General features: G+C 39.2%; 1 protein-coding gene across 2 annotated transcripts; it reads left to right on the top strand.

Moving 5' to 3' along the window:
• The first annotated feature begins 38163 nt into the window (after positions 1-38163).
• Positions 38164-68207, top strand: LOC135635823 (REF/SRPP-like protein OsI_017815). Of its 2 annotated transcripts, none has more exons than XM_065147184.1 (3): positions 38164-38490; positions 38584-38808; positions 67734-68207. In XM_065147184.1, the coding sequence occupies exons 1-3, from the start codon at positions 38215-38217 to the stop codon at positions 68148-68150; spliced, it is 918 nt and encodes a 305-aa protein (XP_065003256.1). In that variant the 5' UTR covers positions 38164-38214; the 3' UTR covers positions 68151-68207. The 2 variants fall into 2 exon arrangements, with proteins under 2 accessions (XP_065003256.1, XP_065003255.1); XM_065147183.1 differs by having other exon boundaries at positions 38169-38490; positions 38578-38808.
• The last annotated feature ends 3882 nt before the right edge of the window (positions 68208-72089 follow it).

Raw genomic sequence — 72089 nt, 5'->3', positions numbered from 1 at the left:
TATCATGCTTTAACTTCTCCTCGGATCTTCGGCTTCAAGCCCTCAATAAAGGTCCCCAATAGTTGTTTTTCAGACAAATCATGAGTTTGATTAGATAACCTTTCAAACTTGGTTTGGTACTCCGGAATGGTGGAGGTTTGTAGGATCTTTACTAGTTGTCCATCAATGTTCTCGTAATCGATTGGTCCGAAGCGGATCAACAGTCCTTCTTTAAATTGTCATCAAGAGAGGATTCCATGAGTATGTTCAAACTAGTCAAACCACTATATGGCATCCCCTTCAAGATATATAGCCGTAATTTCTACCATAGATGTGTCTGCAGTTTTGTGGTACCAATAATATCGCTCTGCGCGTGAGATCCAACCAATTAGGTCTCCTTCTTCCCATCTAGGGAAGTCCACCGACATGCATAGATAGTTGGGATCAGTCATAGAGCCTCCCCTCTCTTGGAAGTCATCTCTTTGGGCTTGGTGCAATTAGTTAGAGCTCTCTCCTTGATATGATTTCTTCGGGCTTGGTAGTCGGCCCAAATTAAGTTCGGTAAAGAAAGTCTGAAACTTATCCTTTATTCGCACCTCGAAGGCTTCGAATTTAGCATTGATTGCCTTCTCAGATGCTATAGTATATGCCTCCAAATCTGTGATGTTAAGATCTCTTTTTTTTTTGTCGAGTTAAAGGCATGTATAGGTTGAGAGAAGTGATGGTCGAAAGGGTTGGTGGATATAGGCTACGGTTTAGGTTTGTTTTGTGGCTGTTTTTGGTGCAGTTTGAGGGTGTGGTTTGGTGGAGTTTTAGAGCTATGGATGAAAGTTTCAGATCTATGGTAGATGGCAGCATGGGTTTGATAGAAATCAATGGAAGTTGCTGCAGGTATGTGTTGTCTTGTAAGAGTAGAATTGTCATCGAAGAAACAGTGGTTTCTCGATGAAATTTTCACCAAAAACTTGAGAGATTTACGGAGAGAATTGACAGTAAAATCTCAGATTACATGACAGCAAGGATGTCCAATTTAATCAAGAAATTTTTGGCAGTATAACAACAAGAAAATTGGTGCAAGTTGCGATAGCAGAATTCTCGTCAAAAAATTTCAATGGTTTACGATGAAAATTTATAGCAACATAAAATCATTTTTAGAGATGAATTCCTTAATAGATCAATCTTAGATGGAAGCCAAGATGATCTATGAAGTGTATAAGATTTTTTGTCCAAAAAAGATTGCAAATAGATCGGTTAAGGCAACAATATGCGGTTGAAATTTTCTACAACATAGATTTTCAAGTATAGCAGATTGGACGTAAAATATCAGTGGTTTATATTGAAAATTTTTCAATGAAACCAAAGGGAAATCTTCTGTTAGGAAGTGTCAAAGCTTTCATAAGAATTTGGTAGAGATTTAGATAGAAAAAATACAGTAGCAAGATCAAATAGTATGTGCTATGCGACAGGAATTCTGTAATGTATCTTTCGTCGTAGAGATGAAAACTTTACGATGAAAAGTTTATGCAGCAATATTGGAACAATTTTTTTTTCAGATTTTTGAATAAGGATAATTAAATTGCAGTAGTAGTAAGGTAGGAAACCAATTGTGGGAATTCAAATGATGATTAAATTGCAATTCAATGGGAGATCAAATGATGATCTGCGGTGGTGGAGATGACGGCGGAATTTGGCGACAATCTTTAAAGCAATTGTGGGAATTGCTTAGGGCGGCTGTGGAGGGCTGATGGATGGCTGTGGAAGGGCAGTAAGATGCCAAGAATGCTGCTCTGATACCCAGTGTTAGAACCCTTGCAGATTCTAAGCTTGGGGTTGATCTCTTTAGGGGATTGGCCTCCTTAGAACTCTATAGGGGTTCCTTCCTCCAAGTTGCTGCTTAAAGGCTGCAAAAAAGATTCATCTATTGCCTATCAAAAGAAGATGAATGCATGGCTAACTCCTAATAGGACTCCTACTCAAGACTCCTACTCAAGACTCCTACTTCTAATCAACTCCTAATAGGACTCTTACTCAAGACTTCTATTCCTTTACAACTCCTAATTCTTCTATAAGAAATAACCTTCAAATCCTAGCCGGCCTCTTCTCCTCTTTAAGAGGGGTCAGCTTAGGTAGGTTTTACATGAATATCCCTCTTAATTACTACTCTCCTAGCTAGAGTCCTAACATCCCCCTTTGTCATCAACAAAAAAGATAAGTGCAACTATACAAGCTTTTGATATAAAATTTCAAATCATTGCAAAATTTTAAGTTTTATCATCATGCAAGCTAGCAAGTTTTTTGTAAAATTTTTACACCTTTTGATATATGCAAGATAGCAAGTTTTTGCATCTACTTGAAATGTTCAAGCTAGCATTTTTGCATTTCTAGCAATTCTTTCTATATGCAATTTGCAAGCTAGTAAATTTAGTAAGTTTTACATAATTTTGGAACATGCAAGCTAGCAAATTTTACACATATGAAAGTTGATAAAATTTTTGCATCTTTTAAGATGAGCAAGCTTTTTGCTTCTCTTTATGATGTGGAAATTACTAACTTTTTCCATCTTCTTGAGGTATGCAAGCTAGCTAGCAAGCCAGCAAACTTCCATTAAATGTGCAAGATAGCATGTTTTTCTCTTTTGAGAAGTGCATTTTTTTTGCTTCCTTTGCAAAGCATAATTTAGCAAAATTTTACATCATTTTATAACATGCAAGCAAGCAATTTGGCAAGTGTTACTTCTCTTTGAAGTACGAAGGCTAGCAAGAATACAAGATATTAAGCTAGCAAGCTTTGCTCCCCCTATGTCATTGTCAAATAGAAGGGAAGAATACAATTTTATAATTCTTTTTCCCTTTACAATAATTTTTAAATTATGACGAAGGTAAAGTATCAAACTTATTTCAATATATTTGTGCATCATTATAGTTTCAATTTAAAACATGCACAATTTCAAAACCTTACATTTCATCCTTACTTCATGCATGATACAAATAAGTCAATCATTACTATGGGCATATCATACATGATACTAAAGCATTCATGGTACCAAACATTAAATCAACATTTTTTAAGCATTTATCACTTCATGATTGTTGGTACCAAACACTCATAATTTATTTTCTCTCCCTTTGTCATCAATAAAAAGGAGAATCATTCAACAATGCAAGTATTTGAAAGCATGTCAAGTAGGTTTTACACCAATTTATCCAAACTAGCAGAACTATCACCCTTAATGTGCAAAAAATTTTCCATTACATCATTTTTCAAATTATCACAGGAAATATATCAAGAAAAATTAACTGGGTGATGAGATATACACATCATAAATACAAGAAAATTGTATATAATAAACTTCAACTTATAAACATCAAGAAGTCTAGTGATATATCCTAGTTAATTTGAATATATCCCCCCTTTTTAGTGAATACCAAGAAGAATCGTAGGAGGACAATTTATGAAAAATCTTGATTCATAATAAAACTTTCAAGTTCTAATCAATTCATGAATACCAAAAGACATGTTTCACTTTGACAAATCTCATTTTTAGTAAATAATGAAAAGAATTCTTAGGTGATCAAAGATCTTTGATTTAAAAAAAATTCAAGTCACAATTCCAAGAATTCAAGATCGATGATATAGATATAGATTTTCCTATAGCAAATAGAGTCATTGGAGAACACGTAAAGGATCTCGATTCATGTATAATAATTCTCGAGATTTATATAGTAAATCTCTTCTTTAAATAAAATACCAAGAAAAATCGTAGGAGTATAAAGAAGATATCTTGATTAAAAAAAAATCTCAAGTAATTCTAAGAAATCATGATTATGATTTGGATAAAACTCATTTAAATTCAAATCATCAAATTATCAACATTACTTTAAAGAGATTCAAAATGACATAAATAATTTTATTAATCTCATAGTGAAAAATCGATAAGATAGAGAAAATGAAATTTTCAAGAAACATGCATTCCTCATTTTAGTTGTTTCAATTTAAGTGATTTGATTTCTTATGAGCAAGCCCAAGTTTTTATGCCAAATAAAAATATGCATCAAAGTTTAAAACCGAAAAAGAAATTTCATTATGGCAAAGATCGATAATCCATAAATCACAAGAATCATCATGAATAATTTTGAAATATAAACTCATTAAGCATGATCATTATGCATTATTAGATCATCAAGCAGTTTTCATTGAACATAAGGCATCTTTAATCAAAATTGAAAAGCTATACAAAAATAGTCAAAATACACATTATTTCTTCTTAAGAACATACATAATATTAATCTTATTTGGTGCACAAGTATTAGATCTATAATTTTGTTTCATTTTCATAAGACATGCAATTGTCATTATCATTTTCAAAATTACTAGCATGATCCCAAATTTTTTATTTTTATTAAGAATTTACATATAATTTTTCTAAACTAATTAAAAAAAACTAATGAAATGCATTATGTAATTTCAAAAAAAAGCAAAAGGGTTTTGGTTACCTCATCATCGAAAGTCGTTAAGGCATAGTTTGTCACCTCACCTTTGTTGGTTTGCTTCTCATCTTCGGATGTGCTCGATTCATCCCATGTCGCCTTGAGCACTCTCTTATTCTTTAGTAACTTCTTTTTAAGTTTATTATTATTCTTTGATTCTTGTTTTAAGAATTTTTTAAGTTTTATTGTGAGGAGTTCAAGGTCATCATCATCATCACTTGAGTCATTACTCAAGTGGTATTCTATTGTTCGAAGTGTCAAATCCTTCTTGTACTTTGGAATGTTGTTCTCATGTTCATTTTGTGCCATACAACTCATTTTATAGGTCATTAAAGACCCGAGAGGTTCTTCAAGTTGAAAATAGTTCAAATCCTTGGCCTCTTAAATGACCATTACTTTAGGGTCTCAACTCATTTAAAGAGATCTCAATATTTTGTTAACTAGTTCAATGTTCGAAATTTTTTTACCGAGAGCTTTTAGACTATTGATAACATCCGTAAAACGGGTGTACATGTCTCCAATAGTCTCACTTAGTTCCATCCGAAATAATTCAAAATCAAACATTAAAATATTTATTTTAGAGTTTTTAACTCAACTAGTGCCTTCCTGTGTGATTTTGAGTATGTACCAAATGTCAAAAGTCATTTCGTAAGTAGAAACCTGATTGAACTCAAATTTGCTCAAAGCATAAAATAAAGTGTTCATAGCTCTAACATTTAAGGAAAAAGTTTTCTTCTCCAAATCATTCTATTTATTCATTAGAGTAGAAGGCTTTTGAAATCCATTTTTAATGATATTCCATAAGTTTAAATCCATAGAAAGCAAGAAAACTCTCATTCGAGTTTTTCAATAAGTGTAGTTCATCCTATTGAACATAGGAGGACGAACGATTGAAAAACTCTCTTGAAATCTAAAAAGAGTCATGTCTCATGGGTGTTAAATCAAATGAGAAATAACGTGGCTTTGATACAACTATTAGGAACAAGTCGAACCTAAGAGGGGGGGGGGGGATGGATGAATTAGTGCAGCGAAAAAATTACTTTGGTTTAAAAATCTTCGTACGATAAATACCCGATTTTGACAAAAACCGTTTCGTAAAGATATTAACTTGAAAGAGTATGAGAGTATAGTGAAAGCAGTTAGAAGGTAAAGAAGATTGTAGTAAAGGTAAATTGCTCTAAACGAAATGTAAATTGAGTTTTATAGTGGTTCAATCGTCGTGACCTACATCCACTCTGCCGATTCCTCTTCCGTCAAGGCCACCGACATCCACTAATGATCTTGCTTCAATGGGTAAAGAGCAACTACCCTTATAAATCGATTCTCCTTTTGACAGGTTCAGGAGAGAACCTTTACAACTCCCACAACCTCCTCTCTTAAGCTTCTCTAACACTTAGAGTTTGAGAGGAGTTCACACAAGATTACAATCATATTTTCTTTCTTTTTCACAATCAATTCTTATGTTTCATAACTAGGGATAAGATGGGTATTTATAGGACTCAAGTTGATTCAAACTTAGAGCCTAAAAAGGTCACACCCTGGGTTTCCTGGGTCCTAGCGGTACCACCGCTTGTGCTAGGCGGTACCACCGTCTCCAGCATTGACACAGGGCATTACCATCGCCTAGTCTAGCAATACCACAACCTGGGAGTCTGTGTTTGGGATGTACCATCGCCTGACATTCTTGGAGACTAAGTATGGGCGGTACCACCGCCTAACATAATCTCGGAGACTGTGCTACGACTGTTCTACTTGTTGGGTCACTGTTTAGGCCTTTCACTTGACCCAACATAGTCTATCCTTGGGCCCAATTGATTCCTAATTGAGTTGGCCCAATTCCAACCAAATTATGTGCTAATTATGAAATTTAAGCTAAATAAGTCTGGTTTCTTCTGGTGAGCTTCTGGCGATCTTCCGGTGATCTTCCGATGAACTTCCGACTATCTCTCGACAATGTTCCAGCGGACTCCCAGCAAGCTCCTAGACTTCACGATAATCTTCTTGGCGAGTTCCGATGAGCTTCTCTGGTAAGCTCTTGAACTTCTCGATTAATTCTGACAAAACTTCCGATGAACATCTGTACTTCCGACGAACTCTCGAATTCCCAACGAAATATCATTTTTGACTCCGGGACTTCATTTTGCTTTATGCTTTGATCGCTATCTAGATAATTATCAAAAGTCTTGAATCAAATGTTGTCTGGCAAGTCATTGGTTCATCGACGCTTCATTCGATTCTTCAGCGCATTGTCCTCTCTTGCGGCCTATTGCCCAATCGGCCAGTTGACCTCCGTAACTCCGATTTCCTTAGTACAACTTCTACTCTTCTTGGCCCGATGCCCGAACCCATGGCCCGAAGCCTTCTGCCAATACGACGGCCAATCTTTCGGCTCAATATCCAATCTTCTGACATGTTTTATTCCGACCCAACATGATTCAACCTGCCTTCATTGTCTCTTCCTAATTAAAGCTTCCTGCGTCACTCAAAACGTCGAGCAAATCATAAACAATATCAATTAGTTTCATTATTAAAATTCGAGACTCAATAATATCCCCTTTTTTGATAATGTCAACCAATTGATGATGGAGTTTAAACAAACTCCCCCTATCAATATGCCATATTGATAGAACCTTGAATTCAAGTCGAAACAATATTTCATCATGAATATAAAATCATGCATAATCAAAATTTTAATATATCATTCCATGCATGATCCTCATTATAACTTCTCCCCCTTAGTCATCAACAAAAAGGAAAAGTGCAACTATACAAGCTTTTGATATAAAATTTCAAATCATTGCATAATTACAAGTTTTATCATCATGCAAGCTAGCAAGTTTTTTGCAAAATTTTTACACCTTTTGATATATGCAAGATAGCAAGTTTTTGCATCTACTTGAAAACATGCAAGCTAGCATTTTTGCATTTATAGCAATTCTTTCTCCATGCAATTTGCAAGCTAGTAAATTTAGTAAGTTTTACATAATTTTGGAACATGCAAGCTAGCAAATTTTACACATATGAAAGTTGGCAAAATTTTTACATTTTTTAAGATGAGCAAACTTTTTGCTTCTCTTTATGATGTGGAAACTAGCAACTATTTCCTTCTTCTTGAGGTATGCCAGCTAGCTAGCAAGCTAACAAACTTCCATTAAACGTGCAAGATAGCATGTTTTTCTTTTTTGAGAAGTGTAATTTTTTGCTTCCTTTGCAAAGCGCAATCTAGACAAATTTTACATCATTTTACATCATGCAAGCTAGCAATTTGGCAAGTGTTAATTCTTTTTGAAGTACGAAGACTAGCAAGAATACAAGATAGCAAGCTAACAAGATTTGCTCCCCTTATGTCATTGTCAAATAGAAGGAAAGAATATAATTTTATAATTTTTTTCCTTTACAATAATTTTTAAATTATGACGAAGGTAAAGTATCAATCTTATTTCAATATGTTTGTGCATCATTATAGTTTCAAATTAAAACATACACAATTTCAGAACCTTACATTTCATCCTTACTTCATGCATGATACAAATAAGTCAATTATTACTATGGGCATATCATACAAGATACTAAAGCATTCATGATATCAAACATTAAATCAATATTTTTTAAGAATTTATCACTTCATAATTGTCGGTACTAAATACTTATCATTTATTTTATCTCCCTTTGTCATCAATAAAAAGGAGAATCATTCAACAATGCAAGTGTTTGAAAGCATGTCAAGTAAGTTTTACAACAATTTATCGAAGCTAGCATAACTATCTCCGTTAATATGCAAAACTTTTCCCATTACATCATTTTTCAAATCATCACATGAAATATATCAAAAAAATTAATTGGGTGATGTGATATACATATCATAAATACAAGAAAATTATTCATAATAAACTTCAAATTATAAACACCAGGAAGTCTAGTGATATATCATAGTTAATTTGAATGCATCCCCCCTTTTTAGTGAATACCAAGAAGAATCATAGGAGGACAATTTATGAAAAATCTTGGTTCATAATAAAACTTTCAAGTTCTAATCAATTCATGAATACCAAAAGACATGATTCAATTTTACAAATCTCCTTTTTAGTAAATAACAAAAAGAATTCTTAGGAGATCAAAGATCTTGATTTAAAAAAAATTCATGTATCAATTCCGAGAATTCAAGATCAATGATATAGATAAAGATTTTCCTATAGCAAATAGAGTTATGGGAGAACACATAAAGGATCTCGATTCATGTATAATAATTCTTATGATTCATATAGTAAATCTCTTCTTTAAATAAAATAATAAGAAAAATCATAGGAGTACAAAGAAGAGATCTTGATTCAAAAAACACTCTCAAGTAATTCCACCAAATCATGATTATGATTTGGATAAAACTCATTCAAATTCAAATCATCAAATTATCAACATTACTTTCAAGAGATTCAAAATGGCATAAACAATTTTATTAATCTCTTAGTGAAAAATCAATAAGATAGAGAAAAAGATATTTTCAAGAAACATGCTTTCCTCTTTTTAGTTGTTTTAATTTAAGTGATTTGATTTCTTACAAGCAAACTCAAGTTTTTATGCCAAATAAAAACATGCATCAATGTTTAAAATCGAAAACACACTTTCATTACGGCGATGATCAATAATCTATAAATCACAAGAATCATCATGCATAATTTTGAAATATAAACTCATTAAGCATGATCATTATGCATTATTAGATCCTCAAGCATGGTTTCATTGAACATAAGGCATCTTTAATCAAAATCAAAAAGCTATAAGGAAATAATCAAAATACACATTATTGCTTCTAAAGAACATACATAAGATTAATCTTATTTGGTGCACAAGCATTAGATCTATCATTTTATTCCATTTTCATAAAACATGAAATTATCATTATCATTTTCAAAATTATTAGCATGATCCTAAATTTTTTATTTTTATTAACAATTTACATATAATTTTTCTAAACTAAATAAAAAAATAACTCATGAAATGTATTATGTAATTTTGAAATAAAGCATAGGGGTTTTGGTTACCTCATCGTCGAAAGTCATTAAGGCATAGTTTGCCATCTCGCCTTTATGGTACCGCCTAAGCTCGGTCTTCGAGCAATGCTAGGTGGTAGTACCACCCAATTATGGCGGTAGTACCGCTAGGACCCCGAAAATCCGAGAGATAACATTTTTAAGCTTCAAATTCGAACCAGTTGGGGCCTATATAAACCCCACCCTTTCCTGCATGAAAAGGCACCGAAATCTTGATCTTATTTTGAGAATTTGAGAGCTCAAAAGTGTTGTAAAAGGCCAAAAGTTCTTCTCCCTCTTTTCATCTAAGTTTTGATCATTCAAGAGAGGAGTGAAAATCTGTAAGGGTTATCTCCTAAACTTGTCAAAGGGAGTAAAGCTGTAAAAGGGTGGTTGGCCTTTGCATATTGAAGAAAGGCCTCTAATGGACGTCGGTGACCTCATTGGAGGAGGAAGCCAAAAGTGGATGTAGGTCAAGATTGACCGAACCACTCTAAATCTTGGTTTGGATTTACATTCTGCTCTCTATCTTAACTGCAAACTACCTCCATTGCTTTTCTTCAACTATACTTCGCTTAATCTTAAGTTGAAGAACTTTCCAAAATGGTTTTTCATCGAAAGTGTTTTTATCATATGAATGTTATTTTAAATCGTTGAAAGTTTTCCGCTGCACTAATTCACACTCCCCCCCCCCTCTTAGTGCTCTTAATCCTAACAAATTCAACATCAAATATGATGTTTGAGCTTCTATTTCATATTTGTTCTTTGATATGCTCTGAAATGGTTCATATGCTGTTAATATGCTTTGAAATCTTTTATATACCATTGATATGTTCAAAATGTTTCATTTGTCATTGGTACGCTCCGAAACATTTCATACGCCATTGATAAGCTCCAAAACATTTCATTTGTTATTGATATACTCTGAAATATTTCATTTGCCATTGATATGCTCTGAAATATTCTATACGCTATTGATATGCTCCGGAATATTTCATATGCTATTGGTATGCTCCAATTACTCCCTATTCCATTTGTTATGAACCAATTATGTATTGAATGAAATAACATTTATGAATTTGTATCTAATGAGATGTTATCCTTGAATCTCTTGTATTCTGCCTGGCATTGTTATACCTTGTTTGTTTGAAAATTGTCCCTTTTATTCCGGATATGTTTTATCACTTGCTGAGTTGTTTTTAGCTCACTCCGTTGTTATATCAATCTTTCAGGTTAGCTTGTCACTCTTTGATATATTTGAATTGGACTAAGGTAGTAGAGAGCTATTTAGAATTGTGGGCAAGTCTTGTTGCTTGTTATGTTATTATTGTATAAGCATATTTTGTATGTAATAAAATATTATCGATGAACCTGAATAGATAGATTATGTAAAAGTATTAGAAGATCTCTCTCATTTTGAATTTCGGAATGTTAAGTTTACACAATGATATGAACTAGTGGTAAAAGATTGGAATTCTGATTGTACAAATTATTTAGCTTATGGATTTATAAGTGTTGCTAATATTTTGTTAAGTTGGCTTGGGTTTTCATAAATATGAATTATTGAGTGATGTGATATATAATTATAAACTACACAGGTTGTATAGATGTGAATTTGACTAAATGCTTCTTAGTGTTCTTAAATGTATGTTTAGATCCTGGATTAGTTTGTGATGAAAATTTTTTAAATATTATCGATATTTGAGGGGACGTGACAAGTCTGGGCGGTATGACTGCCTGACGGAGCTCGAAGACCGAGTTCTGGCGGTACCATCGCTTGGCAACATTAACTGTCGGTGGTACCACCGTCCAGACCACCTGGGAGGGAGGGTCTCAAGCGATGCCACGACTGGCCTTGACTCCAAGGGGCTGAACGGGCCTTCAACCGACCCAATTCAGCCCTATTAAGAGCCTAATTAGCCTCTAATTGAGTTAATGGAATTACCTCCCAATCCTAACTCAACTTAAGGTCTAACTATGATAATTTAACCCATTAACTAAGCAATATTGGTTTGGTATGTCAATTGTTCTTCCGGCGAACTTCACGGTGAACTTCTGGCGAACTCTCGATGGACTCATGATGAACTCTCAACGAACTCTCGATGTACTCTCGGCGAGCTCCTAACGAACTCTCTGCGAGTTTCCGGCTAACCACCGGCACATAGTCCGAATCTTTGACGTATCGTCCGATATTTGACTCCTACCCAACATCTTGCTTTATACCTTCATTGCTATCATAGTTAATCCTGCAACACTTATCTCAACAAATTGATTAGATCAATAATTTACTAATTGATTTCATCATCAAAATTCGAGATTCAACAATCTCCTCTTTTTTTATGAGGATAACCAATTGATGACGGAGTTAACTTTAACTCCCCCTATCTATATGCTATACTTGAGAAAAGACAAACTTGAATTCACAATCTTGAATTTAAGCTTTAATCGATTTTAATTAGAAATTTCATGCATTGTACATACATCATCATAGTTTCAAGTCATCAAGGTATTAAATATACAATTTCATCACTTCATGCCTGATAAAATGCTTTGAGCATAGCCTTACATCACTACTTGCATGATACATCATCTTGATATAACCTTTATAATACTTACATTATTGCATGGTAACATTCAAAAGTTCACAATATTAAAGAGAATCCGACATTGCATCATTGGATGGTGACATTCAAAAGCTCACAACATTAAAGTGAATCCGACATTACATCATTATATGGTAATATTTAAAAGTTCACAACATTAAAGATTATCCGACAGGGCATCGGTAACATTCAAAAGTTCACAACATTAAAGAGTTCACAACATCAAAAGTTCACAACATTAAAGGGGATATGTCAACTTCTCCCCCATTGTCATCAACAAAAAGACATCATTAGTTATTCAGGTGGTGGTAAATCAAAATGTCTAAATAGAGTATTAAGTTATCGATGAATTTGTTGTAACTCAGTTAAGATTTGATCTTGACATAGTTCAAATCGATCCAGTTGAGTCCGTATGGCGTCGGCGGATGAGGAGGGTGCTTGCTCTATTGGAGGTGTTGCCATAAAGGAACCGATAGGAGGAGATTGATTTTTCCTAAATATTAGTATTTCAGATTCTGGATCAGGTGGGGGAGGATCCGTCCTTCTAGGTAATCTAGTCCAAGTCCCATTTTTGACTATACATCTTAATCTTCTTAGCAGGTTTCTATTTATGATATTAAACCTATCTAATTTAAAGATTTCTTCGTCAGGTGGAATGACTATGTCATGTGCATGGATTATGTTGAATCTTAGATTTTGATGATGAAACCAATTGATAGTGTTTATCTTATCTGTGTTTTGAGTGACATAGGAAGCTCAATCAGGGAGAGACAATTAAAAGCAGGAAGAATCATGTTAGGCTGGCGTGGAACATATTAGAAGATTGGACATCGAGTTGAAGGATTAGTCGACGTATGGCAGAAGGCTTCGGGCTATGAGTTCGAGCATCGGGCCAAGAAGAGCAGAAATTACGCTAAGGAAATCAAAGTTGAGGAGGTCAATTAGCCGATTGGGCAATATGTCACAAGAGAGGACGATGCGCTGAAGAATCGGATGAAGCATCGATGAACCAATGACATGTCGGACAACATAATTCAAGCTTTGTAATAATTGTCTAGATTGAAGTAGGTTTTATTTGTGCAAGATTAACTATGATCGTGATCAAGACATAAAGCAAAATGAAGTCCCAGAGTCAAGAACGAGACTTCATTGGGAGTTCGAGAGTTCTTTGAAAGTCCGGATGTTCGTCAGAAGTTCTGTTGGAATTGATCAAGAAGTCCAGGATCTTGTCGAAAAAGCTTGTCGAAACTCGCCAAGAAGATTGTCGTGAAGTCCAGGAACTTGCCGGGAGTCCGCTGGAACATTGTTGAGAGATCATCGGAAGTTCGTCGGAAGATCGCCGGAAGCTCGCTAAATGAAACCTAGACTAACCGGACCAGATTTGCTTAGTGTATGCCTTAAATTTATGGTTAGGACATAATTGAGATTGAAATTCGGTCAACCCAATTAGGAGCCAGTTGGGCCCATATATGGACTGTGTTGGGCCAAGTGAAAGGCTCAAACAGTGAACCAATAAATGGCACCATCGGTGGCATAATCTTCGAGACTATGTCAAGCGGTGGTACCACCCACGCCCAATGTTAGTGTTAGGCGGTGGTACTGCTAGTCTAGGCAGTGGTACTACCCAGACACAATCTTCCATGAGGTAGTACTGTCATACTAGGCAGTGTTAGGATTAAGAGCACTAAGAGGGGGGGGGTGTGAATTAGTGTAGCGGAAAAACTTTCGTCGATTTAAAAACTAGGTTCGTACGATGAAATCGTTTCCGATGTAAAAACGTTTTCGGAAACTTAACTTGAAAGCGAGTTCATAAAGGAGTGCAGCAAAAGTAATGAGGAAGTAAAGAACATATGGAGGCTTGCAGTAAGGTAAACAGCAAGAATAAATGCAAACCAGAAAGCACTGTAATTTTAGAGCGGTTCGGTCAATCTTGACCTGCATCCACTTTTGGCTTCCTCCTCTGACAAGGTCATCGACGTCCAGTAGAGGCCTTCTTTTAATAGGCAAAGGCCAATCACCCTTTTACAGTTTCACTCCTTTTGATGGGCTTAGGAGACAACCCTTACAGAATTTTCTCTCCTCTCTTGAATAATCAAAACTTGAAAGAAAAGAGGGAGGAGAACTTTTGGCCTTTACAACACTTTTGAGCTCGAAAATCATAGAGTAAGATCAAGCTTTCAGTTACCCTTTCATGCAGAAAGGGTGGGGTTTATATAGGCCCCAATCAGTTTGAATTTGGAGCTAAAAAGTGTCATCTCCCGATTTTTTGGGGTCCTGGCGGTACTACCGCCTATCATCTGTCATTGAAAGGTACTACCGCTCAGTCTGGGCAGTACTATCGCCTGACATCGCTCGGAGACCGAGCTCAGTCGGTACCACCGCCTGACATGGGCAGTACCACCGCTGGTAGTAATAACTACCGGCGGTACCATCGCTTGACAGGGGCGGTACTACCGCCTAGAATTCCTAAGAGACCAAGTCTCCTAGGCGATGCCATCGCCAGCCAGGAATTCTGGATCCGAATAGGCTGTTCCAATCGGCCCAATTTGGGTCTATCAAGGGCCAATTGCCCCTAGATTAAGTTAATGGGATCACCTCCCATTCCTAACTTAATCTACATGCTAACTACGATATTTAAGACAATAATACTATAACTTGCTCCGATGCGTCAATCGCATCTTCCGGCGACCATCCGACGAACCCTTGGCGTTGCTCCGGCGGACTTCCGACAAACTCCTGGACTTGCGACGATCCACTTGGCAAGTTCCGACGAGCTTCTATGGCAAACTCTTGGACTTCTCGGATTTATTCCCGCAGAACCTCCGACGACCGTCCGGACTTCCGTCGAACTCTCGAACCCCCAACGCGATCATGGTCTTGACTCTAGCGCAACTCCTGTTGCATGTCTTACTTCCATCGTAGTTAATCCTGCACACTTATCTCAACATATGGATTACATAACAAATGACAATTGACTTCATCATCAAAATCCGAGATTCAACAATCTCCCCCTTTTTTATGATTACAATCAATTGATAACGGAGTTAATCTTAACTCCCCCTATCTATATGCCATACTTGAGAAAAGTCATTCTTGAATTCAAAGCCTTTGAATTCAAGAGACATATTGATAAGTTAAGATCATTTAACCTTATCAGTACTCTCATCATGATTCCTATGATGATGTATTTATCTGAAAATGATGTCAAGGGTTGACATCCATTTTTAGGTTTTATATTTCAAATGTGAAAGATAGTAATCGTAGCAATTCATCATATGGTAAGATATCAACATGTAAAACTGCGATGTAAGTTCTTGATATCTTAATATAATACAAACATTTCAAGTGTTTAGCAATCATACCATTTCATCACATGACAAGATATCAATTTGTAGAATTGCGATGTAAGCTCTAGATATCTTAACATAGTGCAAATATGGCATAGTGCAAATATGGCAATAACATAGTGCAAATATGGCATAGTGTAAATATAGCAATCATAGCAATTCTATCACCAATTTATCATATATTTCGATGCAAGCTTTTGATATCTTAACATAATTCAAATTCAAATATGGCACTCATAGCATCAATTCATATAGTATTAAATTCAAATATGACACTCATAGCATCAATTCATATGTTTCTCATTCAAATATGGCACTCATAGTATCAATTCATATATTTCTCCCCCTTTGTCATCAACAAAGAGGATAACGATATAAGCAAATTTTAACTAGGTTTATGTCATTTTTCAATAATGAGTGATAGGATACCAATTATACAAACATCTCAAGGAAAACATGACATAGAGATGTCTTTCATTACTTCTTCCTCTTTATTTGTTATTATCTTTTTGCATGAAGGAGGAAAGCCATTTGTGAGCTTACTCGAATGAAGTTAAAATTGATAAGATATTAAAACATGCTTTATTTTTACAAGAATCAAGATATGTGTGTGAATCAAATCCTTGCACGTAAAATATTTCTCAAAAAATATAAAAAGGAATCGTCAAATCCATTTCTCAAAAGATATTTTTCACATGATAAGTCTTTGAGAGATGCATTTGCTAGTTGATTCCATATGTCAAAAATTAATGATGTGAATCAAAAATCGATATGACATATATTTATTAAGTCTGGAAGAGAATAATGTATCGAGAAAATCCGATTGTTAGGATCAAGAAGATCCAAAAATGAAATTTAATACTTTCATGCATTCGGACATGGTTTTGCTATAGATTTTCAAACATAATCATAAAGATAAAACATGCTTATCATAATGGAAAATTTTGTATCCAAAACACATAATTTCCAACATGTTATTAAGACCTGTAATCGTATAAAATCATTATGGCAATTAAGTGATTTAATCATTAAATCAAGAAAGTCCGAAAAATAATCTTAACAAGTTCATGTATTCAGACACATTAACATTCCTAAGTCTCTTCTAATGAAATCAAATTGTTCTTCACTTAGAAGTTTTATAAAAATATCAGCTAGTTGATGCTTAGTATCAATGAACTCTATGATTACATCATGATTAGTGATATGATCTCGTATAAAGTGATGTCTAATATCAATATGTTTTGTTCTTGAGTGTTGAATGAGATTCTTTGTTAAACATATTGCACTTGTGTTATCACATTTAATGGTAATATTTTTAAGATTTACTTTATAATCTTCTAAGGTATTTTTCATCCACACAACTTGTGCACAGCATGCACTAGCTGCAATATACTCAGCTTCGGTTGTTGATAGTACAACCGAGTTTTGTTTCTTATATGACCAGGAAATAAGGGAATGTCCCAAAAATTGACATGTTCCTGATGTGCTTTTTCTATCTAGTCTATACCCAACAAAATTCGCATCAGCATAAGTAACTAACTCAAAATTCTTGGATTTTGGATACCATTTATGGTACCTTTAAGATATCTAAGTATTCTTTTAACTTCTTTTAACTGCTTTGAATTTGGAGCTGAAAAGTGTCATATCCCAGTTTTTCGGGGTCCTAGCGTTACTACCACCATAACTGGGATGTACTACGGCCTGTCATCTATCACTGAGCGATACTACAGCTCAGTCTGGGCGGTACTACCGCCTGACATCGCTCGGAGACCAAGCTCAAGTGGTACCACCGCATGACAAGGGCGGTACCATCGTTGGCAGTAATAACTACCGACGGTACTACCGCCCAGAATTCCTGGGAGACCAAGTCTCCTAGGTGGTGCCACCGTCGGCCCGGCAATGCCACCGCCGGCCAAGAATTCTGGGTCTGAATGAGCTGATCCATTCGGCCCAATTTGGGTCTGTCAAGAGCCCAATTGCACATAGATTAAGCTAATGGGATCACCTTCCATTCCTAACTTAAACTACATGTAAACTACGATATTTAAGACATATATACTACAACTTACTTAGGTGCGTCAATCGCTTCTTCTGACGAGCTTCCGGCGAACATCCGATGAACCCTCGACGATGCTCCGACGGACTTCCGGCAAACTCCTGGACTTGCGACGATCCACTTGGTGAGTTCCAAAGAGCTTCTTTGGCAAGCTCCTAGACTTCTCGGATTTATTCTCGCAGAACCTCCAACGACCGTTCGGACTTCTGTCGAGCTCTCGAACCCCCAATGTGATCATGGTCTTGACTCCGACGCAACTCCTATTGCATGTCTTACTTCCATCGTAGTTAATCCTACACACTTATCTCAACATATGGATTAGATAACAAATGACAATTGACTTCATCATCAAAATCCGAGATTCAACAATCTCTCTATTTTTTATGATGACAATCAATTGATAACGGAGTTAACCTTAACTCCCCCTATCTATATGCCATACTTGAGATAAGTCATTCATGAATTCAAAGCCTTTGAATTTAAGAGACATATTGATAAGTTAAGATCATTTAACCTTATCAATACTCCCATCATGATTCCTATCATGATGTATTTCTCTGAAAATGATGTCAAGGCTTGACATCCATTTCATGTTTTACATTTCAAATGTGAAAGATAGCATTCGTAGCAATTCATCATATGGTAAGATATCAACATGTAAAACTGCGATGTAAGTTCTTCATATCTTAACATAATACAAACATTTCAAGTGTTTAGCAATCATAGCATTTCATCACATAATAAGATATCAATTTGTAGAATTGCGATGTAAGCTCTAGATATCTTAACATTGTGCAAATATGGCAATAACATAGTGTAAATATAGCATACTACAAATATGGCAATCATAGCAATTCTATCACCAATTTATCATATATTTCGATGCAAGCTTTTGATATCTTAACATAATTCAAATTCAAATATGGCACTCATAGAATCAATTCATATATTTCTCATTCAAATATGGCACTCACAGTATCAATTCATATATTTCTCCCCCTTTATCAACAACAAAAAGGAGAACGATATAAGCAAATTTTAACTAGGTTTATGTCATTTTTCAATAATGAGTGATAGGATACCAATTATACAAACATCTCAAGGAAAACATGACATGGAGATGACTTTAATTACTTCTTCCTCTTTATTTGTTATTATCTTTTTGCATGAAGGAGGAAAGCCATTTGTGAGCTTACTCGAATGAAGTTAAAATTGATAAGATATTAAAGGACGCTTTATTTTTACAAGAATCAAGATATGTGTATGAATCAAATCCTTGCAAGTAAAACTATTTCTTAAAAGATATAAGAAGGAATCTGGCAGGAATTCTGGGTCCGAATGGACTGATCCATTTGGCCCAATTTGGGTCTGTCAAGGGCCCAATTGCCCCCAGATTAATTTAATGGGAACACCTCACATTCCTAACTTAATCTACGTGCTAACTACGATATTTAAAACATTAATACTGCAACTTGCTCCGATGCGTCAATTGCTTCTTCCGACGAGCTTCCGGTGAACTTCCGGCAAATATCCGATGAACCCTCGGTGATGCTCCGATGGACTTCCGGCAAACTCCTGGACTTGCGACGATCTACTTAGCGAGTTCTGAGGAGCTTCTTTGGCAAGCTCCTAGACTTCTCGAATTTGTTCCCGTAGAACCTCCGACGACCGTCCGGACTTCCGTCGAACTCTCGAACCCTTAACGTGATCATGGTCTTGACTCCGACGCAACTCCTGTTGCATGTCTTACTTCCATCATAGTTAATCCTTCACACTTATCTCAACATATGGATTACATAATAAATGACAATTGACTTCATCATCAAAATCCAAGATTCAACAAGCAGTGGTACCGCCGAGTGTTAGAAAGCACTAGTAGTGGTACTGCCAGCACAAGTGGTGGTTCCACTAGCACAGGCAGTGGTACCACCAACACAGGTGGTGATACCGCTAGTACCCAGAAAAATGGGGATGAGATATTTTTAGGTTCCAAATTTGAATCCACTTGAGACCTATAAATACCCCTCTCATCCCTAGTCAACCAACACAAGAATTGAGAGTGAAAAAGAAAGAAAACACTTTTGTAATCTTGTGTGAACTCCTCTCAAACTCTAAGTGTTAGAGAAGCTTAAGAGTGGAGGTTGTGAGGGTTGTAAAGGTTCTCTCCTGAACTTGTCAAAAGTAGAATCGAGTTGTAAAGGTGGATGACCTTCGCCCATTGAAGGAAGATCTATTAAGATCGGAGTGGCACCAAGAGAGGGGAGTGAATTAGTGCAGCGGATTAAAACTGGTATGTTTAAAATTGATTTCGTAAATGTATAGAGATTTCGATTCAATGAGAGATGACTTAGCTAAAATGGCTCGAGTAAAGGTAGTCAATAGTAGGGAGATGAAAACCAAATTATTTGCAGCTAAGTAAAGAAATGGTTCAGAAAATTAAACACTCACACATTCAAGGAACACCACGATGTATAGTGGTTCGGTCAAATGACCTACATACACTTTCAAAGCCTTCTTCGATGAGGCTCCCAACTTCCACTAGCAAATCATTTTGAAGGGGAAGGACCAAATACCTCTCTTACAACCTTCTTATAAGTGGTTCGCACTCATACTGATTTTTCAAAGAGAAAGAGGGAGGTGAACACTTAAGCTATTAAAAACAAGACTTTGCTAGAGCTTTTTCTCACTTTCTAACTTGTCAAAAAAGGTATTGTCTCTGCTAAGAATTGAGGGGTATTTATAGGCCCTAAGAGGATTCAAATTTGGGCTCTAAATTTGAATTGCTTTTGGGTTTCCCGGTACTGGTGGTGCCACCGCCTGTTATTGTCTAACACTAACAGTGTACTAGCGGTGTCACCGCTGGTCCTCTCGGGTTCTGGGCGGTGCCACCGCCCAGTCTGACAGTGTACTGGTGGTGCCACCATCGGACCTCTCGGGTTCTGAGTGGTGCCACTGCCTGGATTGTTCTAGCTCACTGGTTGGGCTCCAAACTTGGCCTAAATCAGTCCAAACTCGGGCCCAATTAGCCCCTAATTAGGTTATAGGATTAACCCTTAATCCTAACCCAAATTATATGAAAACTATGAAATTAAGACATAGCCCTAAGCAAATTTTAACTGGCAACATTGAGTTTCCTTCCTGCGAGCTTTCCGACGAACTTCCAACAGACTTCCGATACACCCTCGAATTTCTTCCGGTGGACTCCCAATAGGCTCCCGGTCTTGTGGCAAGTTCAACGAGTCTTTGGCAAGTATCCGAACCTTCCCGGTGATCTCCGCGAACCTCCGACGATCTTTTCGGTGGACTTTCGAAAACTTCGGCAAGTCCCCGATTCTTTCTCGGTTGGTTCCAGCAACACTTCCGATGATTCTTTAGACTTTTAGCGAACTCTCGAACACCCATCGAACTTGACTCCAGTAAACTTGCTTTATGTCTTCATGCTATTGTAGTTAATCTTGCACATGTAAAACATACTTCGATCTAGACAATTAATCCTAAGCATCTAATCAAGTTGGCTGGCATGTCATTAGTCCCTCGACGCTTCGTCCGATTCTTCGACGCATCGTCCTCTCCTACGGCCTATTGCCCAATCAGCCAGTTGACTCCACAACTCCGATATCCTTGGTGCAATGTCTACTCTTCTTGGCCCGATGCCCGAATCCACAGCTCAAAGCCTTCTATCGATACGTCGACCGATTCACCGGCCCGACGTCCAATCTTTTGACATGTTCCTCTAGCCCAACATGATTTTCTTGCTTTAATTGTCTCATCCTGATCAAAGTATCCTATGTCACTCAAAACACAGATTAAAACATAAACACATATTGATTGGTTTCATCATCAAAATCCGAGATTCAACAATCTCCCCCTTTTTGATGATGACAACCAATCGACGACGGAGTTAACCTTAACTCCTAGAGTTTAAACAAACTCCCCCTATCAATATACCATATTGATAGAAACTCTTGGATTCAAAAATCCAAGCAACATGTCATGATAAAATCATGACATATAATCAACATACTTCTCCCCCTTTGTCATCAATAAAAAGGAGAAGTACCACAATCAAGTGTTTGTGTTATACAAGTTCAACTCATTGCATGAAAAACATAATATTCATTTTTATCATCATGTAAGTTTGCTATCATCATAGATATATATGGTAGTATGATAGCAAGTTTACAATATACAAGCTAACAAAAATTTTTCAACATTTTAAGACATGCAAGCTACCAATTTTGAGATGTTCAAGAAAGCAACTTCTTGAAATATAAGTTTTGCTAGATGTGCTAGTTAACTTTTTGCTTCGTGAGATAGGCAAGATAGCACTCCTTGGTGATATTCAAGATAGCAATTTCTTCTCTTTTGAGAAGTACAATTTTTACTTTTTTTCTTGAATTGTGCAAGCTAGCAAATTAGCTTTCTAGCATGTTTTGCTACCCCTTTGTCATTGTCAAAAAGAAGGAAAGACTCTTTACATTAATTTCTAAATTATGACAAAGGTAAATAGCATAGATGAAAATTCAAGTCTTGAGTGTCAAAATAATTATTTTATCATAAATATTTCATCATTACGTACATCATTATCATATGTTAAAGTATTGCATGCATAATACCAAATCATCATATATATTTTCAAAACATATAAACTCATCATTGTATGCATGATTCCAAATCATCATTCATATTATTTCAATCATTGTTTCAATCATCACTATAAATCATCATGCACAAAATGTAAAATCATCTAACATGAAACAAACATTTATTTTCAAAATATTTATCACTATTTTTATGTATGATAATAAAGTATTCATGATACCGAACAGTAAATCAATATTTTTAAGTATTTATCACTTCATGATTATTGCTACCAAACATTTATCATTTAAAGCATTCATGATACACATCAAATGCAACACATCACATACATCATCATAATAAAAAGCATATGCATCATTCCGAATCATAAATATTTCAAATCATCATGGTATTAATCTGTCAAATTGCATCCTGCCATGCATAATCATAACTTTTCCCCATTTTATCATTGTAAACAAGAAAGAATAAGGGAAGAACAAAATAGTGTAAAATATTTTAATTATTTCAAGGCATACAAGCCATAAATCCAACGGCATCATGTCATGAAATATAAGACCTCTTGAATTACAAAAGACATGATTCATTTTATTAAATCTCTTCTTTTTATAAATAACAAAAATTATAGGTGTACAAAGAAGAGATCGTGATTACAAAAAATCTCAAGTAGTAAATCCAAGAAATCAAAATCATGAGTTGAATACAAACTCATTCAAATTCAAATCATCAAATTCATCAAAATATCAACATTACATTCAAGAGATTCAAAATGGTATACATAGATTTATCATAATAATCATCAAGATCAATAAGATAGAGAAAAATATTTTTTAAAAAAAATATTTTCCTCATTTTAGTTGTTTCAATTCATATGATTTTATTTCATTTATGCCAAATAAAAACATGTATCATGTTTAAAACAGAAAGTGTAAGATTTATTATGACAAAGATCAATAAGCCACTTTCATTATGATAAAAATCAATAATCCGTAAATCGCAAGATTCATCATGTATAATTTTGAATTATAAAACCATTAAACATTATTTCAAATCAATATGCTCAAGTTTTTTTTGTATAAAAACATACATCATACTTAAAACCGAAAATGTAACATTTCATCATGATAAAAATTGATAATCCATAAATTACTTAAAATTCACCATGCATAATTTTAAAATTTATTAAGCATGATCATTATGCATGACATTAAAACATGGTTTCAAAATGTTTAATATTTTCATTACATAATTTCATCATTATGCATCATCATATTTTCAAATTTGAATATGCACAATTTCAAAACCATACATTTCATTTTTCATGCATAATACAAATAAATCAATCATCATTATGAGCATATCATACATGATATTCAAGCATTCATGATACATCATTTTGGCAACATGATCATAGCTTTTCAATTGATGGTATCTAAATGCCAAAGTTCATTACATCCTATCATGCATGATCATTAACTTCTCATTTGTATTTTATACATAATTTCATTTCATCTCATTAGAAACATCAAGAAGAATTAATTGGGTGATGAGATAAATATTTCATAAATACACAGAATTGTATAAAAATCATATCACGAGTGTTTCATGCATTCATATCATCACATGAAGAATATCAAAAAGAATTTTAGTGATGACATGCATAAATAGTGAACATAAATTTTGAATATCAAGAGACATATTATGATTCTTTTTGAATTATTGAATCTCGAATTTTGATGATGAAATCAATTCATGGGTTAATTGATCTAATCCATATTATTGAGTTAAGTGTGCAGGATTAACTACGATAACTTGAAGACATAAAGCAAGTCTACTAGAGTCAAGTTTGATGGGTGTTTGAGAGTCTGCCGAGAGTCCGAAAATTCGTCGGAAGTGCTGTCGGAACCAACCGAGAAGAAATCGGGGACTTGTCGAAGTTTTTGGAAGTTCGCCGGAGAGATCGTCAGAGGTTCGCGGAGATCACCGAGAAGGTTCGACTACTTGCCAAAGAGTCACTGAACTCGCCACAAGACTAGGAGCCTGCTGGGAGTCCGCCAGAAGAAACCCGAGGGTGTATCGGAAGTCCGTCGGATATTCGCCGAAAAGCTCATCGGAAGGAAACTCCACATTACCGGTTAAAAACTTGCTTAGGACTATGTCTTAATTTTATAGTTTGCATGTAATTAGGGTTAGGATTAAGGGTTAATCCTATAATCTGGTTAGGGGCCAATTGGGCCCAAGTTCGGACTAGTTTGAGCTAAGTTTGGAGCCCAACCAGTGAGCTGAAATAGTCTAAGTGGTGGCACCACCAGATTGGGCGGTGGCACCGCCCAGAACCCGAGAGTTCCGACGGTGGCACTATCAGCAAACTGCTAGATTGGGTAGTGGCACCACCCAGCACCCGAGAGGTCTGGCGGTGGCACCGTCGGATTGGGCGGTGGCATCACTAGTATACTGTCAGTGTAAGACACTCATAGGCGGTGGCACCGCCACTGATAGGCGATGGCACCGCCAGCACCAGGAACCCAAAAATAATTCAAATTTGGAGCCCAAATTTGAATCCTCTTGGGGCTTATAAATACCCCTCAATTCTCAGTAGAGAGAACAACTTTTGATAAGCAAGAGATTGAGATAAAAGCCTTAGCAAAGTCTTTAGCAAGTTTTATTTTCAATAGCTTAAGTGTTCACTTTCCTCTTTCTCTTTGAAAATTTGTAAGAGTGTGAACCACTTGTAAAAGGTTGTAAGAGGGGTATTTGTCCTTCCCTTTCAAAGTGATTTGCTAGTGGAAGTTGGGAGCCTCATTGAAGAAGGCTTCGCAAGTAGATGTAGGTCATTTTGACTGAACCACTTTAAATTGGTGTGTTCCTTGAATGTGTGAGTATTTACTTTTCTAAAACCGTTATTTACATAGCAGCAAGCTTTTGGTTTTCATATTCTCACTTTACTCGAGCTACTTTCTCCAACTCATTGACGAATTGAAATCTCTATGCATTTACGAAATCGTATTCAAATTTACAAGTTTTAATCCACTGGACTAATTCACCTCCCCCTCTTAGTGCCGCTTCGATCCTAACATGAATAACTCAAATAGTGAAAAGAAAGAATCATAATAAACAATCTTGATTTATAAAATAAAATTTCAAGTTATAATTTTTAGAAATCAAGATAAAAATCGTGGTTAGATGAAACTCATTAAAATCTAAATCATCAAAATCACTTTTAAGATGATCAAATAGATTCATTAAAGTCAATAACATAGAGAAAAAGAATTTTTAAGAAAATTACTTTTCTCTTTTTAGTTGTTTCAATTTATGTGATCGATTTTATATTAGCATGCTCAAATATTTGTTCTTATGTTAAAACCATGCATCAACGTTAAGGATCGAAAAATAAATTTCATCATGAAAACCATCAAGATCAATAAACCACAAAAATCATCATGTATAACTTTAAAATCTCATGCATAAAATCGTCAAATCATGGTATCAAAATTTCAATATTTTCATTACAACTTTATGCATCATTAAGTATACAATCATCACACTTACACTATTTCATATAAGCATGCCTATTTCATTTATGTCAAATCAAAGCATGCATCATCATTTTTTTTTAACCGAAAAAGCCACTTTTATTATCGTAAAAATCGATAATCCATAAATCACAAAAATCAATATGCATCATTTCGAAAAAAACTTATTAAGCATGATCATTATGCATTACTTCAAATCAAACATGATTTCATTTATTTTCAAAATATTCATCATGATAGGACATACAAGGCAAAGAAATCATTAAACATAAAGGATATTCATTAATCATGGTTTCATTGAGCATAAGGTATTTTCAACCAAAATCATTCTGTTATTTGTTGTAGCCATGCATTTTTCTTTTTAGGTGAATCTATCTTTTCATGCTTAGTTTTCCATACAAAAGCCATGCATCATCATTAAGCATGATATTAAACTTCTTAATATTTTCATTAAGACATCAAGTATGGTTTCAATCAAAATCGGAAATCATCAAGATACACATTTTTTCTTCTTAAGAAAAACATACATATGATCATTAGATTTAAATCCAACATTTTATTCCATTAACATAAAACATACAATTTTCAAGAAAAATGATTATTCAAAAAAAAGAAAATGCATCATGAAAAACATCAAGTAATTTCAAAATAAATTAAGGGGGTTTCAATTACCGCATCATTGAATGTCATTGAGGCGTAGTTTGCCACCTCGCCTTTCTTGATTTTCTCCTCATCTTCGGAGGAGCTTGATTCATCCCAATGTTTGTTCTTCTTCTAGCATTCAAAGCAAGTAGTTTCATTTTTTTTATTCTTTAAATTTTTTTCATTTGTAGTTTAAGTTCACCATCACTTAAGCTTATGCTCGAGTGGTCATCAAATGTTCTATATCCCAAATCCTTCCTGTTCTTTGGAAGGTTATTCTCGAGTTCCATTTCTGCCACATTGTTCATTTCGTAGGTCATTAGAGACCCAATAAGTTCTTCGAGATAAAATGTTTTAAGGTCCTTGGCCTCTTGAATGGCCGTAACTTTTGGATCTCAACTCTTTGGAAGGTAACTTAAAATTTTAGTTACTAGTTCAAAGTTAGAAAAACCTTTACTAAGAGCTTTGAGTCCATTGATGACATCCATGAAATGGGTGTACATATCTCCGATGGACTCACTTGGTTTCATCCGAAAAAGTTCGTAAGAATGAACAAGAATGTTGATTTTGGACTCTTTCACTCGGTTAGTGTCACGCCCCTCAAAATAATATCGATGATATTATTAATTTTTCAACACAAATCCATCCAGGATCCAATCACACATTTGAGGTCACTAAGAAAATATTCAGATCAAAATTCCACCTCTATAATCTACAAATTTATAAACCCTGTGTAGTTCATAAACATGCAACACATCGCTCGATGATTCATAAAATCTGAACCCAACTCACCAAAATAATAACCACAGCATAAATTCACAAGTATGGGAGTTATATAGTCACAAAACCAACATTTACCAAAAGTTCATATCATTACACGAATTAAACTTAACATTCCAGAACCCTAGACATGAGAGTTCCTTTAAACTTATACAAAATCCACAAGTTTAGATTCATCGTCAACATTTCATTAGATGCAGAGTGTGCTTATACAACAAAAACATATATACTAATAAAGATCTGCCCAAAATCTTTTAGCTTTCCACTGCCTCAGCCCAATCTTAACATTTAAGCGAGCGACAAGCTATCCTGAAAAATTTATACAGCAACGGGGTAAGCATATAAAGCTCAGCAAGTGACTAACATATCCATGGTAAAAGAGGAAATTTTTCAAACAAATAAGCTTTCATAATGCAAGGCAGAATATAAGAATCCATAAACATAATCTCATTAGGTGTAGAATCACAAATATCATTTCAATCAAACATAATTGGTTCATACAGATGGAGCATAGAGTAATTGGAGCATATCAATAGCATAAGAAATGTTCCGGAGCATATCAACAACCTATGGAACATTTCGAAGTATAACAATAACAAATGAAACATTTTGGAGCATATCAAGGGCATACGAAATGTTTCGGAGCATATCAATGTTAAATGAAACATTTTGGAACATATCAATGGCGTATGGACCATTTCAGAGTATTTCAAAGATGAATACGAAACAGAAGCTCAAATGTCAAATTTGACGTTGCATTCATATCATTCATATCCAAAGCATGTATAGAAACACATAACCAAAGCTCTCGATACCATATCAAACATACAGAAGGTGAAGTGGGACCATAACATAATATGGTACATCCATTTCTGAATGACCACCAAACATAAGTCTCCCACGTCTTGGAGCTCCATCCACCCATGTCTGAGTGAAGTCATAGGGGTCGGCAGAGCATCTCAGGCTCTATGCATAACTCCCTTCACCATTTCTAGCGAAGGTTCACAATATCTCACAAACACCAGAGTACAAAAGGATAGTATGAACAATGAATAGCACATATCGGAAGCACACGCGGAACAACAAACGTACATGTGCCTTTATGAGTCAATACGAAGTAAGCAATAATCTTTCACAATTATATTCGGATTTGAAAGGAAATGAAAGCAAGGGCACACATGGAATCCAAGCAATCACATACAACTCAATTCAAATAAGAAGGTTAGATGAATTTGATATCCAAAGGAATGAAACTAGAATAGGCACACATCGAAAGCAAATGCGGAACAATGGGTTATACATGTGCCTATATAAGTCAATGTGATATAGCATTTCAGGAATGGTAATAATTTATAGACAAGAGCAAATGAGAATTCAAACATTAATATAAGCCACAATTGAGTGAATGGAACTGAACAAAATCTATTTCCAAACGAATGAAAACAGAAGATGCGAAATCGATCAAAGCTCGATTTCTGATAGAATTCGAGAGGATCATTGGATAAATACTTCAGATTATCAATTATGCTCCAATACCCTCAAGAAGGCTATTATCGAAAGATATATCAATCTATTTTCTGTTGAAACAAGTTTCGTACGAATCATGGTTTCCAACAAGGAGTTACCTTTGGTTTGGTAACACAAGGTCAAAAACAAAATCACTGTTTTGCAGAATTCATAGGGTCGGATTCAACAGATAATAGGGTAGGCATTTGAATTCCAAAATTTTCAAACTATATGTCAAAAGAAAGATCTACAAGTCTAGTTTCGGACGAAGTCAGTTTGGTACAAATCAAAATTTCCAACAGGGACTTATACGTATTTTAGTATCGAAAGGTCAGAAATTTTGATCCATGTTCTGTAGCACCTATAGGCTCATTTGAAATAGATGTTTGGGTAAGTATTCGGTGTCCAAAATCTATAAAATCAGTGTCAAAAGAAATATATAAGAGTCTAATTTCAAACGAACTAGGTCTTGCCTGAATTCACATTTGGTGCTAAAAATTATAGCTGAAACAGTGTATATGGGTCAGTTTACCGAAAAAATTTCAGATCCTTGGTTTTATGTCCAAAGAGAGAAATATCATGTTCTAAGCATAAATATTTCAGAATCAATATAGGAACATAGACTAATACTTCTATAGGATAGGGTTAGAACACTTGCCTTTAAGAATTATGACCCCAATTGAGAAGATTTGAGCAAGAAACCTCAAAGCCCCAAATTTTTTTTCTTCTTCTTCCCCCCCTTTTCTTCTCTTCTTCCTTCTTTGTTTCTCCTATTCTTCCACGTAGCTGCCTTCTCTGGTTCCTTATGAACGAAGGCAGAGAGGCTTAAACGGTGGAATTTGTAATTTTATATATTTTACAGTTTAGTCCTTATATTATTATATTTACGATTAGGTCCTCATAGTTTACAAATAGGTCCTCAGATTTTTTTTTGAACAAATCCCCCAAATCTTATAAATAAGTTCTCAGATTCATACTTTTGCTCTTTTCTCAAATTTTAAATAGATACTTACATTACAAATAGAAACTTATACGAAAATTCAGAAATGATGGATGTTACACTCTCCCCCCCTTAAAAGAAAAATTTAGTCCTCTAAATTTATGATATCTCTATCGATGAAAAGATGGGAATAAACCTTTTTCATTTCCTCCTCTAGCTCCCTGGTTGTTTCCTCTCCAGAATGATGTCTCCAAATTACTTGAACCAGAGGGATGACCCGATTCCTTCTTATCAACAATCTGAGTGGGCTCTTTCACATAAGATAAATCTTTATCGATCTCCATCAACTCATACTTAATGATATGAGAAGGATCAGGTATATACTTTCTAATCACCGAAACATGAAATATATTATGGATATGGCACAACGATGGTGGTAAGGCAATCCTATAAGCGACAGAACCAACCCTCTCAAGAACCTCAAAAGGTCCAATAAATCTTGGGCTTAACTTTCCTTTCTTCCCAAACCTTATAATGCCTTTGGAAGGGGAGACCTTTAAGAATACAAAATCTCCAATTTCAAACTCAATATCTCGTCTTCTATTGTCAGCATAACTCTTTTGACGACTCTGAGCAGTTTTTAACCTTTTCCTTATAACTTGAATTTTCTCGGTAGTTTCTTGTACTTTGTCCGGTGCTAACAACTTTCTGTCACCAACTTCCTCCCAACATATAGGTGTTATTCACTTTCGCCATATAAAGCTTCATAAGGAGCCATCTGAATACTTGAATGATAACTATTATTATAAGTGAACTCAATAAGTGAAATATCTTTATCTCATTCACCTTTCCAATCCATAACATAGGCTCTAAGCAAATCCTCAAGTGTTTGAATTGTTCTTTCTGACTGACCATCAGTCTGAGGATGATATGCAGCACTAAACTTGACTTTAGTGCCCATAGATTCCTATAATCTTTTCCAGAATCTAGAGAGAAATCTGGAGTCTCTATCAGAGATAATCTCCTTTGGAATACCATGAAGTCTTACTATTTCATTGACATATAAATCTGCAAGTCTATCAAGCGAATAAGTCATATTAATCGGTAGGAAATGTGCAAATTTTGTTAACCTATCAATGATAACCAAAATAGCATCATGCTTTTTAGAGGTTTTGGGTAGTCCTGAAACAAAATCCATAGTAATACATTCCCATTTCCATTCAGGAATATCTAAAGGTTGCAACAACCCTCCAGGTCTTTGATGTTCTACTTTGATTTGCTGACAAGTCAAACATTTTGAAACATACATTACAATTTCCTTCTTCATGCCTTCCCACCAATAATGACTTTGAAGATCTCTATACATCTTAGTGCTCCCAGGATGCATGGTGTACTTTGAAGTATGACTTTCCTTTAGGATTTGATTCTTGATATCTGGTTCATTTGGTACACATACTCTCTCCTCAAATCTCAATAGGCCATCCTTTGAAACTTAAAATTTTGGCTTCAATTCATTTTCTACTTCATTCCTCAAGTAGATTAAATGTGGATCTCGTAATTGTCCTTTCTTAATTTGTTGAATAAGATCAGATTGCACTTGAATGGAGGCCATCAATATCATCGAGTCTTGCTCTTTCCTCAAAGCTTTCAAATCAAAATTTTCTTCTAATAACTTCCATTGCTTCACGACCATACTAGTCATAAAACTTATAGATTTTCTACTAAGTGCATCAGCTACAACATTGGCTTTGCCCGGGAGATAACGGTGGCACAATCATAATCCTTCAGAAGTTCTATCCATCTTCGCTACCTCATGTTTAACTCTTTCTGAGTGAAAATACATTTTAAACTCTTGTGATCAATAAAGATTTCAAATTGTCGACCATACAAATAATGTCTTCAAATCTTTAGAGCAAAAATAATTGCTACCAATTCCAAATCATGAGTTGGATAATTCAATTCATAACCTTTTAGTTGCCTAGAAGCATAAGCAATTACTCTCCCTTCCTGCATCAAAACACATCCAAGGCCCTTTCTTAAAGCATCAGTATAAACTACAAATCCCTCACTACCATTTGGAATAGTGAGAATAGGGGCACTAGTCAATCTTCTTTTTAACTCTTGAAAACTTTGCTCACAATCATCACCCCATACAAATTTCACATTCTTTTTAGTGAGGTTGGTGAGAGGTTGAGCGATTCGAGAAAATCCCTCCATAAATCTCCTGTAATAACCTGCCATGCCCAAGAAGCTTCTAACTTCTGTTACATTTGTTGGTATATCCCATTCAACTACAGCTTCCACTTTCTTTGGATCAACAGATATACCCTTCTCTGAAATCATATGGCCTAAGAAAGCAACTTCATTCAACCAAAATTCACATTTGCTGAACTTTACATACAACTTCTTTTCTCTTAGTATGGACAATACATTTCTCAAGTGTTCCTCATGCTCCTGATTACTCCTTGAATACACCAATATGTCATTAATGAATACAATTACACAGTCATCCAAGAGCGGTTGAAATATCTTATTCATTAGTTCCATAAAAACTGCAGGGGCATTAGTCAAACCAAAAGGCATCACCAAAAATTCATAGTGACCATATCGAGTTCTGAAAGCTGTTTTTGAAATATCCTCCTCCTTGATCTTCAACTGATAGTAACCTGACCTCAGGTCAATCTTAGAGAATACTTGTGGACCTTGCAGTTGATCAAACAAATCATCAATTCTAGGTATGGGATACTTATTTTTGATGGTCACCTGATTCAACTGTCTATAATTAATACAAAGCCTCAATGTTCCATCCTTCTTCTTCACTAATAGTACTGGAGCACCCCATGGGGATACACTGGGTCGTATGAAACCCTTATCTAATAATTCTTATATTTGTTTCTTTAATTCCTCTAGCTCGAGTGGTGCCATTCTATAGGGAGGCTTAGATATTGGGATTGTACTCGAGACCATATCAATAGCAAATTCACCCTCTCTATCTAGAGGTAAACCAAGCAAGTCATCTGGGAATACATCAGGGAATTCTTTGACCACTACAATTTCATCTAGGTGGGTTTCCTGATTTGAATGCTCCTTTACACACACCATATAACAAAAATAACCTTTCTGCATAAGACGATAAACTTGAAGTGCTAATATCAAGCAAGGAGGCAAATCATGTCTAATGCCCTCAAAGAAAAATATAGGCTGATCTGGTATGCAGAAAGTAATTATTTTTTTGTAACAATCAATACTAGAGTGATGAGAAGATAACTAATCCATGCCAAGTATAATATCAAAGCCCTGGATCTCTAGGAGAATCAAATCAGCAAGGAGTTCGTGGTCTCCAATAGAGATCAAACAAGATGGGTAGACCAAGTTTGTTGCCAATGAATCTCCAATGATTGTATTTTACATATACCACATAATGTAGTGGTCTAGGTTGAATGCCCAAGTGACAAGCAAAATATTACGAATCAAATCGTAGATAGGACCCACGAGACGGACGATCGTGATGCATGAAGATGCATCAAGATGTCGACGGAACCAATGAGGACGAGATGGACGATCACAGGGCATGGAGATGCACCGTTGCACACATAGATCTTGATGTGAGTGATTGGCAGCTGCAGTTGGAAGAGAAGAAGGAGAGGAAGATGAGCAGGGGAGGAAGAAGAGGCTGCGGCCGTGGCTGAGGCTGCGACTGCAGCACTGCAGCTGGGAAAGAAGAGAAGGAAAGGAGGAAGAGAAAGGAAAAGGGAAGAAGAGAGGAAGAGAAGAGGAGGCAGCTGCGGCAGTGGCAGCTGCAGCTGGAAGAGAAGGAGAGGAAACAGAACAGGGGAGGAAGAAGAGGCTACGGCTATGGTGGCTGCGGCTGCAACGTTGGCTGCGGTAGCTGCGGCAGCGGTGGTGGCTGCAGCAGTTGCTTTTAGGAAAGAGAAAGAAAGGAAAGGGAAAAGAAAAAAGGGGCTATGGCTGTGATTGCGACTACGGTGGTGGCGGATGCGTTTGCGGCAGCTGTGTTTGGGAAAGAAAAAGTAGGAACGAGAGAAGGGAGGAAGGAAGGTAGTGCGGTGGAAGGGGCTGCGACTGTGGCAGCGATGGTGGCTGTGGCAGCTGCGTTTGGGAAAGAAAAAGAAGGAATGAGAGTAAGAGAGAGCAGGTGACTATGCCTCGATGTTCGGCACGTGGTGTAGTTGCGAAGAAAGAAAGAAAACGAGTGCACAAAACGAAACAGGGAGGGGACGGAGGAAAAGTAGAAAATGATTCGAGCGTACACCTTCTTCAAATCTTTGGACCAAAACCTTCAAAAGGCAAGTTTCCCGATCGTTTCTCCTATAATTGTTTTAATTTTTCTTATTGCAAGTGTTTCGATCCTTTCTATTGCAAATATTTCGATCCTTTCTATTGCAAGTTTCCCAATCATTTCTCCTGTTATTGTTCTAATCTTTCCTATTGCAAGTTTCCCGATCGTTTCTCCTATAATTGTTCTAATTTTTCTTATTGCAAGTGTTTCAATCCTTTCTATTGCTAATATTTCGATCCTTTCTATTGCAAGTTTCCCAATCGTTTCTCCTGTTATTGTTCTAATCTTTCCTATTGCAAGTTTCCCGATCGTTTCTCCTATAATTATTCTAATTTTTCTTATTGCAAGTATTATGATCTTCCTTGTGCAAGTGTTCCAATCTTACCTATTGCAAGTTTCCCGATCGTTTCTCGTGTTATTGTTCTAATCTTTTCTATTGCAAGTATCCTGATCTTTCCTTACTGCAATTTTATCTCTACATTTTATCCTGAGGAACATTGAATTGTTCTAGCCTTGCATTTGATATATCTCTTGTTTAGACGTAACTATTCGAATCTGCGCAACTTCTGATATTCTGAACTTTCTACCTTGTGTTGGTTATAACTTCATGTATTAACCTCTGATTTGAACAAAACTTATTTGATCAGAATATAGACTCATAAACCTTTCTTTTGATAGCTTTCTTGAGTATATTGGAGCACAATTGATGGTTTGAATTATTTGTTCAATGTGCCTCTTGAATTCTATTAGAAATCGAGCTTTGGTCAATTTCACATATTCTGGTTTCATTCCTTTGGAAATTAATTTGTATCGTAATGTTTCATAAAGGCACATGTACATTTCGTTGTTCCGCATGTGCTTCCGATATGTCCCAATTTATTGTTCACAATACCCTTTTGTACTCTGATATTTATGGGATTATTTGGACCTTTGCCAGAAATGGTAAATGGTATGTGCTTAGAGCCCGCGATGCTCTAGATTATGTTTGGTGGTCATTCAGAAATGAATATACCATATTATGTTTGGAATCTCACTTCACCTTCTATCTGTTTGATATGAAATTCAGAGCCGACCTAGCACTTGGGTAGGGTGAGAGGGCTCGAGTAGGAAAGGGCTACCCATGGATGGAGTCGAGAACTCATCACGGCGTGGAGCCACCACGGAGTTAAACCTCACATGCACTATGCACTAGTATGACGTCTGAGCTTCTATTTCGTATTCGTTCTTTAATATGCTTCGAAATGGTCCATATGCCATTGATATGTTCCGAAATGTTTCATTTGTCATTGATATGCTCCGAAACATTTCATACGCCTTTGATATGCTCCGAAATGTTTCATTTGTTATTGTTACACTTCGAAATGTTCAATATGTCATTGATATGCTCTAGAAAATTTCATACGCTATTGATATGCTCCAATTACTCTGTGCTTCATTTGTTATTAATTGATATGTTCTGAAATGTCCTATTTGCCATTAATATGCTCCGGATCATCTCGTACGTTATTGATATGCTCCAATTACTCTATGCTCCATTTGTTATGAACCAAATATGTTATGAATGAAATGACATTTGCGATTCTGTATCTAATGAGATGATATCCTTGAATCTCTTGGATTCTATCTTGCATTGTGATATCTTGTTTGTTTGAAACTGTCCCTTCTCGTGCTATATATGCTTTGTTACTTGCTGAGCTGTTTTTAGCTCACTCCGTTGTTATATAAATCTTTCAGGTCAGCTTGTCACTCTTTGAGATGTTTGAATTGGGCTGAGGCAGTGGAGAGCTATTCTGAATTATGGGCAAGTCTTGTTGGGTATTATGTTATTTTTGTATAAGCATATTTTGTATGTAATGAAATGTTGTCGATGAACCGAAATGGATATACCTTGTAAAAGTGTTAGAAGATCTCTCTTATTTGGAATTTCAGAATGTTAAGTCTAATTTATGATGATATGAACTTGTGGTGAATAGTTGGAGTTCTGATTGTATAATTTATTTAGCTTATGGATTTTTAAATGTTGTTTATGTTTGTCAAGTTGGCTTGGGTTGCCATAAATGTGAATTATCGAGTGATGTGATATATGATTATAAACTGCACAGGTTTTATAGATGTGAATTTGATAGAATATTTTTCAGTGTCCTCAAATGTGTGTTTGGATCCTAGATTGGTTTGTGTTGAAAATTTTAATATCATGGATATTTTGAGGGGCGTGATAGAAAGCCCCTTGTTTTGCTGAAGGTACCGACCGAGGTGCCCTTTACGGATGAGCTCCTCAATGTATCACTTCAATTCGCAGCACTCCTTAGTGTCGTGCCCACTTTGCTGATGGAAGCAACAGTACTTCGACCGATCCGCGAGTTCCCACGGATTTCTCATCGGGTTAGGGTTTCTGAGCAACCCTTTGTCTCTTATCTAGAGAAATATATCTATTCGGGACGCACTCGAGGAGGGGAGTTGAGATGTCAATGCTAGCGGGTCGGGATGATCCAATCTGCGTCTCGGTGCGACAGACTGTTGCCTGCGGGACAGCTCCACCCTGACCCTTTTATGCTCCTCCTGCTTCCCGGTCATCCAGACCTCCGCCGCAATGAACTGGTTCGCCTGCTGGAGCATCTCCGGGATCGCGGTGGGGGGTTGTTCCACCAGGGACCAGAAGAATCTGAAAGGCCGCAAGCCTATCATGAATGCCTGCATCAACAGAGAGGGATGAGCATCCGGCAACCTCGGGATATGCGTAGTAAAGCGATTCACAAAGTAGGAGAGGGGCTCGTCCTCCCTTTGGTTGAGACCGAGAAGCAGTGCCACGAACGGCTTTGGCCGGGCGTAGGCTAGGAAGTTAAGCTCGAAGTCTTTGACGAGCTGATCAAAGGAGGCGATTGACCCGGTCTTCAGGCCGCTATACCATGCGTGGGCTGGGCCTTTTAGAGTCGTGGGGAACGCCTTGCACATCAAAGCGTCCGAGGTTCCATACAACGACATTTGGGCACGGAAAGCGGCTACATGGTCCGATGGATCGGTGGCATTGTCATATGCGTCAAGAGAGGGGAGCCGGAAGCTCGCGGGAACTATTTGATCCTGTATCTCGGGTACGAACAGGGACCCTTGGCGTGTGTCCGCCCCGAGCTCTCCTTTTGACCTGTGAACCTCCTTCTGCACTTCGTCGAGCTGCTGACTAACAGAGCGCAACTGGGCTCGCAGGGAGTCTATTGAGTCTGAAGATAACGCCTCAAGTTCTGGGCGGCTGCTCGGGTATCTCATCGCCCGATCCTCAAGGGGGGCCGACCGAACACGAGGCGATGGAGGGAGCTCCGGAAGTGGCGTTTGGGCCCGAGCGGATGGCTCCTGCTGCCGCAGTGGTTGGATCGTAGGCGGGTATACCGGGTGAGAGACGAGTGGGATGATGGTCTGCACCATCCCCATTAGAGTTTGGATTTAATGAGCGAGGTCTTGGAAAGCTTTAGACGACACGGGCGACGGGTCGACTGGGGCACTGTCAGGTGGTGTCAAGCTTGGGTCATTGAATATCCGCCAATAACGCTCTGAGGTCGAGGCAGGGTGTTCATCTCAAGGTTCTCCATGCGAGGGGGGTGTTCCCTCGGAGCCCCGATCAGGTGCGACCTCTCGGCTGCGGGTTCGTTTGAGTCGATTTGTCGATCCCTCGACATTCAAGTCCTCCTTCTAGCGCCAAAATATTGTGGGGAACAACCTTGAGCTGTGGCCTCGGGGCCGACGAGGCCGGGTTCGGGTTCGAATGATGGGGAATCTTCCTGAGTGACCCTTGAGACTGTTGAGATGGCCGACTGCGGTGGTCCGATCATGACGGGACAGTTGTTTCCTCTGGAAGGGAACTCCTCGCCTGGGAACGAGGTGGGAGGCGCTCCGCCTTCGTCCCTGCACACAGGTCAGGTCGGGCGTGCCCCGGTCATCGTCTTGGTTTGCCTCGGTCAGGCTCTGTCAGGTCCGCCGAGGCTCGAGACGTCATCCGAGCGCAGCTGACGTTTGCCCGCGTCCCATTGCCATTATTGTCCTCATCACTAGCAATGTGATAGAGGAGGATAACATGGTGGTGGCAATAGCGGAGAGTGCACGAGCATGATAGAGGAGGTGATTGAAAGTGATGATGCCTTACATCGGGATAGAAGCAACTAGATGGAGACGATAACAATAGGATAATATCATCTCTGAAAAAAACATGAGATAATAAAATAAAAATTTCTGTACAAGACAAAAAAATTTAAAACTTTTTTTAATTTATCTAATTATTTATTAAAAATACTAACATCAATTATCGTTATTATTATTATTATAGTGGTATGTCAAAATATCGGAGTCGTAGCGGAGGCTGCTTCTGTAGATCAAATATCGGACGAACCGACGGCCAGATCAAAGCTCATGCGCAGTGAAGGGGTGGGATGGCGTCCGTCACGAACTCGTCAACTGCCGCCCGATCCGCTATCAGATCCCGCGACTCGCAGAATTCCTCGTCCCTACAAGAATGGCCGGCACAGAAAGGTCCCCTTTCCCTCCCCACCAGCCCAAACCCTAACTCTTCCGTCGGAGATCGTTCCTTTCTTGCTTGTGGTTTCCCCTCCCTTTTCGTTGTGCCAACGATGGCCGCCGACCCAGCCCCCGACCCCGCCCCGTTCCCCGTCCCCGTCCCCGACCCCGTCCCCCAGTCCGCTCAAATCGTAAGGAGCAACCCTCCGATTCGATCTCCTTTTCCAGTTTTTCTTTTGAGTTATTTGATTATGATTTGGTGGTGGATGTCGGGGAAGGCTCAGGATGAGACAGAGCAGAAGAGGCTAAGGTATCTGGAGTTCGTGCACGCGGCGGCGGTCCAGGTCGTGTTGTGGGCGGCGTGGCTGTACGGGTTCGCCAAGGAGCGCGCCGGCCCGCTGACGCCCGTTGTCCTCGCCTCCGAAGGCGCCGTCAGGGCCCTCGTCGGCCCCGTCTACGACAAGTACCACGCCGTCCCCTTCGAGGTCCTCAAGTTCATCGACCGAAAGGTTCGTACGATCGATCCTTCTCTCTCTTCCCCCGCTGCCGGCGGCGCATGTCAGCCGAGAGGAACGGCGTAGGTAGCGTCTTCGGTCCAGGATAGTACTAGCTGCCTCGGGTTTTCGAATAGCGTCTACATATAACTATAGTTTATGTAGATTAAATTTAATTTTTAGATAAGTTAGAAATTTTGTTAATTAATTAAATTATTAATTGATATATTTCTTGATGTGATTTGAGGAAGTAAATAGTATATATTTCATTATGAAATGAATATTATATTTTTATTTTGTATGTGAATGTAAATTAAAAATAAATTCAAAAAATTAAATATTTATTTCTCTTTCAAAAAATCTCATTTTTTTAATATAAAAGCGCTGATTGAGAGGTTTGAGGAGAAGATAGTTGAGGAGAGAGATAAGATCATCTATGTTTTCTAATCAATTTTGATTTATGTTTTGAAATCCTTGATATTAAATTTGTTATGATTTTATAATATATAATAATATTTTAATTTTAAAATTTTATGATGTTAGAATGATTATTTGATTTATAATAATCATTTGAGCTTAAGTGAATTTCAAGATTAATCTAATTATTAAAACTTTTATTTTTAGATTAATATAGTAATTTTAATTTTTTTAATTAGATATATTTGTGTTTCAAGAATTTTTTCATGAATTTATATGACTTAATTAGTTTTAAATTTAAAATCATGAGTTTAATTTTTTTTAATTGAAGCATTTAAATTATTTTTTAATGATTTAAAATATTAAAATTTAATTTGATAATAGGAGCCTAATTGAGGTTTGACTTGAGTTAGGTTGGTCTTTCAAATCGGGTCAATTCATCCCTTGTGGATAAGTACGACTCAACCCATGTAATTAGGCATAACTTAGTCTATGTGGTCATGTATGACTCAACTCATGTGACAAAATATGACTCAACTCATGTTGCTAAGCATAATCCAACGTATATGGTTATGCATGACCCAACCCATGTCACTTTATATGACGTAGTTCATGTTGTCACGCATTTAGCTGATTTTGCCTAAGTCGTGCGGTACCCTTGTATGTTCGTCCGCAAAAGTCAACTTCCCCGAAATCTCGTCTGGTCCCTTAGGACTTACAAAAGAGAAAACGAATTAGAGAAAGCATCTCACTCGGTATCCACAAGCAATCATTTCAGCAAACACTTCATAGTTAATGCAAATTACAAATAGACTTTATAAGCTCTGAACTATCGCACAACAAAGGGTTCAAAATTGTCCACTATAGATCGAAATTTCAATAAGTGCCCACATGACGCAACATTTATTTGTAAGCCTAGGACGACTACCAAAATCAAATAAAATGGGGCTGCTAAGTCTACTATTAGCCCTTTACATGCTGTGCAAAGCATGAACAAAATCGAAAGACATAGACATACATGAGCATTACATCAAACACTCAATTTATAATTTTATCCGTGACATTCTCCCCCACTTATTCCTTCGACGTTCTTGTTGAAGCCTTTGTAAACGCTGCATCTCATCGCTTTTGTTGAGTCTTCAATCTTTTGCTTTTGTTACAATATGTCTTTCGGCTCCCAATTGGACTTCGTCGCTGTTGTTGAGTAGTTGAACTTTGATCTGCCATGTCGTTTCAACTCGTCATTGACTCTGACTCTAGTGTAGGGTCAATTGAGTTGTGCTGATCGTAGTTTCCTGTGGATCCCTCAGATGAAGGAAAATATCATCATTAGATGCATTAGTCTCTCAAATGCTTCAGGCCGCTTGAACTAGGTGGATGCTTGTTAGAGTTTTAACGTGCATCGCCTCGTGGATTTTAAAGTTTTTGGGTCCATGTGTAAAATTTATCCATCGATTCTTCTTCCACTTAGTCGTCACTTCCAAATAGGTTTGTATCACTTCCACTTTCGATTGACATTCTGTTGGGAAATGAAGCGAATAATCTACTCTCAGTAGTATTGATCACCATTGGTGAGGATTTGATAACTATTTTCTTCTATTCGATTTTTTCGAAGGGTCTTTGAACCTGTGTAGGGATCCTCTACTAGATAGATAAGAGAATTGAAATATTTACTTTTGCATATTCTCTTAAGAGTTGAGAAGACAAATGTTACTTGATTTCGCCCGCCTCTTCAAGGGTTGTACTTCATGCATCGAGCTGGTTATTAGCATTTGTCCCGCTCTTTGCTCACACTTCTGAAGCACTCGAAGTGTTTGCACTCATTGCGTTGAGTTAGCTATTGTGATTCACCTTCTCAATGCCATCGAACTTCTGGAATGCAAGAAGTTTTTACCTCAATTTGGAGCAAGTCTCTAATAGTTTTGGTTGTCTATGAGATTGTATCGTCTTCTTCATCATTTTTGTTGTCTATTCCTCTGACTTGCATAGGTACAACATCGCGTACTACCTACTTCGTTCCTTGGTCGAGCATTCTTGCATCGACTCGAAGTCCTTCACTTTTGGCTATCTTGATGAGAAGCTCGTTGTCATTGATCTTACGAAGTTTCTTGGCATCTGCCTTTCAGTCTTATCTTGGTACTTGGAGTTTGCCTCTGTATTCTTCACCTCCTCGGCCCTTTTCACGACTAAGCGTTCTTCCTCTATGAGAACAAAAGATCGATGACTTCACAGAAGTCTCACCTCTGTGGTACCATGATGCTACCATACCCATGGCTCTACTATCCGTCATCTCGCATCTGCGTCCCTTTTTTCGCGATCGATAGATCTACCTCTGTGGCACTGTGACACTCCTCCGAGTTCACCTCAATTCTAATCGATGTTTGATTTTTTTGGGTAGCCAAGTCTCTTTAGACTCGTCGTCGCTTCCTTGTCCATTTCGACCTCCTACTTCAACACCTCTATGTTTTCCGAGCAGTTCCCCTTGGTCGATGGAAAGATAGACTACAACTCTCATGCATGGCCTCCGTCATTATGTTGTAGGGTTCGTATCGATTATGTTCTCCTTAGCTTTCTTGGTAGTAACATTCGTTTACTCGACCTTGTCTTTTGACTTGTCGGGCTCCCTTAAGTGAATATGAGTTTTAGAGCAGTCAAACTCTGCAGTCGCTTTGATCATACCTTTACATGATCAAGTCCATCTCATGGGACTCACTAGTACTTGCATTTGGTATACTCTCTCGGTAGTATATAGCCCTTATATGCTGATGACCAAGGCTTTTATCCGATGCAAAATTCGATGTATGAATGAAAGACTCACCTTTGCGATACCATGACATTCACTCCTTGAGTCCATAGTCTTTCTTGTCGTCGTGTTGTTCACCGAAGTGGAGCTCCCAGTAGCTCTCGATCATACCTTCGTATTAGTGATTTAAATAGGTGTTCGGGCGAGACGAGGCGAGGCGAGGCTCGAGCGCCTCGCTTTATTTCCAAGCGGCGCACTTCAAAGAGGTGCTTGGGCGCTCGCCCGAGCCCAAGAGTTGGGCGCTTCGGGCGAGCGCTTGGGTTAAACCAAGCGATTGAACCAGTGTTTTAGGTCTAGTTCAATCTCCGGTGCTTTTAGTTGGTTTAATCAAACCAACTAAAGCATCGATATCAGCCTTCTGATAAGACCCTAAAGTCTTATCGTTGCTCTGATACCAATTGATAAGACCCTAAAGCCCTACTGTCGCCGCCCGCCTCCCCTTGCGTCGCAGCGCAGTCGCTCGACCTCTTCTCCTCGGCGATTGTTGGTGACGCAGCTCACAACCGCGCCACCACCGCTGCCTCTCCACCACCGCCCGCCTCCCCTTGGGTCGCAGCCGCAGCCGTCGATTGCCGCCCTCCTCACGGTGACCGAAACAGGGCAACTCACGGATTGCCCTTGTTCCCAGCTATGTCACCACCACTTTTCCCAGCCGCATCGTCGCCGTTCGATCACCCAGCCAACGACCTCTTCTCCTCGCGTCCCCATCTCGCTCGAGCGAGAAGGACTGCTGGCATCGCAGCCGTAGTCGCCGGTTGCCGCAGCCCCTCCTTGCAGCGGTTGTAGAAACAGAGCTTCCTCTATTGTTGCAGCCCCTCGTCGATCTCAGCCACGCCTCGAGCGCCGTCGCCTTCCAACCGACCCATCACCATTGCCAGCCACTGTGCGGCGACCGCTGCTCGCCTCCCAGCCGCCGCTCCCTTGGGCTCGGGCGAGAACGACCGCCGCCACTCCCCCTTGCTCTGCCCCCTTGGTGACCGAAACAGGGCAATCCTCTTGCTACGAACACCGGTTGCCACCACCGTCGCCGCTGCTGCCTAGCCAACGACGACGCCGCTCGCAGCCCAGCCTGCCACTGCCAATTCCTATTTTCCACTGCAGCCTCAACCTCGGCAATGCAACCGCAGCCCTCCAACAGCACACGCAGGAAGCTCTTGTGCGGCTGCTTCAACCTCGGCAACGCATGCACCAACTCATGTCCTCAGCCGCACGCGATCCCTCGGCGTCACCAACGCCTCCTTCCATAGTGCGGTAGAGATAGAGCAATGTTGCCTTCCATCCGCACCGTCGCAACCACCGCAGCGACAGGCCCTTGGTGACACTGCCCTCAGCTGCACCACCATCACTGCCTCCCAGCCCTCAACAGTAGCGATCCCTCCACGCAGCGACCATAGCAAGCATCATTGCCTCCCACGCAGCAAACGCAGCTACATCCCCGCATCCTCATAGCAACCCTTCATTCCCATAGTGTTGCCACCGACTGCGTCACAACAGCAGCACCGAATAGGGCAGTGATTGATGCCCTTGATCAACACCAAAAATAGGAGTTGAGATTACAGATTTGCAGTCTTATGAAATGGCCACTGATAACTTAGTGAAAGCACAAATAGAAGTATTGGAAATTAGAATTGAGAACCGGTTATAAGAAGTACTTAATGATTTCAAAAAGGACTTACTATGGAGCCTTAGTAAATTTCAACAAGATGGGAGCTCAAGTTCTACATTGCACAGATTTGGAAATACTAGAAAAGGGCTCCAAGATTGTGATACAATCTACTCGTACATGAAGGTGGATGGACAGCTCTCCAAAATTTGTTAGACTTCTACAGTGTTGTAATATCAGAGTAGGTTTGAAAGATTGTCAAATAAAGGTAGAGATTGGTCGGAATGATAACTTCTGGATACATTTATTGAAGGGCTTATTCCAGAGATTCGGTGTGAAGTTAAGGCTCGTCAACCCCGCACTATGATAGCTGCGATCTCATTCGCACATCTACATGAGAAAAAAATCAACAGGGAAAATCATGGAAACATAAGTTACAACAACCAGATGATTAGTAAGCCACTGGCCCCATCTATTCCTAACCAAAGCCTTGACCCCCGAAGACTAACCCAAGAAGAACTCAATGAAAGATCAGCAAAGGGTTTGCACTATGATGAAAAGTGGAGTATGGAGCACCAATGTAAACAAGGGCACAATATGATGATCGAGCCAATTGGAGAGGAACCGAAAGCAGAAGAGTTGGACTCCGATTATGAAGGTGTGGAAACTGATGAAGATATTGAAGCCATTACACATATAGTGCATGCATTGGCTAGCTATGCTAACCCACAAACTATGAAAAATACTATTCTGTCTTTGGACAACCCTAGGAGGCCGATCCCCTCGAAGCGATCAAGGAGGGCCGATCCCCTCGAAGCGATCAAGGAGGGCCCGATCCCCTCGAAGCGATCATTATCATCCCCATTTCTCCTCTTTCTCTTCTTCTTTTTTACGATAAGACTTTAGGGTCTTATCATTTGGTATCAGAACGACGATAAGACTTTAGGGTCTTATCATTTGATATCAGAGCGACGATAAGACCTTTAGGGTCTTATCAATTGGTATCAGAGCGACGATCCTCGGCGTTCTCGCTGTAGTTCGTCATCTCAAAAAAAAAAAAAAAATTGTGAGTGCGAAGCCAGCAGCCACGCACGTTGTTCCTTCTCAACCAAGAAGGAACATTTGCTTCCCGGCGTCGACCACCCCAGCTTCCCTTCCCCTCCACCGCCGGCGCTGCTTCCTGGTCGGCGACCACCGCTGCCGCTGCTCCCCGGCCAGCGCCCACCGCTGCCGCTGTGCCCCGGCCAACAACCTTCTCACCTCGCCTCCTCGCTGCCCGCATCTCGCTCGAGCAGCCGCGGCTGTCATTTCCCAGCTAGCGGATCACCCATCGTTGCTTCTACCATCGGCGACGCTGCCCTAGTCGCACTGCCATCGCTGCCTTCCTTGGTTGCAGCTTCGGCCGTGCGATCTGTCGGCGTCGCTGTTTCTGTGGTGCGATAGAAACAGAGCAGGCCGCCGGTCCCTCTGCTGCCGCAGGCATCGGTTGCCTCTATCGCCGCCGCTGTTTCTCGGCCACTTCAACGCCACGCCTCTTCTTCGTTGCCGAGCCACCACCGCTGCCAGCCACTGTGCGACGACCGTCGCACGCCTCCTCAGCAGTCGATCCCCCTTGCTCTACATCTTTTGTAACCAAAACAGGGCAATCACGGGCAACTCACATCTGTTGCCCTTGTTTCCAGCCGTCGTCGTCGCCTCGAGCGCCGTCGCCGTCGCCTTCCAACCACTGCTCCCCTGTGCGACGACCGCCGCTCGCCTCCCAACCGCTACTCCTGCTCGCTTCCTAACTGCTGCTCCCCCTTGCTCTGCATCCGTGGTGACCGAAACAAGGCAGTTAGCACCGTCGCAGTCGCGGGTCCCCTTGCTACCGTAGTCGCGGATCCCCTTGCTACCGTAGTCGCGGATCCCCTTGCTGCTGTGAACGCCAATTGCCACCACCGTCGCCACTACTGCCCAGCCAGCGACGACGCCGCTCGTCGCCCAGCCTGCCACGACCCTCGCTGCCTCCTTCTCCACCGCCGCCGCTGCGCTCCGGCTAGCAACGACTGTTATTGCCAGCCACCGTAGCCTTCACCTCAACCCTCTCGATCTGCACCGTTGCTGCAGCCCCCTTGCTCTCCATCGTTGCCACAGCCGCTGGTTGCCACCACTGCAGCCTCAACCCCGGCCGCTTCAACGCCACCTCTCTCTTGTTCTGCCTCCGCTGCTGCAGTTGTCGGTTGCCATCACCGCAGCCTCAACATGGTTGCTCGGCGATTGCTTCCTTGGGTCACAGTAGTCACAACCATCGTTGCCTCCAAGCCCTCAGCAACAGCGATCCCTCTACGCAGTGACTGCAACAAGCATCGCTGCCCCCCACGTGGCGACCGCAGCTACATCCCCGCATCGTCGCAGCAACCCTTCATTCCCATAGTGTTGCCACCGACTGCGTCACAACAGCAGCACCGAATAGGACAGTGATTGATGCCCTTGACCAATACCAAAAATAGGAGTTGAGATTACATATTTGTAGTCTTACGAAATGGCCACCGATAACTCAGTGAAAGCACAAATGGAAACATTGGAAATTAGAATTGAGAACCGACTGCAAGAAACACTTAATGATTTCAAAAAGAGCCTACTAGAGAGCCTTAGTAAATTTCAACAAGGTGGGAGCTCAAGTTCTATGTTGCACAGATTTGAAAATACAAGAAAAAAGCCCCAAGATTGTGACACAAACTACTTACACATGAAGGTAGAATTTCCGAGATGGAAAGATGGAGATCTGACCAGTTGGATCTCTACGACAGAAATTTTTTTCTATTTTCACAGAACTCCAGAAGAATCCAAGGTGGAAATAGCCTCAATCCAGCTCGATAGAGATGCACTCCAGTGGTACGATTGGTATGAAATTGTTTACGGAGTTTCTTTGTGGGAGAAGTTTAAAAGAGGGCTTCTTGTTCGATTTGGCCCATCCGAATATGAGAATGTTGATGACCAGCCAAAATTTTTCAAACTTCTGCAGTGTTGGAATATTAGAGTAGGTTTGAAAGATTGTCAAATCAAGCTAGAGATTGGCCGGAACGACAGCTTCTGAATACATTTATTGAAGGGCTTAATTCGGAGATCCGGTGTGAAGTTAAGGCTCGTCAACCCCGCACTATGATAGCTGCGATCTCATTTGCACATCTACATGAGAAAAAAATTAGCAAGGAAAGATCAACAAGGGGTTTGTACTATGATGAAAAATGGAGTATGGAGCACCGATGTAAACAAGGGCAACTTCTGATGATTGATCCAATTAGAGATGAATCAAAAGTAAAAGAGTTGGACTCCAATCATAAAGGTATGAAAACTGATGAAGATATTGAAGCCATCACACATACAGTGCATGCATTAACTAGCTACACTAACCCACAAACTATGAAAATCGGAGGAACTTTGAAGCATCAACCTATCACTATTTTGATTGATACAAATAGCGCTAATAATTTTATAGACATGAAAGTTGCAGCCCAATTAGCCCACCACATTGAAGGCTGTGATATATTCGAAGCTGATGGACAGATTTTAACTTATGATAGCAAAGGTCAGAAATTTCTTGCAACGATTACTATAGTGAAAGATCGACCTATTGCTTACACTGTCAAAAAGTGGAGACCATACTTATTTGATCAACAGGTTGTGATGCATTACAGATAATCTATGGTTAAAGTGCTGAAAGAGAAGCTCCCCGAGATTGATGTTGCTCAGCCTTGAGGACAAGGCTGATTTGAAGAGGGAGGAATTGTTAGGACCCTTTTTCTGAGCTTTTGAATAATGTTTATTGAGTCTGTTTAGTCCAATTGTTTATTGAGTCGGTTTGGTTCAGTTAGAGTCAAGTAGAGGTTTATTTAATATTTATTTATTATTAGAGTTCAAGTCCTGATGGACTCTGGGTGGAACTCTATAAATAGGGATGTAACTGCTTCTTTTCAGAAATCTATGAAAAATACTATTCTGTCTTTTGACAAACCCTAGGAGGCTGATCCCCTCGAAGCGATCAAGGAGGACCGATCCCCTCGAAGCGATCAAGGAGGCCAATCCCCTCGAAGTGATAATCCCCTTTCTCTTCTTCTTTTTTATGATAAGACTTTAGGGTCTTATCATTTGGTATCAGAGCGACGATAAGACATTAGGGTCTTATCACCTTCCTCTCGTAGCTTCCCAACCCTAACCTTACACGTCGCTATCGTTGCCACTATCACCGCTCGTTGCTCCTGCTGTCGTTGCTTATGACTCCCGCTGTCATCGCTCGCGACTCCCGCTACCGTCGCTCGTTGCTCCCACTCCCGCTATCGCTGCTCGTTGCTATCGTTGCCGCTCCCACTACCGTTGCTCGCTGCTACTGTTGCCACTATCGTCGCTTGCCGCTCTCGCTACTCGTTGCTACCGCTGTTGCCATTGTCGTTGCTCGTCGCTCCTGCTGTCGCTTCTCACTACTACTGTTGTCGCTGCCGTTATCGTCGCTCGCCTCTCCCACTCCCGCTCTCGCTGCTACCTCTTCTCACATCGACTCAATAGTATACTATTAACAATATATTAATAGTATTCTATTAACTGTATACTAGTAACAATATTTTTTATTTATTAGATTAATAATATATTATTTTAATTTTAATACTATTAATTTTATTTATTTAAAATTATTGTTATTGTTTTAAATTTTGAGATTTTTTTTGTTAATGTGATATTGTGATTTTGTAAGATTTTTTAATTTAATATCATATTTTTATTTAAATAATTATATTTATTAATTATGTTATATATTTTTATATTTTAGTGCCTCGTTTTGCTCGGGCGAGCGCTTGGGCGAGTGCCTAGTGCCTCGGGCGTTTTTGGACTTTGGCGCTTTTTGACGTCTAACGCTTTTTAAAGCACTACTTCGTATGATCTAGTCCTTTGTAGTATTAGTTTCATGTATATCGCATTGCCATGAACTATTCCACCACGATCTACTGCACCATATCGCCTCTTGGTGATATTTACATTGCATTATAATCATTGTGGGATGAATTCGGATTGCGATCCCTCTATGTGTGGCCTTTGCCAACACATCATATGGTCTCTTCCACATTTGATTGTGGCTCCATTGACAATCGACGTTCGCCCACTCGCTCTCAGGTCACACTTAGATGAAGTACAGCTCTAGGACAGTCTATTACCTAATAGCTCCCGAAGTCTACCGACTTTGTTGAAATTGGTGCACCATTGTTTGGATCATGGGCATTTGCTCCCACCAGCACAATCTCTGCTATGCACCGCTTCTTTCATGGCAACTTGAATGGCAGCACTATGGCATATTCTTCAAGAATACCCGTCTTCGTGTCTTTTTGCCCCGTGCCAAGGCCTTTTGAACCAAATTTTGCCTCCGCAAGTTGTCACCTTAGTTCCTCCATCAAATACTTTTTCAAGATAAGGTGTATATGCCTCAAAGCTTCCTTCGTCTTTGGGACCGTGCAGGATGAGGGACCCATGAAACGACATAATCCCACTCTTGCCTCTACAAGAGTTCATGTCCTTGACCTCTGTCCAAGGAAAGCTTTGTGCTTTCGCTCTATGTTCTATCTTCTATGCCAACTCCCTTCATGTTGCTTGGGTCTTTCACTAAGTTACACCCAAGTTGCTCCGTTCCTCGATTTGTATTGAGTTGATGGTGGCCCTCGCACCCAACATTCCACCGGTCAACCCTTTATTGAGTCTGATCTTCATATCAGCTCCAAGTGTGCTTTCATTTGTGTTGCCTTGGGTTGGTCCCTCACTTGATCTCGCAATGCATCCCTCAATTCATTATCTTAAGAGAGATCAAGTGACGACTCCTCGCCGCTCGCTCAGTCCATTCAGCTTTGTGGAGTTGTTTTAAGGTACTCCTCCTCAACATATGCAGTCCGTTGCACATGATTCTCCCTTTGGAGAACCAGAACTTATCCGTCCAAGGTATCTGTCTCGTTAGAGCAATTTCTCTCTTCGCATCATTCCCTTTGGAACTTTCGGAGACTGTTAGGATCGAGAGCACTAAGAGGGGGGGGGGGGGGGGGGGGGGGAATTAGTGCAGCGAAAATCTTTCAGCGATTAAAAACGAAAGCTGCGTTCGTTCGATAAAAACTATTTTGATGCAAAAGCTGATTCTAAGATTACTTATGATTAAGTGCAGTTTACGTCTAAACACAGTTTGCGTCTAAGCGCAGTTTACGTAGTTTGCGTCTAAATGCAGTTTGCGTCTAAATGCAGATTGCGTCTAAGCGCAGTTTGCATCTAAGTGCAGTTTGCGTCGAAGCTCAGATTGCGTCTAAGCGCAGTTTGCGTCTAAACACAGTTTTACGTCAAAACGTAGTTTACGTCTAAACGCAGATTCGGAAAGATCTGAACTTAGACACTCGTTCGTAAAAGCGCAGAAGGCAGTTTGCAGTTATAAATGGAATCAAAACATAAATGTAAACTGCAATGTAAAGATCGTACGAAAACACCGATTTACGTCTGAATGCAGATTCGGAAAGATCAGAACTTAGAAACTTGTTCGTAAAAGCGCAAAGAGCAGTCGCTATGTAGGAGGTTTGCAGTAATGATAAAGTGCTCAAAATAAAAGCAAACCAGAGATTTAGAGTGGTTCGGTCAGTCTTGACCTACTCCACTTTTGGCTTCCTCCACCGACGAGGTCACCGACGTCAACTAGAGGCCTTCCTTCAATAGGCGAATGCGAACTGCCCTTTTACAGTTTCACTCCTTTTGACGGGCTCAGGAGACAACCCTTACAGAACCTTTCTCTCCTCTCTTTACAACTCAAGACTTGAAGAACAGAAAGAGGAGAACTTTTGGACTTTACACAAATTTGAGCTCTTAGAATCACAGAAAAGATCAAGAATTCGGTGTAGGTCTGTGTCTTTTCTGTGCTGAATGGGTGGGGTATTTATAGGCCCCAACCCAGTTCAAATTTGGAGCTCAAAACGATCAAATCCCGGAATTCCGGGATCAGGCGGTTGCACCTCCTGACTGAAGAGGTTGCACCGCCTAGCAGAGCTCGAAGACTGAGCCCAGGCGGTTGCACCTCTCTGTCAGGGGCGGTTGCACCGCCTGAGTCTGGCTCGGAGACTGAGCCCCAAGCGGTGCCACCTCCTGACTGAGGAGGTTGCACCTCTCCTGCTAGAGCTCGAAGACCGAGCTCAGGCGGTGCTACCTCTGTCAGGGGAGGTTGCATCGCCCAGTCTCGCTCGGAGACTGAGCCCAGGCGGTGCCACCTCCTGCCTGGGGCGGTTGCACCGCCCAGCTTCGCTGGGAGATCCTCTCCTGGGCGGTGCCACCTCCAACCCTGGCGGTGCCACCTCTTTCACTATTTCAGCTCACTTGGTTTGGCTCCAAACTTAGCCCAAACCAGTCCGAACTTGGGCCTAATTGGCCCATACTTGGGTTATAGGATTAACACCTAATCCTAACCCTAGTTAACGTGCTAACTATGAATTTAAAGACATTTTCTAAGCTATTACAAAGTCCCAAGTCAAGACTTCTTCTAGCGAGCTTCCGGCAAACTTCCGGCGGTCTTCCGATGAACTCTCGGAAACCATTCTGTGGACTCTCGACAAGCTCCTAGACTTCACGATTTGATCTTAGCGAGTTCCAATGAGCTTCTTCGGTAAGCTCCGATCTTTCTCGGCGAGCTCCGGTAGCATTCCCGACGAACCTTCAGACTTCCGTCGAACTCTCGAACTCGCAACAAATCCTTCGCGCTTGACTCCGACAGTTTGTTTCGCTTTATGTCTTCATCGTTATCATAGTCAATCCTGCACAATTAAAACAAAACTTCGATCGAGACAATTAATCCTAAGCAATTTAACCAAGTTCTCCGGCATGTCATTGGTCCCTCGACGCTTCGTCCTCTCCTGCAGCCTATTGCCCAATCGGCCAGTTAACTCCGCAACTCCGATATCCTCGGCACAATACCCGCTCTTCTTGGCCCGATGCCCGAGTCCACGACCCGAAGCCTTCTGTCGATACGTCGATCGATCCATCGGCCCGACGTCCAATCTTCTGACATGTTCCTCCGGCACAACATGATGTTCTTGCTTTAATTATCTCATCCTGATCGAAGCACCCTGCGTCACTCAAAACGCAGATTAAATCATAAACATATATCAAGTAGTTTCATCATCAAAATACGAGATTCAACAATCTCCCCATTTTTGATGATGACAACTACTTGATGACGGAGTTAAACTTAACTCCCGGAGTTTAAACAGACTCCCCCTATCAATATGCCATATTGATAGAACCTTGAATTCAAACTGAATTCAAGTCATTGCAATATTCATCATGAATACTTGCAACTCGTCATCATGAACTTATGCATAAACTTATGCATAAACTGATGCATAACATGTCATGTCATCAACATACTTCTCCCCCTTTGTCATCAACAAAAAGGAGAAGTACCACAATCAAGTGTTTGTGATGTAAGTTTAACTTATTGCATGAAAAACATAATATCAAGTTTTATCATCATGCAGTTTTGAAGCCAGAAAATTTAGCAAATGTTACATCATGCTTAGAACATTCAAGCTATCAAGTTTTAGATATGCAAGTTTTACGGCATACAAGATAGCACATGCAAGCTAGCAATGTTACAATATTTTAGAACTTGCAAGCTAGCAGTTTAGATATATTCAAGAAGGCAACTCTTGCTTCTTGAAATATGCAAGTTGCAAGCTAGCAAATTTTTGCTTCCTTTGTAGTGTTAGCTTTTGATATCGTAACGTAACTATTTCAAGTGTTTATCAATTGTAGCATTTTATCATATGGCATGATATCGACATGTAAAGCTGTGAAGCAAGATTTTGATATCATTTCATGATGTACACATTTCAAATATTTTAGCAAGTGTAGCATTGCATCACATGGTAAGATATCAGCTCGTACAATGGAAATTTTTGTTTGATATCTTGATACAGGGCATATAGCAATGATAGCAATCATATATTACTTGGTGATGCAAGTATGGCCTAATCATAGCAATGATAGCAATCATATATTTCTTGGTGATGCAAGTATGGCCTAATCATAGCATCAGTGATAGCAACCATATCAACATCAGTGATAGCAAACATATCAACATCAGTAATAGCAACCATATCATCATTAGTGATAGCAAACATATCAGCATCAGTGATAGCAACCATTAGTGATAGCAAACATATCAATTCATATATTTCTCCCCCTTTGTCATCAACAACAAGGAGAACGATATAAGCAAACTTTAAATATAAGTGCGATGTCATAAGTTGGTTCATGTCATTTTTCAACACTGAGTGATAGGATACCAATTATGCAAACATCTCGAGGAAAACATGACATAGAGATAGCTTTTATTGCTTCTTCCTTTTATAAGAGGGAATCATCAGATATGTTTTTCGAAAAATATTTTTCACATGATAAGTGCATTTGCTAGATGATTCCATATGTCAAAAATCAATGATGTGAATTAAACTTGATATGACATATGCTTGTTAAATTCGGAAGAGGATAATGTATCAAGAAAATCCAATTGTTAGGATCAAGAAAATCCAAAAATGAAATTTGACACTTTCATGCATTCGGACAGGGTTTTACTAGAGATATTCAATTACAATCATGAAGGTAAAACATGCTTATTATCATGAAAATTTTTGTATTCAAGCACATAGTTTCCAACATGTAATCATGGCAAGTAATTGTGTAAAATCATTATGGCAATCAAGTGATTTGATTATTTAATCAAAAAAGTTCGAAAAATAATTTTAACACGTTTAATCATTCGGACATATTTTTGCCATAGTTTTTCAAATATAATCATGAAGATAAGGCATGCTCATCATCATGGTAGTATGATAGCAAGTTTACCATATACAGGCTAGCAAAAAATTTCTACATTTTAAGGCCCGCAAGCTAGCAATTTTGAGATGTTCAAGAAAGCAACTCTTGCTTCTTGAAATATAAGTTTTGCTAGATGTGCAAGTTAACTTTTTGCTTCTTGAGATAGGCAAGATAGCATTCCTTGGTGATGTTCAATATAGCTAAGTTCTACATCATGCAAGCTAGTGAATTTTATAACATTTTAGAACATGCATAATCACCAAAGCATCATAAATTTTAATGATGTGCAAAATTACAAATTTTCCATGATTGCATTTGTGTGTCTTGAGATTTGCAAGATAGCACTTCTTGGTGATGTTCAAGATAGCAATTTCTTCTCTTTTGAGAAGTGCAATTTTTGCTTTCTTCTTAAATTAGCTATCTCCCCTTTTGTCATTGTCAAAAATAAGGGAAAAACCCTTTACATCAATTTTTAAATCATGGCAAAGGTTAGTATCAATCTCATTTGTGCATCATTATATTTTCAAATTAAAACATGCACATTTTCAAAACATATAAACTCATTATTATATGCATGATTCCAAATCATCATTCATATTATTTCAATCATTGTTTCACTGATCACTATAGCTTATCATGCATAATATGTAAAACCATCTATAACATGATATAAACATTTATTTATTTAAATTTCTTTTTAAGCATTCATGATACACATCATATATTATCCTAAAAAGCATATGCATCATAAATATTTCAAATCATCATTGTATTAATTTGTCACATTACATCCTACCATACATGATCGAAACTTCTCATTTGCATACATCAAAATAAATTCATGAATATCTCATGCATTCATATCATCACTTGAAGAATATTGAAAAGAAATAATTGGGTGATGAGATAAATATTTCATGAGTACAAATAATTGCATAAAAATCATATCATGAATACAAGGAATACAAGTCACAATCATTCAAGAGAAAATTCATTATTCATTTTCAATTCATTCAATTTGATAAATCAAGATCATGATTTTGATAAAACTTATTTCAATTTTAAATTATCAAAATCATTTTTATGGCTCACAAAATTTATAAATAGATTCATGATTTCATTTACTCAAAATCGAGAAATAACAATGGAAATTAACATAATACACATTATTACTTCTCAACCACATATAGCATGATTTCATAAGGTATTTTTAATCAAAATCATTTTGTTTATCATAAACATGCAATTTTCATGATTATTTTCAAAATTACTAGAATGATAAGCATGATTCCTAATTGTTTGTATTTTCATTATAAGATTATTAAACATGTAATTTTCAAGAAAATTATAAAAAAATGCTTTATGAAAAGCATCATGTAATTTCAAATTAAATTAAAGGCATTTTGATTACCTCAACGTCGAAAGGCGTAAAGGCGTAGTTTGCCACCTCGCCTTTGTTGATTTTCTCCTCGTCTTCGGAGGAGCTCGATTCATCCCAATTTTTGTTCTTCTTCTTACGTTCAAAGCAAGTAGTTTTGTTCTTTTTACTTTTTAATTTTTGTTTCAGTTGTAGTTTAAGTTCACCATCACTTGAGATTATGCTCGAGTGGTCTTCAAATGTTCTATGTCCCAAATCCTTCCTGTTCTTTACGTGCATTGCACGTCATTTCATATGTGATCAATGAACCAATTAGTTCTTCAAGTGGAAATTGGTTCAAGTTTTTCGATTCTTGAATAGCAGTTACTTTTGAATCCCAAGTTTTAGAAAGTGAGCGCAAAACTTTGTTAACGAGTTCAAAATCCGAAAAGCTTTTACCAAGTGATTTTAAACCATTGACGACATCCATAAAACGGGTGTACATGTCAACAACGGTTTCGCTTGGTTTCATATGAAAAAGCTCGAAATCATGCAGTAAAATATTAACTTTCGAGTCTTTGACTCTACTAGTTCCCTCGTGCATGATTTCAAGAGTGCGCCAAATATCGAAAGCCGTTTCACACAAAGAAACCCGATTGAACTCATTTTTGTCCAAAGCGCAAAATAAGGCATTCATAGCCTTTGCGTTTAAAGAAAAATACTTCTTCTCTAAATCCGACCATTAGTTCATCGGTTTAGAGGGAAGTTGAAAACTGTTTTCAACGATATTCCATAAATCCAGATTTAGAGAAATTAAGAAAACTCTCATTCGAGTTTTCCAATAAGTGTAGTCCAATCCGTTAAAGAACGGTGGACGAAAGACCGAAAAGCCCTCTTGAAGAGCCATTTCTCTCGGGTGTAAATCCGAAATGAGAAATACCCCGCTCTGATACCAATTGTTAGGATCGAGAGCACTAAGAGAGGGGGGGGGGTGAATTAGTGCAGCGAAAATCTTTCAGCGATTAAAAACGAAAGCTGCGCTCGTTCGATAAAAACTATTTTGATGCAAAAGCCGATTCTAAGATTACTTATGATTAAGTGCAGTTTACGTCAAAACACAGTTTGCGTCTAAGCGTGGTTTACGCAGTTTGCGTCTAAATGCAGTTTGCGTCTAAATGCAGATTGTGTCTAAGCGCAGTTTGCATCTAAGCGCAGTTTGCGTCTAAGCTCAGATTGCGTCTAAGCGCAGTTTGCGTCTAAGCGCAGATTGCGTCTAAGCGTAGTTTGCGTCTAAACACAGTTTTACGTCAAAACGTAGTTTACGTCTAAACGCAGATTCGGAAAGATCTGAACTTAGACACTCGTTCGTAAAAGCGCAGAAGGCAGTTTGCAGTTATAAATGGAATCAAAACGTAAATGTAAACTGCAATGTAAAGATCGTACGAAAACACCAATTTACGTCTGAATGCAGATTCGGAAAGATCAGAACTTAGAAACTTGTTCGTAAAAGCGCAAAGAGCAGTCGCTATGTAGGAGGTTTGCAGTAATGATAAAGTGCTCAAAATAAAAGCAAACCAGAGATTTAGAGTGGTTCGGTCAGTCTTGACCTACTCCACTTTTGGCTTCCTCCACCGATGATGTCACCGACGTCAACTAGAGGCCTTCCTTCAATAGGCGAATGCGAACTGCCCTTTTACAGTTTCACTCCTTTTGACGGGCTCAGGAGACAACCCTTGCAGAACCTTTCTCTCCTCTCTTTACAACTCAAGACTTGAAGAACAGAAAGAGGAGAACTTTTGGACTTTACACAAATTTGAGCTCTTAGAATCACAGAAAAGATCAAGAATTCAGTGTAGGTCTGTGTCTTTTCTGTGCTGAATGGGTGGGGTATTTATAGGCCCCAACCCAGTTCAAATTTGGAGCTCAAAACGATCAAATCCCGAAATTCTGGGATCAGGCGGTTGCACCTCCTGACTGGAGAGGTTGCACCGCCTAGCAGAGCTCGAAGACTGAGCCCAGGCGGTTGCACCTCTCTGTCAGGGGCGGTTGCACCGCCTGAGTCTGGCTCGGAGACTGAGCCCCAGGCGGTGCCACCTCCTGACTAAGGAGGTTGCACCTCTCCTGCCAGAGCTCGAAGACCGAGCTCAGGCGGTGCTACCTCTGTCAGGGGAGGTTGCACCGCCCAGTCTCGCTCTGAGACTGAGCCCAGGCGGTGCCACCTCCTGCCTGGGGCGGTTGCACCGCCCAGCTTCGCTGGGAGATCCTCTCCTAGGCGGTGCCACCTCCAACCCTGGCGGTGCCACCTCTTTCACTATTTCAGCTCACTTGGTTTGGCTCCAAACTTGGCCCAAACCAGTCCGAACTTGGGCCTAATTGGCCCCTACTTAGGTTATAGGATTAACACCTAATCCTAACCCTAATTAACATGCTAACTATGAATTTAAAGACATTTTCTAAGCTATTACAAAGTCCGCAAGTCAAGACTTCTTCTGGCGAGCTTCCGGCAAACATCCGGCGGTCTTCCGGTGAACTCTCGGAAACCATTCTGCGGACTCTCGGCAAGCTCCTAGACTTCACGATTTGATCTTAGCGAGTTCCAATGAGCTTCTTCGGCAAGCTCCGATCTTTCTCGGCGAGCTCCGGTAGCATTCTCGACGAACCTTCGGACTTCCGTCGAACTCTCGAACTCGCAACAAATCCTTCGCGCTTGACTCCGACACTTTGTTTCGCTTTATGTCTTCATCGTTATCATAGTCAATCCTGCACAATTAAAACAAAACTTCGATCGAGACAATTAATCCTAAACAATTTAACCAAGTTGTCCGGCATGTCATTGGTCCCTCGACGCTTCGTCCGATTCTTCGGCGCATCGTCCTCTCCTGCAGCCTATTGCCCAATCGGCTAGTTGACTCCGCAACTCCGATATCCTTGGCACAATACCCGCTCTTCTTGGCCCGATGCCCGAGTCCACGACCCGAAGCCTTCTGTCGATACGTCGACCGATCCATCAGCCCTACGTCCAATCTTCTGACATGTTCCTCCGGCACAACATGATGTTCCTGCTTTAATTGTCTAATCCTGATCGAAGCACCCTGCGTCACTCAAAACACAGATTAAATCATAAACATATATCAAGTAGTTTCATCATCAAAATACGAGATTCAACAGAGACAACCATCCCTTTGGACTACTCCACCTTACTAAACAAACTATATATTGTTCTTACCCCGCAAACACACTTACTAGATTATGACTCCACGTCAATACAGCCCCGTTGCACCCCTCAAGGCCTAGCAATATGTTGAACTCATTGCACACTTCAGTTTCCTACAAACGTATCCTTCTCATGTCGAAGAGAAAGTATCAATGCTCTATGGCGTTGAGTTTCGGTTGCCTTGATATGTCCACGAACATTCCATCGTCCGCATACAAGCCCTTACATGAGTAACGAATTCTTTGAGTTAGCAATTCCCCTCACTTCTGTGATCTTTGCATAACTCTTTCAATCACTGAACAACCCATTCCACCTTACATTGTCTCATCCTTTACCAAGCGCCTCACTTGCCTTGAGCACCATCAAGTATGGTTCTCAACGTCGAGTCGTAGCTCGAACTCAACCATCCTAACCTTTGTGCGCTACGCATTCTTCCAAGCTTGTTTGTCCTCGTGGTACCTCTTACGCGAAGGATTGACCACTCCTCTGAATGTCAATCTCAGATGCCTACTCCTTTGAGTGACTCCTTTTCTCTACATCTCCATGCTTATTTTCCCCTAAACGATTACGCATGTTGGCTGCCCTCAACACCTCCCTGCTATGTCACAGACTTATAGCTGGAATTGCCTAAATTGTGAGGCACCCTTGCAGCCAAGACGGGAATTTAGCTTGAGTTGCCTAAGTCGCGAAGCGCCCTTGCGCCAACTTCTCGGACTTAGCTAGGATTGCTAAGTCATGATGCGCCCTTGCGATATACGTCTACAAATGTCAGCCAATTTGCAACCTCACTTAGGTCTTGAAGGACTTGTGAAAGAGAAAGTTGATTAGTTCGAAAACGAGCGACGGACAAGTCCTGACGTCTTGCGGAAATGAAAGCTTTACAAGAAATTCAGCGAGCACCTTGCGCACATGAAAGAAAAGAGGGGAAGGAGGAAAACAATGACTTTAGAAGGTAGGACGAACAATTACAAGTTCACAAACAATTACTCACTAGGTGCCGGGCGTGAAGGCAAGTTACCGTCAAGTTAATGTGTGAACTTATGAAGATTTTTCAATGCTCGATAATATACCGAAGCCCCATCTAGCCCTATGCCACCCTGGGGGTTCCAGGGTGCTGAGATGGCTGACTTTTTGGGCGCTGTAGCGACTACAGAAAACAGCCCGCGACACACAAAAACATAGCCATTTTGGGGCTTTTTGGCCTAACGCGGTGAGCGGTTGCACTGTAGTGTTACAACCTGTTTGAACATGTATACAAGCACAAACATACAAAACCATGGCAAAACAGGTTGTCATGTCTCTATACAAGCATGCAAAAGCGACGAACGGTTTATTGAATGAAGTTGTTACAAGTGCGCAACGGCCGTTCGTGACATTCTCCCCCACTTAAACTGTTGACGCCCTCGTCGGCGCTTGTTGGTAGTTATTGATGGTTGCTTCTTCATATCGTAGGGCGTCTTCGGGCTCCCAACTAGCTTTAGTTCGGGGAAGCTTTCGCCACTTCACCAAGTACTCAGTCTGCTCAGCTCCATTATGTAGCTTTATCTTGCGATCCATAAGAATGGTTTCAACTCGCTTCTCGTAGGAGGCTCTAGTGGGGGGAAGCCGAGTTGTAACACTTCGGGAAGCATCTTACGGATTTGAGTAAAAGGCTTTCGAGTTGTTGGCATGAAAAACATTATGAATTTTGAGCCACATCGACAGCTACAACCTATAGGAGACGTTGCCCACCCTACTGATAATTGGGACAGGCCCTTCATACTTGCGCACCAATCATGTGTACTTTGTTCCTAAAGAATTGGAGTGATGCTGGTTGGAGCTTCACCAACACCAAATCGTCGACTTTGAACTCCTGCGGTCGCCTTCCCAAGTCGGCTCACTTCTTCATCTTTTTGACCGCCTTCTCCAAGTAAGCCCGCACAATATCTGCATTTCGGTGCCATTCTATTATAAAGTGATATGATGACGGACTACCCCTAGTATACTCGATAGCCAAGGTGTGAGGAGTTGATGGTTGTTGTCCTGTAATGATCTCGAATGGGCTCTTGTTGGACGTAGAGCTCCACTGCATGTTGTAGGAGAATTGAGTTATGTCCAATAGTTTCACCCAATCTCGTTGGTTGACACTCACGTAGTGCCGAAGGTATTGCTCAAGGAGCGAGTTTATCTTTTCAGTTTGGCTATCAGTCTAGGGGTGGAGGCTTGTGGAGAAGTATAACTTAGACCCCAATACTTTGAATAGCTCGATCTAGAATCGTCCCAAGAACCGAGTATCTCGATTACTAATGATATTGTGTTGGACTCCCCAATACTTCACCACATTCTTCATCATCAGCTTGGCTGCCTCCTCTGCTGAATAGTGTAAGGGTGTAGCAATGAAAGTTGTATACTTTGAAAATTGATCGACCACCACGAGTATCGATCCGAGTCCCCCTACTGCCGGCAAGTTTGATATGAAGTCTAAGGAAATGCTCTCCCACGACCTTTCTGGCATGGGCAACGGTTCCAAAAGTCCCATCGGCTTCCGTTGCACCACCTTGTCTTTTTGGCAAGTGAGGCACGTTCGAACATATTCCTCCACATCAGTCCCCATCTTTGGCCAGTAGAAGACCCTCTCCACGAGAGCCAAGGTTCTGCGAATACTTGATGTCCAACCCAAAGGGAATCATGACTCTCTTAAGAGTTCACGCCTCAAATTATCCACTCGAGGAACATAAACCCTATTCCCTCTTATTTAAACGAGTCCCTCCTAGACCTAAAATCGTTGTGTCTTGCCTTTTTTAATGAGCTACATCAAGGTCACTGCTTGGGGATCATTATACAGTCCATCCCTGATCTTAGAAAGGAAGTTGGAGTGCAACTGACTTGCTTGGCCTCTGCCCTCCAACTGTATGGCATTCGCTCACTCTACTTTTCGACTCAATGTATCGACCACGACATTTGCTTTTCTGGGCTTGTACTCCATTGCCATATCAAACTCAACCATGAAGTCCTGCCATCGTGCTTGTTTTAGGGAGAGTTTCTTTTGAGTATGGAAATAGCTCAAAGCGATATTGTCTGTCATCAGCACAAATCACGATCCAAGAAGGTAGTGCTGGCAAACTCGTAGATAGTGGACCATCATTGTCATCTCCTTCTCGTGCACTGGATACCGCTGATTAGTCTCGTTGAGCTTGCGGCTCTCATAAGCCACCAGATGACCCTCATGCATGAGGACTCTCCCAATAGCGAAGTATGAAGTATTTGTATGGACTTTGAAGGGTTCATCATAGTTTGACAATTTAAGCACCGGTTCTTCCAACACAGTAGCTTTTAGATCTTGAAATGCTGCTTCACATTTGTCAGACCATCTCCAAGGTTGCTCCTTCTTTAGCAACTCTGTCAGTGGAGTTACGCGCTTCAAATACCCTACTATGAAGCGCCGATAGTAGTTGACGAAACTAAGGATCTCAGCTCTGGTACCTTCTTTGGAGTTTGTCATTCCGCAATAGCTTGCACCTTTGATTTGTTCGTCCGAATGTAGCCATCACCGATTCGATGCCCCAATAATAAGATCTCCGTTTAAGCAAAGTAACACTTCTCACTTTTCACGAACAAAGTGTTTTCCTTGAGAACTTTGAAAATTGTCCGAAGGTGCTCAACATGCTCCTCGAGTGTTTGACTGTAGATGACGATATTGCCCAAGTAGACAACAACAAACTTATCCAAATACTCTTTGAATAGTTGGTTCATAAGAGTGCAAAACGTGGCCGAAGCGTTGGTTAAGCCGAAAGGCATCACCAAGAACTCAAACGCTTCGTACCTAGTCACACAAGTAGTCTTTGCTTCGTCACCTTCAGCAATATGCACCTGCCAATACCCAGACTAGAGGTCGAGTTTAGAGAAATACTTTGCTTTGACCAATTGCTCGAACAAGTCCGCGATGAGTAGGATGGGATACTTATTCTTCATCGTTACTTTGTTGAGGGCTCGATAATCGATGCATAGTTGGAGGCTCCCATCTTGTTTCTTTTGGAAGAGAACTGGAACTCCGAAAGATGCTTTGGAACTACGGATGAGACCACCGCTTAGCAGTTCACCTAACTGTTTTATGAGCTTTGCTAACTCTAGAGGGGGCATGCAGTATGGTGGTCTCACCGAAGGCTTCACTCTTGGCTCCAGCTCGATATGATGATCAACGCCTCTGCGTGGCGGTAGAGTATTCGGCAACTCAAGTGGCATAACGTTTGTGAACTCCTTCAGAACGTTAGCCACCACAGCAGGTTCATGAATGACCTCCTTGTCGAGTGGCTCTAGCTTCATAGAAGCCACGAATGTTAATTTACCTTTTCGTACCCCTTTCTTCAGTTGTAATGCCGATATCTATTGGAGTTCTCTGGTTCCTCTTCGAGAGATGGGAACCACACAGGGGTCATCACCTCCCATCATACATAGGGAGTTTAGGAACGACATTGGCACCAACTTCGTCACGTGCATGAACTATATTCCAAGAATCACTTAGAAGTCGTCCAGTGGCACCTCCATCATGTTTGTGCTCCCGCTCCATGTTCCGATCTTGATGGGAACTCCCTTTGCTAACCCAGAGATTCGCTTAGCCTCCGAGTTCACCGCCTTCATTCGACTTGGGTTCTTCTCCAAGATCAGCCCAAGTCGCTTTGCTTCTTGGTTAGCAATAAAGTTGTGGGTAGCACCTGTGTCCACCATCGAACGGGTCGTTTGGCCATTGAGCTTAATGTCTACGTACATCAGCTCGCTGCTTCTTGCTTTTTATGGCCTTGTCTTCATGTTCTCCCCCACTTGACCCCGCATAGCGTTCAACAAATGCATTGCTCCCATCCGGGGTCCTTGCGACTCCTCATCGTCACTGTTGGATTCTGAATTACTCGAACTAAGAGCGACAACCTTGTGTTAGGACTCTAGCTAGGAGATTCCTAATTGAGTTTCATTGAAATGGGCATTCACGTAAAACCTACCAAGCAGATCCCTATTAAAGAGGTGAAAAGGCCGACTAAGGTTATGATTAGTTTGGAGGTTGCTTCTTAGAGAAGTATTAGGAGTTGGTTAGAAGTAGAAGTCTTGAGTAGGAGTCATATTAGGAGTTAATTAGAAGTATGAGTCTTGAGTAGGAGTCCTATTAGGAGTTGGAGTTTAAAAGCCCTCTAAATAGTTATGTATTTATCCTCTTATCTGAAGGAATAGATGAATCTTTTTAGCAGCCTTTGAGCAGCAACATGGAGGAAGGAACCCCTATAGAGTTCCAAGGAGACCGATCCCCTAAAGAGATCAACCCCAAGCTTAGAATCTGCAAGGGTTCTATCACTTGGTATCAGAGCAGCGTTTTTGGCGTCTCGCTGCCCTTCCACAACCATCTATCAGCCCTCCACAGCCGCCCAAAGCAATTCCACAATTGCTTAAAAGATCATCGATGAAATCTGTCGTCATCTCCACCACCACGGATCATCCTTTGATCTCCCCATGAACTGCAACAGGTTCTGGTTTCCTACCTTACTACTACTGTAATTCAGTTATCCTTATTCAAAAATCCAAAAAAAAAAATTGTTCCTATATTGCTGCATAAACTTTTCCTCGTAAAGTTTTCATCTCTACGATGAAAGATGCACTACAGAATTCCAACCGTATAGCACAGTTTGTTTGATCTTGCTACTACGTTTTTTCTGTCCAAATCTCTACAAAATTTTTATGACAGCTTTGATACTTCTTAACAGCGGATTTCCCTTTGGTTTCATCAAAAAATTCTTAATATAAACCACTGATCTTTTACGTCCAAATTGTTACACATTAGACGTAAAAATCTGCTGTAGTACCTTTTCGTGATCGTTAATTTTTTCGAACCTTCCACCACCCCATGCCATTAACCCGTCAACAGAAAAAAGATAGGGACATCTTTGATCTACAAACATATGCTATGGCTTCTCAAGATCCAATTGATGCCAATTTTGAAGCATTGGAATCTCGGATTGAATCGCGACTTGAATCACACTTGGAGGACAAATTATGCGCTTTGTTTGCAGAATTCAGAATTGGACAATGATCGAGTCCAACCAAATTTCAGTGAGGAGTGAGTTTAGAGAGGCCTCCAGAGAAGGAGGGACAACCCTCGAAAATGCTTTAGCCACGCATGAGGGTGGACTTCCCGCGATGGGAAGAAGGAGACCCAACGGGGTGGATTTTGCACGTTGAACGTTACTTTCGCTACTACTGAACGTCGGATGATGCTATGGTGGAAATTGCTATCATCCACCTTGAAGGAGATGCTATTCAATGATACAATTGTTTGGAATACAATCATGAGGCTCCGACGTGGAATCAATTTAAGAATGCATTGCTGAATTGTTTCGGACCTATGGAGTATGAAAATATTGATGGACAACTCGTAAAGATTCGACAAACCTCTACGATTTAAGAGTACCAAACCAGGTTTGAGAAGCTATCCTACCTTGCTCGTGATTGGACTGATCGTCAATTGTTAGGAACATTCATCGAAGGACTCAAGCCATAATACAAGAAGAATGATTTTTTTCGCCCGAATACAAGAAGAACGGTTCAACCAAGATGCTCGGAGGATGAGAACCTCTCCTAGGCCCACGACATATAAACCTCCTTCTGCTCCCAGTCGTCCTTTGCTGTCAAAAAAATTGATACGAGAAGAACTATGTGATAAATCAACAAAGGGTCTTTGTTGGCATTGCGACGAGCCGTGGAACCACGATCATTGCTGCAAAAGGGGTCGCCTTCTACTGATTGAACCTCTTGAAGACATAGAGGAGGAGGTCCAAGAGCATGAGGAAGAGGTCGTGGATGAAGAACAACAACTGGTTGATATTACGATGCATGCCCTTGTCAATTACACGAACCCGCAAACGATGAAATTGGAAGGACTTCTGAAGAAACAACCTATCACCGTTCTTATTGACACCGGGAGCACTAATAATTTTATGAACAGCAAGGTTGCTATCTGGATGGACTTACCTATCGAGAATTGCAGCAGGTTTGACGTTAAGGTCACCGACGGGCGAATTTTGAAGTGTGATCATAGGTGTTCACGGGTGAAACTGTTGTTGCAGGACCAAGAGATAATTTCAGATTTCTTCATCCTCCCTCTTGATGATTATGAGGCAGTGCTCGATATTGAATGGCTAACGATATTAGTTGATGTTTCCTGAAATTTTATGAAACTAATTATGAAATTTTATAGTGAGGGGAAACAGGTGATACTGCATGGGAAACGTAGGGGTGACGTAATGACGATTTGCACACAAATAATGGAGAAGGTTTTACACAAAGCATGCATCGACTTTTTGGTACAACTTGAGTAGCAAATTAAGGGAGAGCCAATAGAATTTGAAGATTCAAACCTACTTCCTTTGCTGGCTGAACTTTCAGATATCTTTGACGAACCATGCAATCTACCTCCTACTCGTCGACATGATCATTGTATACCGATTCTTCCAAGCAAACCCCTCCAACAAATACTCGGTCATATCAGTATCCACATCTCCAGAAGGATGAAATGGAAATGATTGTAAAAGAGATGCTTGAAACATGAGTTATTCGGCAAAGTTGTAGCCCCTACTCTTCACTGGTGCTCCTCGTACGAAATAAGGATGGAACATGGCGAATGTGCATTGATTACCAAGCTCTCAACGACATAACCGTCAAGGACAAATACCCTATTCCAGTAGTAGATGAATTTCTTGATGAATTAAAGGGAGTACGAGTCTTCACAAAGCTAGACCTTCGATCCGGGTATCATCAAATACGTGTGCGAAGAAGACATACCAAAAACTACCTTTCGAACACACAACGACCACTATAAATTTGTGGTAATACCTTTTGGTCTCACCAATGCTCCCTCCACCTTCCAAAGCCTTATGAATAATATTTTCTGAAATTATCTTCGTAAGTGTGTGCTGATTTTTTTCGACAATATCCTTATTTACAACCCTTCTCTTGAAAGTCATTTTCAGCACTTACGACTTGTTTTGACGATTTTACAAGAACATGTTCTTTTTGTCAAAAAATCGAAGTGCAGTTTTTTTTAATATAAGATGGAATATCTTAGGCATATTATATCAAAGGAAGGTGTCGCGATGGATCCCTCCAAAATTGAAGCAATGCAAAATTGGCCGACCCCGAGGAACATAAAATCGCTACACGACTTTCTCGGTTTAAAAGGCTACTACTGTAAGTTCATGAAAAACTATAGAAAGATCAGTGCACCTCTTACTTGTTGAAAAAAGATGCTTTCCAATGGTCGGACAAAGCCGCCATCGCCTTCGACGAACTTAAAGTCGCAATGACGACAACGCCCGTACTAGCGCTACCTGACTTTGGCAAGACTTTTGTTATTGAAGCCAATGCCTCCGGAGTCGGAATTGGTTCTGTACTAATGCAAAATGGTCGCCCCCTCGCTTATACCAGTAAGTCATTATCTCCTCCCCATCTCAAGATGATTATTTACGATAAGGAGATGCTCGCGATTGTACATGCGGTGACCAAATGAAGATCGTACTTGATCGGATAATGCTTTCAAATCAAGATCGACCATAAAAGCCTAAAATATTTCTTGGAGCAGAAGATATCTTCCCCCGAGAAGCAAAAATGGATAACAAAGCTTTTTGGATATGAATATGAAATAACTTACAAAAAGGGGAAAGAGAATATTGTTGCAGATGCGCTTTCACGGCTACTCGAGTAAACTAAATTTTCGGTCGTTTCACTTCCGACCAGCGATTTCATTATAAGAGACTCAAAAGAATTGCACTATAAGGGACGCATTATGCTTGTGCCAAATTCTATTTGCATAAAGACCATCCTTCAAGAGATGCATTCCACACCTGCGGCTGGGCACTCCGGGTTCCTTAGAACCTATAAGAGAATTAAGCAAAATTTTTATTAGATAAGGATGAAAAATATTATTACTAAATTTGTGGCACAATGTGATGTATGTCAATGACATAAAGGCGAGACAGTGGCAAGTCCTGGAAAGCTGTAACCTCTACTCGTCTTGGACTCAATATGGACTGATATATCAATGGACTTCATCGAAGGGCTTCCCTTATGATAAGGAAAAGGTATAATTCTTGTCGTGGTTGATCGCCTTACAAAGTATGCTCACTTTCGCGCTGTTTGTAATCTTTACACTACTTCTAGTATTGCTTGAATTTTTATGGAGAATATTGTAAAATTACATGGGATGTCGAGATCTATTGTAAGTGATCGTGATAGGATTTTCACGAGCAGATTTTGGACAGAGTTATTCTAGATACAAGATACTAAATTGAAAATGAGTATGGCGTATCACCCACAAACCGACTGCCAGACTGAAGTGGTGAACAAATGCTTGGAGACATACCTCAGATGCTTCACTAGTGACCAGTCAAAAGAGTGGACAAGGTGGCTTCCCTAGGCTGAATAGTGGTATAATACAACTTATCATTCATCCACAAAATGTACTCCCTATGAGGCTATATATTGTCGACCTCCTTTTGTGATCTCACAATATATGTTGGGCATCTCTAAAATAGAACAAGTAGACAGATAACTATAGAAACAAAATACTGAAATTGCTAAAAGATAATCTCACTGTAGCGATCTGGGATGTGACACCTTTCTTTTTCCCGCATTTTATCGGATGTGAACTAAACATGGTAATTGCGTGAGGTAGGTGGGGGAGTCGGTGCAGAAGCTGGAGCCGCAGGTACCGTCGGTGGTGGTGGAGGCATCGGCTGCGGCCCGGTACGCGGCCGTCGAGGTGCGGCGGCCCGGCCTGGTTGGGTCGGCGGTCGGGCTGGCTCGCTCGCTCTACTACCGGTGCGAGCCGACCGCCAAGGGCCTCTACGCCAAGTACAAGCCGACGGCGGACGAGGTCGCGGTCTCAGCCTGGCGGTCGCTGAGCCGCCTCCCGCTGGTCACCCGGCTGGTGGTTCCCGCCGGCGCCAGCGCCCACCTATCGGAGAAGTACAACGAGGTCGTTCGGTGCTCCGCCAAGAAGGGTTACTCCATCTCCGCCCACCTCCCCCTCGTCCCCACCGAGCGCATCGTGCAGTTCCTTGCCGGCAAGGCTACTGCCAAATCGCTCTGAGCCGTGAGATCCCCCAAAAAAAAATGAAGGGAAAAATAAAAAGGTTTGTTTCTACCAGATGTGCGATCTGCCCCGTCCAAAATTTTCGTTTTTTCTGGACCATCACAGGTTATCTGGTTTGGCGTAATAAGGTTCGGTTCGTATACATTTTTAGTAGAAAGTTTTAGCACCAATAATAAAAATTAATTTTTTAAAAAATTAAAAATTGTAAATAAAGATTTAAATATTTCTGTCTTAATATATATATCGTTTTGATGCATTCATATGACAATAATTTATTGTTATTATCGTCGTCGATCCAAATTTGGAGTTGAAATAGCATTTGAAAATTTTTATAATTAGATATAGGTGATTTTTAGAATAAATTTGAGCTTGGCATATATTCTTCCGAAGTCTGAACTTAATCTTAGTTAATTGTTTATTTAATTTTTTACATTAACTCTTTAGGCATTCTTTATGATACAAATCATTACAGGCACTATGGGTCTTCAAATATATTTCTAACCCAGTATATTAATGTTAATACTGGTTAGAAGCTGTTTGACTGAAAATGTTTACCATTAATACGATACAGTAGGAGGTTGGATTTCAACCTACAACCAAACTTAATGTCAAAATATGAAAACAAAATTTATTTAATTTAATTTATAAAAGATTTAAAATCAAAATAAATAAGAAAAATATTATTTTTTAAATAATTTTATTTAATTAAATTTTAAATTTTAAAAAAAATATATTTTATACATACGTACGAATTTTATAAAACAGATTAATAAGTTAAATAAATATAATATCATATTAAGTCTGACTATTAATGTGAGTTATAGTAGTTATATGCCATTAATGTTATACTTATTTTTATTTATCATAATATTGTTAGCTCTTCCTAATATAGTCCAATTATCGTAATTTATATTATCAAGATAATCTTGTTAATACTTTTAACCATTATATATATATATATATATATATATATATATATATATATATATATATATATATATATATATATATATATATATATATATATATATATATATATATATATATATATATAATAGTAAAAATAAATTATTTTAGTTACATAAATAAGAATGTCAATTATAATGTCTACTCAAACATGCATTACCATATCATTTATGGATTGCTTATAAACTCAATCATAATAATATATTCTTTCAAATATTTAGATAATAAAGCTTGAGTAAATAGATCAATAATCAATATAATGGAACTCAAGTTTTTAATTAATATTAATTATTTTTTTATTTTTTTAACTATCAAGTACTTTATATTATAATGCATATAGCTACAATAGTAATCTCTATTCTTAGAGAAGAAAATTATTATAATATGACACAAAGTATCTCAATAATATGATAATTAAGTCTGATCAAACTAAGTCCTGAGATAAAATTTTGTAGTTATAAAGCTTCATTAGTGATTTTAAAGTATACCACAAAATTAATTTTTATTATTAATAATATAATAATATATTACTTTATATATTTTCTTGTAAATTATCCTTCGAATTGATATAAATATAAATCATAAAGTGAACTTTCTATTCTCGAGGTAATTTAAAGAATTAACACTTGAAAAATATCATCATTTCAAGCTGATCTAGTCTTATATATCTAAGCATATAATTTATTCATCCCTTTTAGGTCTCTTATTATTTTCATTGTAATTTTAGTATTTTTATTTCTAGATAATTCTAATATCTAACAGATATCAACTACAAAATTGATATCTGCCTTAGGCTTGAGCATATAATTTTTTTTTATCTAATTTTTTTTCTAAGTCATTTAAAAAATACTTATTTTGATTAAATTTTTTTACTTTTATCAATAAAGCTGTTGTCGGTGAATCCTTTACGTCGTGGCCGAGGTGTCAGCACGGCTCGGTCTAGTCCCGAATGTACAAGGTTGCCCACGTGGATGCTCGGGTGGTGAGGGGGCAGCATCGGGTCAGGTCGGGTTCAAGTCTCATCCCCCTGAGTGTGGTCTTCTCTCTTGGTGAGTGGCCTACTTCTCCGTCGTTGGACTTCGGCACACAGGTCGAGGTCGGGAGGGGGATTTCCCGACTCGACTCTTCCGAAGCTTAAGTTAGCTTTTGATGAAATGAGATACTGTTGAGTGTTCAAAGTCTCCCCCCCTCTTGATTAAGGAGGGTTAGCTTTTATACCTGCTAGGATGAGTTGGTCGTACGGGGTCAATTAACTGTGGTCGGCTCCTCGGGCGACCGACTTTAGCTTCTGTACAAACACCGACTGACCTGCACGGATCGGTGTCGTACGATAGCACATCGAGCTTTCCGGGACAATTGTGGCCACCCACGTAGCCACCGTAGCCACCATTAGGCTACCACACCCCACAATACTTACATTGTGGTACACACGACTGGATTAGTCACTACTGAAGGCTATATCATTCTTAATAATACTGTTGTTAACAGCAAGCTATCGATAGTGGTTCATTAATCAAGCATGAGGAACCTCACGTTGCCTGCAAATAGGTGGTAAGATGGACCGGATAGAAAAGCATATCAGCAATACAAATGAATCATTCATGCATCATAAATAGAAACGGAATAATACTTTTTCGCGAGCGAAAAGTGCTAACAGATAGATCTAAAGTATTTGATTTTATAAACATGACTCTGATACCAATTATAAGCATAAAGTGTTTATCTGATCTGTGGGTGCACCATCATTAGATCTGAAAGCTATAGCGATACTAATCTAAAAGAAGAATTAGACTTGTCATTTTATCTCTTCTTATCTTTTATAGGACTGCTATGAGCAATAGATTATGGACAAAGAAGAGATAGAGAATATATGTAATATCTCATTAACTAGCTCACGTAACTAAGGGGAGATAAGAGAAAATCAATAATCTCTCAATAATATCATGTTTTTAGTCCGTAGGAGATGCTATCTATTTATAGATGAGAATAGATGGTCTAGTATAAGTAATTTGAAAAATCTCTTATATCAAGATGAGAAGGACTTCGTTTCTATTGGTCGATAATCATAATCAGAATCCAATCATATCCATAATATATCGTACCTAATTAAATAGAGTCACACAATCTAACATATATAAGAAAGAACATCTAAGACCCTCTTGAATACACCTCGAAGGTCTAAAAGTCTCAGACATATTTTGGGAGTATATTGCGTCAGCATGAATCAAAGTCAAGTTGATCCAACTATCACCAATAACTTTGGCATGTCAACAACATTAACATAATTATAAGATTTATATGAAAATTTATGGTGGTACTATTATATAAAATAGTACCAGTAACCGCCAAACTATTTTGTTGATTGAGCATCACCAAAATTATATTTTGAAGATGTAAAATGTTTGCAATTACATGTGGATGTAAATAAATAGTGGATATGAGATAATTACACAATTTTTTAGATAAAAAAATGAAATATTTTAAGTTAGATTTTGTACGATGTGGAAGACACTTGACATGTTGTTGGATGGAGGCAGAGCCATGTAAAAAACTACGTTAGGACATATCCAACATAGCCATGTAAAACAAATTTCTTCTTAAGAAATTGTTTTGTAATATAATATGAGACCATCACATTTAAAATGATGATTAAATGTCGGGAACAATTGCGTGCTTTCCCCGATTATAAAATTTCCTCAACTATAAACGCAATCAAGATATATAACAAAACAAACGACCGACTTAGTTACCTTTCCTCCTTTCCGTCCATGTAACATGGACATACCCATTCATCAACCCGCAGGCTAATGAGACTTTATGGCTACCTCTATAGGCAAGGCAATGTCGACGACATTCCCAATTGAGACAATGCTGACTGACGCATCGAGCAAATGAGACTGAGGATATTGTGTCAAATAAGTTTAATATGATATATCGAGAAAATGAGGTTGAGGATAGTGTAAAATAAAT

The sequence above is a fragment of the Musa acuminata genome, chromosome BXJ3-4 (assembly GCF_036884655.1).
Source record: "Musa acuminata AAA Group cultivar baxijiao chromosome BXJ3-4, Cavendish_Baxijiao_AAA, whole genome shotgun sequence".
NCBI classification, from domain to species: domain Eukaryota; kingdom Viridiplantae; phylum Streptophyta; class Magnoliopsida; order Zingiberales; family Musaceae; genus Musa; species Musa acuminata.
Note: the sequence above shows the minus strand (reverse complement) of the source record. Positions and strands in the feature narration are given on the sequence as shown.

Excerpts from the sequence above, each read along its gene's own strand:
- LOC135635823 (XM_065147183.1), top strand. The coding sequence starts at position 38,215 with ATGGCGTCCGTCACGAACTCGTCAACTGCCGCCCGATCCGCTATCAGA. Across the intron at positions 38,491-38,577 it reads TCCCCCAGTCCGCTCAAATC|GCTCAGGATGAGACAGAGCA; the intron begins GTAAGGAGCAAC and ends ATGTCGGGGAAG. Across the intron at positions 38,809-67,733 it reads TCAAGTTCATCGACCGAAAG|GTGGGGGAGTCGGTGCAGAA; the intron begins GTTCGTACGATC and ends TGCGTGAGGTAG.